General features: G+C 40.2%; 2 protein-coding genes across 2 annotated transcripts; one reads left to right on the forward strand and one right to left on the reverse strand.

The window, feature by feature from the left end:
- Positions 1 to 2,466: 2,466 nt before the first annotated feature.
- On the reverse strand, positions 2,467 to 4,873 carry irx5b (iroquois homeobox 5b). The gene is made up of 3 exons (XM_036577825.1): positions 4,616 to 4,873; positions 3,448 to 3,844; positions 2,467 to 3,014 (listed from the first exon to the last, which is right to left on the reverse strand). Exons 1-3 carry the CDS (start codon positions 4,871 to 4,873, stop codon positions 2,467 to 2,469), a joined length of 1,203 nt encoding a protein of 400 aa, XP_036433718.1.
- Positions 4,874 to 5,752: 879 nt separating this feature from the next.
- Positions 5,753 to 37,513, forward strand: LOC118811292. Its single transcript, XM_036575447.1, has 9 exons — positions 5,753 to 5,955; positions 6,612 to 6,646; positions 10,631 to 10,694; positions 10,946 to 11,211; positions 23,841 to 24,026; positions 31,494 to 31,553; positions 31,668 to 31,715; positions 31,925 to 32,060; positions 37,409 to 37,513. Exons 1-8 carry the CDS (start codon positions 5,814 to 5,816, stop codon positions 31,967 to 31,969), a joined length of 846 nt encoding a protein of 281 aa, XP_036431340.1. The 5' UTR covers positions 5,753 to 5,813; the 3' UTR covers positions 31,970 to 32,060; positions 37,409 to 37,513.
- The last annotated feature ends 34,576 nt before the right edge of the window (positions 37,514 to 72,089 follow it).

The following is a 72,089-nucleotide window of genomic DNA, read 5'->3' on the forward strand; positions in this document are numbered from 1 at the left end:
TTTAGAGATAAATGGCTTCAAATTGAGCCCAGAGATAATAGGAGGGATAGGGGCAGTTCTGTCCAATAATTATAGGCAAAAATGCTGGTTTGGTATTTGAATCAAAGGAATCATGCTTAATTATGTACAGTAATAGAGTGGTAATAATTAAATAAGTGGATATAAATGTATCACATCTCTTTATTATGAAACTCTTGTTGTTGTGCTCTTATTAGAGCTGGGGTTTTCATTCCTGACATTTGCAGCTTCTGATAAATGCACCCACTCTGAGTGGAGTCTGTCTCTGAAAGTAAAAAAAAAATCTTTTGGAAGAAGAACCTTTAGTGGATCGACACAAATGGTAAGCTAGTAAAAGGAGCAGTTTGTTATGATTTGGCGTGTAGTATCAGTATGAGCGTATATGCTCGGGCTTCCTCCATTACACTCCTTAGTAACCGTGGAACTGAAAAATAGCTCCTCGCCATGTGTGTACACCAGACTCTAACTTTGATTTTACCAAAGGGATTATGTCTCTTTCTAAGTCATTGCTGCTTCTTTTCATGGCTTTGTGAACAGAAAATGCGGTATTACTTCTGTAAGCCATGAGGCCTGAGACGATTCTCTGATGTTTGTTGCTGTTGGACCCTGTGGTTCCAGTGCTAATAGGGAATCTGAGCTAATCCCATCTTTCTTGCATAGAGTTTACTAAATTTTGAATTTACACGTTTAATCCCTTTTAAAATGGTCTTTGAACATTTTTAGCCCCTTACTGTTGCTGCATTGATGGAATATGGCAACACACATTTCGTAAGAAGATGCTTTATGAAGCATAAATTTAATATCCCGTCCACTTAACTGTGTACTGTAATCCCTCCATTATAAATGTGCACTCTAAGTATTAAAACTCCTGCTTTCTCCATGAAATTATGGACAGAATATTCAAGGTATCTGGTGCTTTCTTTGAGGGAACAGATACTGCACTTAAAACCAAATTCAGGAACATACAGAGCAGTCTTTGAAGAATATGATGATAGCCTAATCCTTACCATGCTGAAATATGTAGAATGCAGAATGAAGATCCACACAGTAAAAGTGAAGAGGCCGGGTTCAGAATTGCATGCTAAGTTGGAGGCCACATCCACAATGAGTTTTAGTAAACCAGACCAAAGCGCACAGCCCCAGTGCTCCTTCACTTTAACTTTGTCACCTAGGCAATTAACTCTGTTGCTGATGAGAAAAGAAATAGACCACATAAAGCCCTCTGGATCTGTCAGGGTAAACTCTTTCTGTTGAATCAACAAAGTCACTATTGTTTCGTTTGTTAGCACTCCAGCAGGTCAGGTCAAAACAAACTGTATAATTTATTGGCCACACAAAATCTTTCTGATCTATTATTGAATAGTAAAATGGCAAATAAAGATTTAATTAACCCATTTTAATTCTATGTACAGTTGTATGTTGCAAAAGTTTGAACACCCTGGGTCAAATTAATATTTTGTTGATTTTCAAAGTGAAAATAGGTTAACATATTCTCTACAGGAAACATAATTATATATGGCAATTTTCTGCAAATCCTTAAGTGCACATTAACATTTCGGAAAAAAAAACAAACAAACATGAAATACAAAATGTGCCATAACTTTTGCACATGCCATTTTATGTTTTTTCTCCACCAATGTGTTAAATTCAGCAAATAAATAGTATTTTTTTTATTAAAATGTGCAGAATTGTGTTCTGTGTAGAGGATGTGTTCACTTAGTTTCACTTAGAAAATCAACAAAACATGTCATTTGATCGGGGTGCCCAAACTTTTGCATACAACTGTATTGCCAATAAAGGAATACTCCACCATTTTTCAACCTAATCTCTATCTGCCTCGACTGTAGCCATAAAGAACAACTTTGATACATTTCCCTGTACTTACTAAAAGAAAGAAAACCCATTGGCTCAAAACATAATTCATAATTAATAACAGAAGTCGATAGGCAGCTGCTGTAAATAGAGACAGGAAGGAAAAAGCAGGAATATTCCTTTAAAAAAGGCAATATCTGACCCAATGTAACCTCATGATTTTACCCAAAGACGTTCATAAGTCCTGTGAGAAAAACAGTAAGATGGGGACATTTTATGTTCTTAGACTAAAGCATAAGTTCTGTGAATGGCAGTCATTCAGCACGTGAATATCCAGCAGTGAATCAAACCCAAACAGCGTTAATGTGGAATCTGAACAGTTAGTTCGCTTTGGCCTCTTGCACAGCTCCTCTTTTACACTGACCGGATTAGCGAAGAACCAATATTTTTACTTCATATAATCTCATAAAACTCCCTTTTGAATACAAAAAGCTTCATGTACACAGATGTGCAGTCATGCAGGCAGGCTGCAGTGAGCCCCTCCTGCTGACCCCCCTCCTCAAAGCCTTTCACCGCAGTCTGATCCGCAGAGGATCCCGCTTCTCCCGCCACAGAGGCTGAGGCAGCAGACTGAGGCTATTTGACGTTCGCCGTGCCCATCCTGTGCTCGAAGGCAGATTCTCTGCGCGTGTCCGTGGCTGTGGGGGCTCTGAGCGCGCTCTCTCTCAGCACCGCTCCCGCTCTTAGTCCGCTGGCGCGGGGCTGGCCGGGCACGGGGCTCGCGCTCAAGTGGCTCAGCGCGCTGTAGTTCGTGAAGGCCGGGTAGAAGGCCGCGGGAGCGCAGTACAGGTGCTGCACGCGGGGAAAGGGGCAGTGGTGCGCGCGGGGGGGCGATAAGGGCGCTGGGCTGTGAGTGCGGACGCAAGGCTGCGCGCGCTCGCTGTTCCCCTTGTCCGACGTGGCCATCTCGGCCAGTGACCACAGTTTGGGTTTGGGGGGCGGGTTTGGGGGCTGCGCCGGCTCTGCGGGCCCGGGAGGCTGTCCTGGAGCCGGAGGCTCAGGGGAGGGGGCGGTGGGCAGCGGGGACGCACGTTTTTCCCGCTCTGGAATACGGTCCGCTTCATCAGAGGGTCTTTCAGTGTGACTCTCACACGTGATGGAGCTTGGACTGATAGGAAGACCACCTGAGAGAGAGAGACAGAGAGAGGAAAGGAATGAGTGCACTGTACAGGACGAGATAACAACACTAACGACAACATTAATAACATAAATATTATTATTATTATTATTATTATTATTATTATTATTATTATTGTTGTTGTTGTTGTTGTTATGCTAGGTGCCTAATAATAACACTAACAAGTGGTATAAATGAATAGGCTAAGTAAACAATAATAACAACAATAATAATAATAATAGTGTATAGTTGATAATTTGTAGAAATAATAATAATAATAATAACAATAAAGAAGAAAAAGAAACAGCAACAACAGTATTAATCATGCCCTTTCTAAACCGCATGTGGTCTGAAAGATGTATGGTTACATTAATCTAAACATAATAATAATAATAATAATAATAATAATAATAATAATAATGCCCATCCTGTTCTCTCACCTAACTCCTTGCTGGTCTCAGTGGCTTTGAGTGGCTCGTCGTCCTCCTCGTGCTTCTCCAGGTCGATGTTCTCCTCCTCCTCCTCGTCCTCGCTCCGGTTCCGGGGGATCCACGTCATCTTGTTCTCCTTCTTCAGCCTCCTCCTGGCGTTGGCGAACCAGGTAGACACCTGCGTGAGGGTCATCTTGGTGATGATGGCCAGCATGATCTTCTCGCCCTTGGTGGGGTACGGGTTCTTCCTGTGCTCGCTCAGCCAGGCCTTCAGCGTGGCCGTGGCGTCGCGCGTGGCGTTTTTGCGGTAAGCGGGGTCCAGTGGCGTGAAGGGGCCCAGCGCGCCGCCGTACGGGGGGAAACCCACAGAGCCCCCCACACCTGGGCCGGGGTCATACGGAGAGCCCTGCGGTCACACAGAGAGAATTCAGCACAAAGACCAGCACAGCAACAACTAAACAACCAAAACTCTGTCACCTCACACACACACACAGACAGCATCAGATGGAGGAAACTCTTTCTTTCTTTCTTTCTTTCTTTTTTGATAAATAAAGCTCAGGCCTTGCCTGCACAGAAGTGCAATAGATTACGCAACAAATACCTCTCTTTTTTAATTCGACCAACATTAAACCATTTTAAAAATCTCAAACTTAGTAATCAGTAGTTTAGTATCATTAAAATGTTTCTCCCACGTGTTCGGCTTTAATAAAGTGTTTATCTGCACATTAGTGTGTTTATAGTGCAGCCTGATGGCACCTTATTTAATAAGAGCCTTGAAATGACACCGCGCTGAGCTGCTCTTCACTCAGGCCTGTAAAATAAATGAAATTTTACGGAAGTTTCACCAGTGCAGCCAAACGAGCAGCTCATTTCCATACAGCAGCACAGAAACGTAGAAGCACTTTTACTTTTCCCTTAAAACATCCAAAAACAAGTGCTCCAACAGCCGCTGAGAGCGCCGCTTTAGCTGAGCTGTCCTGCTCGCTCTGAGCGCGTCTGGCGCGCCTCTGCGCTGAAGATCGTTCTGCTAAAAGTGCAGGAAGTTGCCGAAGCACTAAAACGCGCAGAGCAACAGCGAAAATGAAGAAGCATGACAGTGTTTGTTTCCAGCAGGCAGTGCTGAGGAGCTCCGAGTGATCAGGCGCGCTGTAGTTCACTGAGAGCTGTGAACACTCACCACGAAGGCGGACAGCGGCGCCGGTTCCGCTCCGTACTGGAGCGAGCTGAAGGGCGCAGGGCTTGTGAAGGCTGTGGATCCCGCGTACGGAGCGAAGGCAGATCCGGAGGAGCACGAGGAGGAGGAGGAAGAGGACGATGATGAAGAAGATGAGGAGGACCTGCCCAGCTCCTCGGCGCGCGCTCCGTACGGCGGGGGGCAAGAGTAGAGGGCCAGGGGCGCGGCGGGCTGGTACAGGAAGCCCTGAGGATACGCCATGCTGAAAAAAGTCGCGGATCTCCCTCAGGTCCGCCTGGACACAGCGCGCTCACATCGGCGCTCAGCTCGGAGCTCCGCACGCTTCAACCGGGAGTGGAGAACGGAAAGCGGTCAGAGCGCGAAAGCGTCTCGGCTACTCTCCGGGTTTCCTTCAGGTCCGCTCCGCGCGTCGCTCTGCACTCATCATCCCGGTTTCAGTCGGAGAGAGAGAGAGAGAGAGAGTGGGGAGAGAGAGAGAGAGAGAGAGAGAGAGAGAGAGAGAGAGTCCAGGAGGGAAGAGAGGAGATTCCTTGCTGATACGCTGCAACTCTGTCTCTCTCTCTCTCTCTCTCTCTCTCTCTCTCTCTCTCTCCATCTCTGTCACACACACACACACACACACACACACACACTTAGGGACCATAAACAAACAATCACCAGTAGTCAAGTTAGAATGATAAAAATACTAACAATCAGTAACAAATAAATTAATATGAATTTTAATTCATTTAAAGCAAGTAATAATAATAATAATAATAATAATAATAATAATAATAATAACACCAACTATTGTTGTTATTGTTTAAACCTTAAAGTAAAATTAGGTTTTTAACGGTTAAACTGAGCTCCAGCATTTCCAATCCACCAAAAACCGCCGTTGTTAGTATTACAGGGTGAGTTTAAATGTACTGTCAGTCACTCTGTTAACTCTCTCCCGGCTCCGCTGTGGAATCTAATGTTACATCATTAGAATGTATTGATTAGAATTAGAATGCGGCAGTTTAAAAACACGTGCGCGCGACCCTGACTCCTCTGATGGAGGCTGCGCTCAGAGAGTGAGTGTCAGTCCGTGTGTGTGTGTGTGTGTGTGTGTGTGTGTGTGTGTGATTAGGGAGATGGGCTGGAGCAGCAGAGGACGCAGAAGAGCTGATCCTCCGCGGAGAGAGCTGAAGGGTGTGTGATGAGCATGGCGGGCCAGGAGCTGAAGGTGGTTTGTACAGAAGAGGAGGAGAAGCAGAGAGGCCGGAGAGTGGAGGAAGAAGAGACTCAGGAGGAGTGCAGCGCTACCGAGGCTGAAACTCAGGGAACACACGCGCTAACAGGTAGGCCTACAACTTACCGCTGCTCATTCTCTTCTCCATTTTCAGCTGTGCTGTCTTTACTTCAGTAACTGCGGCTAGGCTAAGCTGTTAGCTCCATGTGACTCGCTCTCCTGCTTTCCACGCCCACAGCGGCTAAAGGCTGTTCAGAGGCCCAATTCTGGTACTTTGGTATGAGTATTGGTATGTTTCAGAGTGAAACAGAGTCCGTGTTTGTTTCTGTTTAGTTTTCAGTGTGTTATGTAAGTAGCCATCTGTGAAGGGTTTTGGTTCCTCCTGCACTCCTGAGCTATTTAAATGTAGCTGCACGGCGGTAACTAATCTAATTAGTGACTTCTATGAATAGGTGCCAATGCTTAGCAGCCATGCTGAGAGCAGAGTAAGGTCACGCGCTGTATCACCGAGAGCGGGGACACACTTACAGTAAACTGGAGGAAGCCAAATGTCGTGAGCTTTAATCACTTAGAGCTGCTCTTGTCACTGTAATTATAGCAGCCTTGGAAAGGAAACTCACTTTAACTTTTGATACTTGTTTGCCAGTTATATATGAGCTGTTATTAATGCATAAAGATGGAGGTTTTGTTATGTGTGTATTCATTTTGCTATGTTTTTCTTTGTTTTGTTTTATTTCATTCATATTTTACATGCCACTCTCTCAGACCAGCAAGAGCCTCCCTGTAGTAACAAGGATGAGGTAAGTTAAAACTGCAGAAAACTGAAAAGTAATATTTTAATATTACTATAATAGTAATAATAATATAGTTAATTAATTAGAATATTTTATAATAGAAAGTTTTGTATTGTCATTATTTTAAAGGGCCCAAATCATTGAAAAACACATTTTCCTCCCTTTTTAAATTTTTTTTTTTAGATTTTGATGTAGTATGAAAACTTTGCAAGAGTTTCAAAACGTACCCTTCACTCCACAGTCCTTTTATAGCAACTAAGATGCAGAAACAACCCATTAAATGCATTTGTGTTGTCAGAAAAAAACAATGCATTTACATATATCCAGCAAGTCAGCCTACAGAAGTTTAGCTGTGCCCATTCTATGAAGTTATAAGGAGTGTTTAGTCTAGACTGCCACTTAAATGAAATGCAATATAGGGCGCCCAATCAGAATAGAGGTTATTTACATATATCAGTCTTACCAGGCATGGTAACAAAATTAAGGGATAAAAAGAGCTTGGAAAATGTTCATGTAACATTAATTACAGCTGTTGTTGCCACATAAACTCACACACTTCATAACTGGACCTCAGGGGAAAACTGTAGGATATGGACCCTTTAACAAACACACACAGAAAAATACATTAAAGCACATGCTTGCATTAAAAATCTGAACAGTGCCCATATTTATTAAGATAACACACAATGGTTGTGTTGAAAAGAACCTAAAATCTGTTGTCCCTATCAGGAAACAAAGAACTTTGTGTGGGATTACGAATCAGAACTCCTGATTTATGATTCTGTTATCATTTCTGTTGAAAACCCACTCCCAAACAAAACAAGCAAACAAAACAAACAAAAAACCACATCTTGTTTCCAAACACATTAACCATGATTGATTTATCAGTGACAGGCCGCAGGTAGCATTGATCTTTCTGAAGACTCATAAAACACATAATTTACAGCCATAACCGCAGGGTGGCATCAAACTGTTAGCACTCCTTGGAGTGGTAGTCTCCTCTCTGTGACAAGACAAATGATTCATAATGTACTTAGCTGCTGTAGAGTATACTTTTATTTGAGAATGAGTCAATAACCCCAGTGGCTAAATGAATATTGATTGAATATAATGAAGCTTGAATAATGGGAAAATGCGCAGCGCTCAAGAACGCCCGTCCTTCTCTGCTCAGAGCATGCTTTGATGCATAGCTTTGAGTTCAAGGATGAAATGATGCAGGCTGTAGTAACATCATTAGAAGCTTCGGCGAAGTTGCTTTGCTCATAAAGTACAGCGCGTCTGTGATTAAACACACACCATAACCTCCATTCTCCATATTATGCATTTGTAATTATGCACAGTGAAATGACGCACACACTTATCTTGTTTATACATGTGTTTTTTATACATTTAAAGCTAAGTTAGCTGTTCTGAGGCACATCTGATAAGTCAGTAAATCACTAATACCCTCCGGGACATTTGTTGCTTCCTTTTAAACTGTTAAACTGGGATTGATGCAGATCTACAGGATTCTTTAAATGACAGGTAATGGGGTTTATGTTGTTTTCTTAAAGGAATCCCCACCTTAAATGAGTATTAACTGAAGGCAAAGAACAGAGATTTGCATCAACCAGTTTACTTCCTGTGTGTTTATATTTGCTCAACTCTCTTTAATCCTGCTTGGTATTTCCTGGCTAGAGACCCTTCTGAGCTGTGTCCTCTTTAAGACAGTTGAAATGAAGAGCCAAGAAAAACCCGAGCGTTATCTGCTAACCAAGTCCCTCTGCTCAAAGAGTGATTTTCCCGTGGTGTGTTTTGACCCCAGGTGGATCTTGTGGCTTTGCACTCCTTAGTATAGTCTGAACTGTTGTTGGTATCACATGTCGCTAGATGGAAATGAACTCTAAAAAGCTGCCTCAACTAATCAGCATGGATTAACTAAAGTGTCTGAAGCAGCTGTGGCGTGGAAATTGTCGCACTTTTTCAGGTTTCTGAACCCTCAGTCCAATTAGTGTTTAGAGGCAGCTTGAAATAAGCATTTATGAATGCCTGTGTACGTCACATCATGCCATTACAGATACTTCACGATGTTATGAAGTCATGTTTAAAGCGGAATTCTACTGAATTTTTCCAGAATTTCTGAATAAATCAATCATTAGGATGTAAACAAAGTCATTCAAAATCTTTTGATGTGAAATAGTCCAATCTAGAGAAACTTGCTGTGTCAGAACTATTCACAGTGGTGATGATTGGAACCAGACATCTGAACAGTTTAATGCCTGATGCCTGAGACACTGTTTTACAACAGTTTTGAGAACTTTTTGGCCTAAAAGATGTATAATTTGAGGTATGTGCAGCATATCATAAGGCAAAGTAGTCAGAAATTATTTTACCCTTTACATTACATATAAAAACCTCAGGAGACATGTAGATTTACTGGTAAATAAAACAGTTATATTTGCATTGTAGACGTTGCCATCCCTGGTTCCTGTCACCACCACTTTAAAAAATCTGAATCTGTAAGTTTCCCCATAATGCACCATTTCTCATTAAACCACTCTGAATGACTCTGTTTGCCTCTCAAAGACTAAATTATGCAGATATTTTGAAAAATCTGTGGACTTCCCCCTTAAATGCGTTGAAGTTAATATATGCTTTGTTGCCAAAATCAGTGCTGGCCAAAGCTACTGGTTTGAACTGTCACTGGTTTGTCACACTTGAATTGCATTTCATTTATATAACCAAGATTTCTTTAACTTTCATAGAGCATTGCCATTGATTACATTAGCAGCATTGAGTTAAATAGGTCTGAAATGACTCCTGTGTAAATAACATTCAGAAAGCCTGAAATGCTTTCATCCATTCACACCCTAATTAGCCATAGCCTAAAGAGGGCGACGTGATCAGTGGCCACAGGCGGACAGCATTCCTAATTAATTACAAAAGCTTGAGTTACACTTACAGTCATTATGGCCAGCAAAACAATTCCTCTCCTGTTACAAGTGCTTGTGTAACGAATACCCTTCAGGCGTAGATGTTTAGAGTAAGTTGAATGGACGGACGTTTCTCCGAGACATTCTTTTCTAATGAAAGAGATGACATGTCAGTGGAAATAGAGGAGAGAACAGCTGTGACATGAGCAAAGCACTGTGGGACATTTTAATGTGACGACTCGTTGGTGGGAGCTGAATGTACCACAGGACTTGCGCTCCAGGTCCAGTTTCAAGTTTTCATTGCCTTCCAAGAGGAACTCATTTGGAGAGATTTCTAATTAGGGCTTTCTGCTCTGTGGTGGAACTGATTGACTGACTGAATGAATAAGTATTTGTGACGTGCCCATCCTTTTTCCTTTTTCAGTCTTCTGGCAGTTGTTACATAAAACCTGCTTTTTCTATGAGCATGAGTTTTAAAGTGTCTAGTGACTATCCCACTATTAGAAATATCCACTGTTGCTGCTATGGTCTTAATGAACATGACCAGCACTATAAATGGCATGAGCCCCTGCGGGATTTCACTGCCCAAATGAAGTGCAGCGGAGGTTGAGCCTGGACTGAAGTGTGACAGATGAACTGTGGTTAATGGCCACTTACAGAGAGGTCTCATCTCCACTGGGCCATGCATGCACATCAGCAGGTGACTAAAGGAGCAGCTCCACTTGTCAAACTGTCCCATTACTGCCTAATGAAGAGTAATCATGCTGCTATTGAGTGAAATGTTATTCTTGGCTAAAGGGAATTTGTGCTTGTCAGCCTGTTTTAGATTAGGGCTCAGTAAGAGGAGATTATGCATTTATGGTTATATCAGTGTGAAGCTGTTGTGGTAACATAAATGTCTCCCTTGGCTGCATGGCCAGAACTTTAATTTGACATAATATCCTTAGGGGTTTAAAATAGTTTATAAGGCAATGGTGGATTTTAACTATATTTATATGTTAAACACACAAAGTTTCAGTACACTCACATATATCCTGTGAAAATGTTACTCACAGCATATTATCTTATCCATTGACAGGAGTGTCTAGCCTGCCAGTCAGTATCAGTCCCTACTGAGACCTCAGAACATCAGCTACTCTCAGGTGAGTTAAACCTTCCAGCATGGACAGTCTGAACTTGAAATAGTAACCTTTAAGGTTTGAAATTAGTTAGTGAGTTACTGAATGATTTTAAATTGTATTTATATGTTAAATAAACAAACAAAATGTCAAATATAAGTATACTCACATATTTGCTTAAACAGACCAAAAAGCACAGCCAGTTGTTGAGCTCTTGACCCCAAAACAAACACTGGACTGCCCACATGAGTCTTCTCTTCATCTTGGAGTCTTAGGAGGAGACGAGGATGGAAAAAACAAAGTGCAGGGACCTGGAGGAAAGGATGATGGATTTGATTCTGCTGAACTGAACCAGAAGCAGGACCACAATGATCTGGAGGCTGTGGGGAGAGACCAAGTGCCAGAACAAAAGCAAGGGAACCAGGAGACTCCAAAAAACAAAGCACACTTAGAGAACATAGAAAACCAAGAGAGACAAACACCAGATCAGCATGACCAGGAGGGAGCTGTCCCAATCGTGATGGTCACCAACTTAGAAGAGGTGAGCAAAGCTGAATTTTCTGCCCCGTGTCTTCATTGCCTTTTAATGTTATTCATTCAGATTAGTGTTCAAAAATAACCATATATTTCTAATGGAGGCAACAATAGAATGAAGTAAGAATAAATTAAATAGAAGTTTTACTTTAATAATAAATTATATGAAGTGATAAAAACTATTTTATGTAGATAGTGTACCTAAATTTCTATCTTAAATATTCTTTTTTTTTTGTATTATTTGAACACATTATTTGCAAATCTTTTTAAACCTTAAAAAGAAGAATCTGCACAAAAATATGAATATAATGCAGGTTGTTATATGGCCTTTATGATTTCATGAACTATCATGTGTCTAAAAAAAGCTGTAAGAATTGTTCTCAATAGATAAGTTAACACCTGATTCAGCCACGGTTCATGGAAAATTCCTTTAAATCTCACATTCCTGTGATTAGTATTCATGCAGTTCGACTGCTTTATGCCACACTTCTCAAATCTGAGTGTTCTCTTTCTTCTTTTTTTTCACTTCAGAACTCTTTGTTTCTGTAACTCTTCAGTAGACCCCCACTCTCATGCATATTTGCAGTCTTTGTTCTTCGTCTAAATGTTATCTCTGATCATATGCGGTGCAAAGCTTGCCTGACAGTCTTTTTCTATTCTGAATCTGTTTCATCAAACCCCTCCCCAGCAAATGAAACCGTTCATCCCCTGAATGTGATATTGTCTGTATTTTTCAGATGCTGTAAACTAATTATGCATTCATTTCTTGGATAGAACTTCTTTGTGTCGAGTGTTGGTGAGAAGAGAGGGTGGAGGATCCGGTAATGCAGTTCCGGCTATTAGGGCGTCTTTTACACTCGCAGGGAGGTGATCGCACCAAGCTGTAATGTAATTGAGAAGTTTATGGAACAATGTAGAAATTTGAGTGTTGTAGGAAGTGCAGTCTAAACTTTGAGACCGTGAGACGGTAAGGCTGCACAACGAGGGCACACTTTATGCAAAATCTGATCAATAGTGTATTCGTGTGTCTGTCCTCCTTTTTCCTCTCCAAGGGTCCAGTATAAAGAGTAATGATAGCCATTGAGCAGGGGGAGATTGATGGCACAGCAGGCTGAGCTGAACACTCTAAAGTGCCCCTGAAGGAGCCAATAGATAAATCAGTTTAAGCCTCGGACCCCATTTAAAGAGGCCTTGGCAGGTTAATGTGATAGCCTCTCCAATACATTATAGTGCGCCCTCATTCAGGTGAACGGGCCCTCACTCCTCAGTGACCCACACTCACTGCGATCTCATTGTGTTTTTTTCATTTGCTCATCTGTATGTTGCCTCCGTGCTGATCTATACAGTTTCCAGCGCCATTGTGCATCAATTGATCCTAGGCTACATTTGATGAACATTATACAGTGTGGCAGCAGAAAGATGTGATGGATTTAGAATAGAAAACAAAACTTCCTACATTCTTAAAAGGTAAAGGTGTCAAGAAAGGTTCCTTGGAGTGATACTGTAGAAGAAGCTCTTTTGGTTCTACGTTTGGGAAAATGAGATGTTGGAGTGTGAACAGCCTCCACGTAATGTAAAGATTTTTCCAGGAATCATACAGCCAAGCCAAGAACTGTTTATAAACTTTTATTTTAATGTTTACGTTACAAAAAAAAAAATACTGAATCTTGCTTCAAGGGCCCATATCAAGGAAAACCAAATATTCCTTACTTTTTTTAAACAAATTAATATAAACATTGTAAAGTTTCAAAATGAACCATTCTTTACCCAGTCCATGGTTTGTATATGGAAAATGATAGGAAAAAAACATTTTATATTCATTGTTTCTGTGATGTCATGAACTCCTTTACATCTATTTACCAATTCAACCTTCATCAGTTGAGCTCCACCCATTCAATCTGAAGTTCTAAGGAGTGTTTGAATGCTTTTTGAGTGAAGCACAATACAGAACAGCCAGTACATACAGCTCATTTACATATATCAGTCTTAAAAGCACACTAAAAGCTTGTTTAATTCTAGAAGAGATAAAGAGTGGTTGGCGAAAATGGTCATGTAAAAGTGAATCATGTCTGTTTGTGGTACATAAAACTACACATATGTTGTAAGCGGACCTCAAAGGAAAGATTTAGTGCAAAATGTAGGATAGAGGGCTTTACTGCATATGTGTACATAAATAAAATACATCAACATTATTTTGTCTTTCAGTTTACATACTTTTAGCAGTAATGGTGTTGATGTAATACATTTTAGTACTGTGTAAATGAAGTGCACATTTGAATCAGTTAAGTTTGGTGCATTACTCTAGCTTCTGAGTGAAGTTCAAAGTGTTCTGAAAATTGTTCTCTGCTGATATATCTCAGAGCTCTGATCTATAGTTTTGGATTTGCGCTGAAGAGTGTAAGTGAGGCATGCAGCATAAATATACAGAGTGTAACTGACTTTCTAGGGTGATTGATCAGGGGTCCTGGGTAGTTTGTTTATTTCCAGCCATACTTACACACTTAAACCTGTTCAAGTTCAAACTTGAGCTTTTTTTTAAGAAGCGTAATGAACACAGGCTTACAACCAATGAATATGCGAAGACACGCGTACATGGGGAAATCTTTTTTCCCATACCTTTGCATGCATGTCTTGTTACATACTAGTAGGGAGCTCTTTGAGTAGGAGGGGCCAGTGTTCACCGAAGCCTTGCGCATATATATCGAATATTTGAATATCAGAGACACTCGTTTGCATCCAAATGAGTTCTGCTTGTCTGGCTGATGGACAATTTCAGCTTGACCCCTGCCTCTTTGTATGCAACCTACAGTTTACTGTCAAAAGAATCTCATTGTTTTCACCTCATTGTTGCGCATACCCTTGGCAACCCTGCATTTCTCAGTGTCATAAAAGTATAGATTTTGTCTCTAAATATAGTGTTTTGTACTCCAGTCACACCATTGTTTAGGTTCAGCTGTCCCTGTTCTGTTTTTCACTCCTGAAATGGCTAAAAGCTGAAGAAAAACAGATATTTAGGCTAAACTTTACTCTTTGAAAAGATGAGCAATTAATTTTTGTTTTTTTATTAGTTTAATTTGTTCAGCCGCCTCTCTTTTTAGGAGTTTGAAGACACCACCACACTTATTCAGATGAATTTAGGAAAGTGTCTTTTTTGTCCTCCTCCTCCTCCTCCTCTCTCCATATTTACCTCTATGGCATTACACATGCATAATGAATGGTAGAATATTAAAAGCAAACGCTATCTTATTTTCTTTGTTTGGAAAAATACTTATTAATGTGCAAATGAGTCAAGACACCTCACCTACTCAGTGCACACACAGGCGCAGAGCAGTTTAAACACAAACATCAGGCTCTGCGAAGGCTTGGACCCGGTGGGAAGAGGCAAGTAATGCAGTGGCGTTTAATTCGGTGACTGCTAGCCTATGACAGCCTCCATAACCCTCTGGTGTGTGTGCATGCTTACTCATCTGCAGCCTCTCCAAATGACTTACCCGATCACTTGTGAGAGAGGAGTGTATTTAAAAGCAATTGGCTCTTCAGATGAGAAATATGAAGATACCGATATCGTGCATAAAGTTATTTTGGACTCTCCGAGGAGCACTAAAGAAGTAATTCCCCTCGGACGGAGATACCCAGGAACTAATATGAATGCAAATTGGATTAAACGGCTGCATTAGTGTCTGATAAACAATTTACAGCTCTGAGGGCTCTGCGGGGATGGAGCCTGCGCTGCAGCGAGAGAGCTTTCACTCAGACTCCTGCGAGCAGGAGGATGCCAGTGAGAGTGCAGCGTGGAGCCTGTCCGCATAGTGTTAGTAATTAGAGTTGGGGAGTCAAATGTACCTGATTATTTCTGACAGTGTAAACAAGACCATGGCGTTTTAGCACCAAATTTAGTACAGGCTGAAATCAGTTCTAGTTGTATTCAAGCTTGTCTTCAAAACACTTAAAACTGCAGAAAGAGAAAAATAGACAAATATAAAACACTGTAAGCTGTATAATTTTAAACATGTTGTCATATTGCTGATTCTCAAAACTACATTATTTAGGTATTGCTTTTCTAGTTACCAAATAATTTTTAGTAATTGCTTAATAATATGCACTGAGATTAATAACTGAATCTTGCAGTTTAAAGATATAACCCTTAAATTATCAGGTTTATTACTTTCTAAGGCTTAATACTAAGTGAATACAAATCCATGCAAAAGTCAGTGACCTCCCTTCATTTATTTTCAGTCAAGTTATGCATTTTTACTGACAGAAAAAAACAGAAAACATATGTAACAGAAAATTACACAGAAACCTCAAAACTAAATATATTGGGCCAAAACTATGGAACAGTTTACATGTCTGTATAAAAATGTCATCCACAGTTGATGTTTTTAAGTTTAATTTAAACACATATCTATATTCCCAGAGTTTTAAGCCCTCTTAAATGTTTTTTTTTATTCTTAGCTACCTGTTCAGGTAAACTCATACTGTGATTTTATTTACTATTATATTTGTTACATATTTTGATGTGTTCATTTCAAATTGTACAGCACTTTGGTTGGCTCTTGTAGTCTTTTAAATGCGCTTTAAAAATAAAGTTGACTTGACTAATATCATTTTTTTCAGTTTTCAGTGTGTCCATGCTTTGCTTTTATTAGAACTTCCATTCTTTTTGACAGACTTGCTTTCAGTTTTTCAAAGAAATCTCCAGGGAAATTTTTCCACACCTCCAAAGTTCACTCTTGAAGTTGGTTGCATTTTCTGCTTCTCACAATCCAAATAAGCACAAACACATTCAGTGACGTTGAGGTCTGGACTCTGAGGTGGTCACTTCATTGTTCTGAGAACTCCAGCAGCTTCTTTGATTGATTTGCCCATTTTTTGTTTTCTTGTTTGTTTCCTTCTCTCAGTAAGGTCTTCTTAACAGCTACACATCCTTTCAGACTCATTGTGTTGAGTTGTCTTCTCACAGTGGAAGGATGGACAGAAACACCTGTGGATTTTTTCAGATCTGAAGCAAGAGTGGAGCTTGATTTTCTCCTCTCTCTCAAAGATGAAAGCTTTCAGTGCTGTTAATCTGAAGGTGACAGTTTTGGTCGTCAGTCAGGTATTGCACTCTTATTAGAAGTCCCGTCGTTTAGTAATTTTTTTCCAATTTTGGAAGCTTTTTCTATGTCATTTTCTATGTCTTCAAGCTTATATAATGTGTTAAGAAATAACTTCACGGTTATTTTGTGACTGTTTTGACCTGAACTTAAATAAGAGAAGGGTTATCGCTGACTTTTGCGTGGTGCTGTACATAGACTACAATGCAAAGTTACTCCTATGTTACGGCACTGTGTAATAAAAGTTTGGACTCACCATCAGGTCCTGGGTTATAAAACGAATTGAGTGGATAAATGATTGGTGATTTAAAATCACATCAATGTTATGTGCATTGTTTTTCTGTTGGTTTAATTTATATAGGGTGTGTGAAAGGTCTGAAGGGCATAATGTCTTATGTGGAGTGTAATAAATGTTGGAGAGAAAGGACAGCCCACCTCTGTTCACTTTCACTGTCCCACTGCCCAGTAATGAGGAGCTATTTAAGAGCAGACAGCTGAGACTAGGTATATACTACTGCCTACCCACACAGGCATGCACAGAGTGGTTGTTCACCTGCTGCTATAGGAATCATCAACACCCACGTGGTCCCTGGAGTAGTGTTGTGTACATTGAAATTTGGAGTGTGACATTTTTGCACCTACAGTTTCTGTGCTGTGGTTCTAACAGCTGGTGTCTGGTCTGAGAAGTATGAGATGAATTTGATTTTATCTTTTTATAGAAAATAAAATACTTCTTACAAGGTCTAGCTTATGAGTGATGGTCAGAGTGTTCTGAAGTCTTTCTCTGATGATGTATCTCATAAAGCTCTGAGGTTATGATCTATAGTTTTAGATTTGCCATGGCACTGAACAGTGTAAGTGATGCATGCAGCATAAATATGCACAGTATACCGAACTTTCTGGGGTGATTTATCAGGGGTCCAGAAAAGCGTATCTATTTCCATTAACAAAATGTGTTTTATGATCATACACATATTGCTATATGCTTACAATTTACTGCTGAAAGCCAAAAATCTTAGACGCTCTTTGTATTTTTTTATAAAAGTAATTTTTACAGAGCAGATCACTGAAGAGACACCATCTGTTTATAGTTTATAGCCCAGATTTGTGGAAAAATGGGTTGACTTTCAGTAGACAAAAAAATTGTGAGTTCAGCTTCTTATATTATAAGGGTTTAAAATTACATTAGCCATTCCTGTATGACACCCACTTTTTGAATGTAGCGTATGAAATATGAAAGTTATGAAGAATATGACGAAGTGCGTTTTGGAACCACTGGTGGTCTCAAGGAGTTGAAGAGGTTTTAAAGCTGTCCAAGTTTAAACTAATCAATGAATTCACTTCATATCAATGAATTTGTGGGCACATGCACTCAAAAAAGTTTTCTGTACCTTTGCACATATCTACTTACATAATGGTGCTGCTTGGGAAGTTATCAGAACTTCAGCAATTCAGTATAGTTTTAGCTTTGTGTCTCTGTGAGTCTGTGTGGCTGAGGAGGGTTAATGAAATATAAAGAGATTTTCTGGGCTGAAGAGCTAGTTCAGGCCTTACTAAGAAGCCAGCCTTGTGTGCTGTATAATAAACCCACTGTCTGCTTTTAGAGACTGTGTTGAATAGTTTGATGAGGTTGGTAGAGTAGTCTAAACCCATACTCATAGTAAAAGTATTCTTATTGCTGTGAAAGTGGAAGTAAATATGTTTCCAAAAAAAACTTAAGTAGGTGTACAAATGTAGCAGGTCCAAAAACTTTTCAAGTACTGAGCAACTTATAGAACTGCAGCAGAACTTCATAATACATCCAGCCATCAGCACAGGAAAATTAAGTTTGTTCAGAGCTGTTCTCTTCTTAATGCACTTTGTCTGAAATAAAATGCTAAAGCTAAAGATGTGACCGGTTGCAGAGCAGTGCTATGGATGCTTCTATTAGACTTTTTATGACCGATTCTGATTTCTTTACAGACGAATTGGCTGATAGGCTGATTTTTATTAGTTTTTTTTAAAAACCTGAAGTTCACACTGTGTGGACTAAAAGGACACATGAAACCCCCCACATTCGCAGAACTTTTATTAGCCAAGGTCACAACATAAATAATATTTGGGCCTCATAGGCTTCTTAGATATTGGTGAATGAGGTCCATTGTTTACTCATTAACAGACTAAACTGGCATTTTAAATTTGTAACTGAAAAATTAATTGCCTTTTTTAAATAACATGAATCAAATAAAGTGCTACACTGAAAGTAAGAGGCGACTGTCTGTACAGCACAATGGGTTGTGCATAATTATGCTATAACATTCAGGTCTCTGTGTATCAGCATCGTTCTAATACAGCACTTAACTGCCTCACGATTTACTAGTGTTGTAGTCAAGAGCACTAGAGGTGAGTCCGAGTCAAGACAGAGACCAGTTTAACCCTTTTTCAGGTTATAAAAATAAAAAGAAAGGGGGAAAAGCAGATTCATTTGGAGTTCATTGAATATTCATTGACATTCATTATATATGATGCATATTAATGAATAATACCACATATTACTATAATAGAGTAATAATCACACTCTGCTCTCAGGGGATTTTTGAATTTTGAAACCAAAGAACATCAACAAACATGTAGAGAAAGGACTTTTTTCTGAGGGAAGGTTTTGTTGAGATTCAGTAATGATAGAAAAAGTTCACTTTCCAGTTACCTCAGATGGAGGTAGACCGAGACAAGACAGAGTCACAATAAAGCTAAGACTAATGCCTTCCGCGTACTAAAACACTACTATTCACGTCATAAAATTGCAGCATGGGTCAGCCAAAGTAAAATTGGCTGATTGCTGATTGCATATTTGGAGCAAAAAATCGGCAGATTCTGATATTGAACGATTCTGATCCCTAAGCAGTACAGATGCTGTCACCACCCAAACCTAATAGGCAGATTTCCCACACATAGTCTTAGACTATCTTGGTCTATCTTGAACTACACAGCAGTATCAATAGTGAGTCATGGTGGAAAGTCATTGCAATTGAGGATTAAGCTTAATTCTGGCTAACTGGTCCAGTGAAATTAAGATGTAACAGAGTAAAAAGTAAATTGCTGTCTTCACAAAAATACCAGAGTAGAAGTAAAAGTATTATGAATAGTCACTCCTCAGGAAGGTAAAAATCTATTGAAGTTTTCCTTGAGCACATGTAACTAGGCTACACTTGCTACCCTACTCTGTAGATGTGTTTTGTGATGTGCTTTGAGCAGCTCTCTCCCAGTCTGGTTAAATCTGATTAACCCGGTTATTGTATCAGAGAGCGCTGAGAACATACGCAGCGTCTTACAGCTCGTAGTTTTGAAGGAAGAGTCATTTGTAGTGTAATTGTGAGCACGTAGTCAGGGTCACACTGATGATCAAATTATCTCCACCACTAAGAGACCCAGACACATCAGCATGAGCGCGCACTGCGCGAGCGTTTCAGAGGGTAAGGCTGGTTTCCAGTCGTCTCAGCACAGTGAGTTTACAGGAGGAAGAGTAGCCAAGCCCGGCTCACTCTCAGAAAGAGAAAGGCTGTGCAAACAGAAGCGTAACTCGTCTGGGGTTTTATCTTTCAAAGGCCTTTCTGAGCGCGTTTTAAGGAGAGTTCTTGTCGCAGTGTGAGCGCTCGCGTCTCTGCTGCCTCTTTAGCGGCGGCAGTCTGGGAGCGCGAGCGCGGGAGATGTGAGGCGCGCGCGTGACAGCCTTTCAGAGTTGATTTTTTTTTAAAAGCTCGTGTTTTCAACGCAAGGCGCGCTTTTTATTATTTTTTTCAGCGGATGTTCTTCTGAGCGTCGCTCGACACAAAACGGAACTCTGAGGAAAACGCGGCTCTCCGCGTGCCGGGCTCGCGCTGCCTTGTCGTCTCGAATTTAATGCGCGCTCTTTTAGAAGACGTGGAGTCTAGCAGTTCGGAGCCTCACCTGGAAAATCTTCACCTGTCACAGTCTCTCTCTCTCTGTGTCTCTCTCTCTCTCTCTTTCTCCCCCTCTCCCTCTCTCTTTCTCCCTCTCACAGGATCTTTCGCTGATCAGGGTGGTTTTATAGTAACTTTGTAGGGAGGATTTTGTGATTTGTTTAGACTTTTTTGTTTGTTTATGGTTTAGTTTAGAGAAAGTTTTTTGTGTCTGATGTTAAATAAAGGTGCGTGAAAGTCAAAGTCTCCTTATCTCTATCTCTGTCTGTCTCTTTCTTTCTCTCTCTCCCCCCTCTCTCGCTCTCTCTCCCATTCTCTTGTTCTCTCTCTTTCTCTCTTCTCCTCCCTCTTTCTCATCCTCTCGTGCATTCTCTCTCTCCCCCTCCCTTTCTCTACCTCTCTCTCTCTTGCTTCCTCTTTCTGTCTCTCCTTATCTCTTTCTCTCTCTTTCTCCTTATCTCTATCTCTTTCTCCCTTCTCACCCTCTCTCTCTCACACTCTCTCTCTCTTTCTCTCTCTCTTTCTCCCTCTCTCTCTCTTCCTTTCTCTCCCCCTTCTCCTCTCTCTCTCTCCTCTCTCTCTCTCTCTCTCTCTCTCTCTATCGAGCTCCTCGTGAAATCACAGCCTTGTTTATTCTCTTTGATATGTCACAGTTGTATGCAGCGATGTTGACACGATATTCTCATGTCATTTCACATTGAGCATCTCTCCATAGTCAGCCCTAGCCACCCCTCCTCCACTCTCCATCCTGCTCTTCAGTTCATTCTTTGGATCTTTGTGAAAAGTAGGAGCGCTTCTTTCATCGATTCGTGCGCCACTTTAATGATGACGCACGTGCCTGCAGCTGCAGCCGCAGCAGCTGCAAAAGAAGAAGCGCCGGTGGACGATAATCAGTGCTGGCCATTACAGCGACGTTCCGGTTGTCATACACGCCACCCTGCATTCCCCTCTGTAGCCTCCACCAGGCTCCTCTGCATGTTCCTGATCAAAACTAGCAAAGTGGAGCTTTAGTATGCCACTCCAACCGGCGCTCAGCTACACGAGCAAAGTTAATTAGAACTCAGGCTAAACACAACATGTCCACTCTGTTTTAGAGGACACAGTACTGAAGACGACGAGACTTCTAAAGGACTCCAGTTCAGAGCGACGTGAGGAAGGATTTTTCATGTATTTATAGCAAACTGTTGGCCTTAATTTGCTTCAGCAATGCCCGGTCAAGCATTGCGTTGTTTTTGTAGGCCTACACTCTTAAGTGGGAATTCCGCCACTGCATAATTCAGTACTTGAGATGTAAAAAAGGCATTCAGAGTGGTTTAGTGCAAAATGGTGCATTGTAGAAAAACTCACGAGTGCACTTTTTTACAGTGGTGGTAATGGAAGCCAGGAGTTGTGATATCACACAGATATGCCCATTTTATTTACTATCAAAATTACCACTGAACTCTGTGAGTGTTGATATCTGCTCTTGATAACAGTAAATTAGTGCTAAATCCGAAAAAAAAAGTTTTGTTGGGTACTATTTTGCCGTACAACACCCTGCATATATCCCTGTAGCCATGATTAGAATAAAAATACATTATCTCCCAAACAATTCTTTCAAAACTATCATAAAACAATAAAGGCATTGCATTCCTAATCATTTCATGTAACAGCCCTTTAAAAATAAAGGGTTCTTTGGAGCAATGCTCTAGAAGAACCACCTCAGCCTTTCAGTTGAGTGGTTTCAATTGTGTCTATCCATCGACAGGTTCTTTAGGGAAGGAAAAGTGGTTTTGCTGTGGCATCACTCCAGAGGACCCTTTTTGGCACCTTTATTTTTAAGTGGTATATAACTGCTCTGAAATGTAACCACCATATCACTAAAATCCAGAAGTGGATGGTGCTTTGGAATAAATGATAATAATTACTTACTTAAACACACCAGATGGCAGCATGAACACTGCCTCACTGTATTTGTTTTCCTCTTATTGGTTTAGGCTGGTAGTTTAGTTAAGACCTGACCTGAAAATTAATGTTGATTTAGTAGTTAATAGTAAAAAAAAATGCCACAAAAATTATCATTTGGAACCACAAGTCTTAAAGACATGATTTATGCTCATTATGGACAGAGGTGGCCTTTTTAGCATATGGGTAAAAAAATATAAAATATTAAAATATGGATAAAGGCAGTATCCAAACAAATAAAGTTTCAATTGTGAGCACAGTGATATTGTAGTAAAGCCGCTTGAGCTTTCATGTGGTAAGATTTGAGAAAAAGAATATATTTGCTCAATGGAATATTTAGATAGACGTATTAGTTAGCTACTTTCCACCAGTTTGCTTCCTCTTCATTTTTCCCTGCCTTCAAAGTTAGTGAGATATCTTGCCCTTGCTTAGGAATCCTGCCGATATGCCTGGGTTAACTCACCCTGATGCACACGTACTCTCTCACTCCCTTGTAATTTCTCAACTTTTTTTTTCTTTTTAGTTACTAACATGTGGTCACTGTCCAGCCGCAACCCAGCATTACTCCTTTTTTTTGCATGTGTAAAGTTAATTGCTAGCTAGCAGTAGCCTGTTTTCTGGTTTAAATGATATGATCAGTTGTCAGTAGCATTTTGATTTGTGTTTGAAAATGCTCCGCCTGATTCTGTGAACTGGAGGAATGTTAGCTGCTTCTCTTTCTTTCACATCTCTGTATTTCAAATGATGTTGAGCTTTTGTCTGCATACTTGGTCATGGGTGCACGACATTCATGGCACTCACTGAAGCTTTGTTGTAGATGTTCATTTATGTTCATGTTATGGACCCCATTCAGCCAGTTGTTCTAATATTTGTTCAGATGCTCCCACAGATAATCCCATATCTGTTTCTCTCTCGTGATGAGGCCTAGACAACTCAAACTCTGATTATTAGCTAGATCCACTACAGTCAACCAGAAGGCCTCACTTTTTAAAGTGTGAATTGGTGTCATAATTATCTAACGATGCTGCCACACACTTTCACAAGAGTAATTAACTGCACTAAACTGATTGGTGTGCCTTCCTCGCACGTCTCTTTCATTGAAACCTTTGAGGGTGTACTTTGTTGGTGATGGGAAGTGTTTGTCTAAATGGTTTGTATGATGAGTGTCTCAGTAATGAGATCCCATGGGGCTGGCAGTCTGGAGCCGTTACTGAGTAATTACAGTCTCTATGAAATGTTAAACCATCTCCTGTGTCTTTTTGTTGGACCATAATTGCATGCAACAAGTACAGCAAGCCTTTTCAATCTTGTCCATGGCAGGGATGGATGTAACTTTCATAGCGGTGGCTGGAGATTTGTTTTGGATTGTAAATAGCCTCACATATGGTAATTTTGCAGCACACCAAAGAGATTTTGAAAGACAAGGCTGCTTATTGAAATTGATAGATGTGGTGTTTTTCATGTTGAGAGTTGTCGCTGTGTGCTGAGGGAGAACTGGGGTGTGTTTGTATCGCTGTTTGCATTACTCGTGTTATTGAATATATTCATGACAAGTGCAAGCAGCTTAACTGAAACAATGGGCTATTTACTATATCTGTTTGTCTGATGTCATGCTAGTCTACTGGGGAATTCAGCTGAGGGTTGTGCATAAAGTTTTCTCCATGTGTGGTTCTCAGGCACAGGCGTCAGTGGAGAGGCAGGCAGAGGACAGCGCAGAATCAGAAAAGCAGGAGGGCACTGTGCCCGCTAATGCCAACCCTGCCACCAGTCCCAGTGACGTCACAGACTTCAGCGGCAGCGACCTGCAGTCCCTTAAGAGCGACACCTTGTCTCTGCTCAGCGAAACAGCCATCTCAGGCAAGGTGAGGAGGGAAAAGACAGCAAAACACACACACTCTCTCTCTCATCCACATCCACTCAAAGCCATTTTGACCTGCATCATGAAGAAGTGGGGAAAAAATTACAATTATAGTATGTTCTGATATCCTAAAGAGCACAACAAAGACTGAGTTCTTTCTCTAAAATCTCTTTGTGTTTTTTTCCCTACACTCTTAAAAACAAAGGCTATAAAGAGTGACACCACAGCTGAACTACTTCTGGCTCCCTAAAGAACCTGTCCATGGATGTAAATGTTTATAAATGAGATTTGTGCATCTGAAGAACTACTTTTGATTTCCCAAAGAACTTGTCAGTGAATGGTTGAAAAATGGTTGAAAGCTATGGAGCACAATTCCTGTAAATAAGATGCGTCCGTGTGAAGAAGCATTATAAGGTTTAACAAACTTACACATAATGTAAAGGTTTTTTGCATGATGTCAAAGAGTGGATGATTCTAAGCATTTTTGTGAATGAGATGTTTGTGAAAAATCTTTTTAACCCTTGTTTGTTGTTCATGTTTTTGTTACTCAGTGGTCTAGTGCATCCACTGCATTATTTTTTTTTCAAATAATACAGCCATAACAATTTATGTAAAAATACCAGATGTTTAAAATATGAAACGTCAGCGTAGGGTTCTCCTTTATCTGCTGTAGCCAGTCAGTAGCCTGTCCATGTTGTCCACCCTCACACACACACACACACAGATACACAAACACATACACACACAGACACACCCACACTAACAGCAGGCCATGTATGAGGAGAACAGAATGAAGGGACACAGCACCTCCACACTTTTATTCCCTGCGGGTTCACCCCAACACCACATGTGTAATATAAATGTGTAGGGGGTTTACAGTGTGAAGTCACTGAAAATGTGTTATTTTATATTTTCTTTACAGAAAATGAGCAAAGGCCAAGGAATCTGGGGTTGAAATAATAATAAATCGCATCATTTTTTCTTTTGGTAAACATTGAAAATGGGTCCCATAGACCGGAACACCACACAAGGGTTAAAAATTCAAGAACTACACATAATGTAAGGTTCTAGGAAGAACCCTTAAATTGGTATAGAACGTTTACATTTATTAACCACAAAAGTGGTTCTTCTGTGGCATCTCTGAAAGAATTTGTGGCACCTTGTTATACATGTGTACATCCAAGCCAAGAAGCATTCATGAACCTGTATTTTTGAGACTGTACTTGTTTAACTTAACTGTGCCTGCTAGTGCCCTCAGTTATTTTTTGTTATTTTATAACTCTGAAGTGGTTATGCTTGTTTCACTGGGCAGTCTCTTCTCACTAGGCTCAGTTCAAATGGGATGTGTATCATGTACCATGCTCAAACTGTTCTAGTTCAGCTCATAGCAAGCCGAGCCCTCTTAGATGAAAACAGTCTATACAAAGATGAAGATATTGAACCTGGAAGGAAAGGCCACATCGTAAAGGAACCTTTTGTTTTGAAGCTCAGTGAATAAAGGAATTTTCAGGGTCCAGGAACCTGACCTTAAGCAGACTACTACAGTACGGTCCATAACAAACGGTACATAGACACAGATGTTGTTGGTTTTGATCCAAAGTTCTATGGTGCAGAATGTCAGCTTTAATTATATTAATTGTACAATTATTATCCAACCTCTTTATATGTGTTGTACATGCATATATACCTTGTACATACCAATTTTAGTAGTAGTGAAGCATGGCTGTTAGAGCTAGGCCTTCAGTTTGGTCCATAATTGTCACAACTCTATCAAAAAAGAAAAAAGGAAGAAACCCACCTCATGTAGTTTGGTAGCGCTAAGCTAATGGCACTTCTAATCAACACTTTCTGATGAGGCTGATGTTTACTTCTTATTCGAATTTCCTGTTCCACCTTAAACAATGCAGCAGTTACATTCTGCTGCATTTAGGCACCAGGCACCATGTAACATCTGCAGCATTTAAAGTGGAAATTTGTTAGTACCACTTGTTTAAATATAAATAAGCCAGTTCTAGTCTAAACACAGACCTTTGAGGCTTCTAAAAGACATTACATGTTTTACTTGAAGTCGTTACAGACATATTAGTGCATATTTTTCACCTGTAGCAGTTTAGCTGTGGCTCTTTCAGTAGAGAGGTCTGGTTTAGAGTTGCTTCTGCTGTTTTCCTTTATTTAACATTTGATTAGGCAAACACCCATATTTATAGTCAGACATATCTAGGACTTCCAGGAGGTTTAGAGTCTCACAAAATTGTTCCTGCTTTTTGGAAATCAAAATGTGATTGATTGATTCCTTTGTCACTTCCTTATGATGCTGATACCTTAGGACTTCTCTTTAGCATTTGAAGTCCTAACCAATAGGAGAACTCACTTAGCTCTGTCTACCTGGATACCACAAAGAAAACGGACAGCGTTTCAAGAATTTGACCCTTTTGTTTCCAACTAAGACTGACCAATGAAGCAAAAGTAGTATTGTAATTCTTACAGATTTGAAATACAAGCATGATTGCATTGAATAAAAATGATCTAAAAATAATAGACATGTATCTTGTAGGTCTCAAAAATCAGTAGGCCTTCAAAAGGCCCTGAGAGGTTACTTCTGCACGTTAGGGGACCAAAATTAATTGAACAATGGGCTACTCAGTTATTTCTTGATCAGTTGTCTGTTGTTGCATTAACATTAATTCGCAAGAGAGCTAACAGAGATAAAACTGTTCTAGAGTTAATTTTAATGTGACATTTGCATCTGCTGCTGTTATCTCAATAGGAAAACTAAAGATATGTTATGACCACTAATGTAGGCCATTGTGAGACAGAACAATTAGACCAAATTGATCAGAGACAAAGCCAAAACATTAGATGTATTTGGTATTTTGTTACAAAGCGACAGTGCACTGCTGAATTTTCCAAATGCAAACAACCTGGGAAAACCAAGGAAGAACGCAGTTCTGGGTGACCAAAAACACAATCATAAAGAAAAGCTGTTGAACAGATCAAGTAAACTATGTAGACACAAATATGTCAAAGACTACCACAAAAAGAAGAATACGCCAGCAGGTTCTCTGAGGGTTTAGAACAAAATTCATAGCACAGGTTAGCCTGAGGAACAGAAAGGCCAGGCTTGTGCATAAAAAAATCTCTAGCAGTCTGAGAAGTCGTCTTATACACAGTTGAGGCGAACAGTGTGGTGAGAGTTTCACAGTAGCTATAAAATGCAGTTTTCACCTATTTTAGAGATGCCAGTTTTTTTTTCTTCTATAACATTGATGGAATATATTGAAATTGGAATTTGTATGATTTACAAATTCGGAAGCTAACTGGATTTGTTTTTTGTAGGTGAGCAAACAAGTCAATATTTATTAAAGTGTTTTTATTGTGTTTAAAAGTGTTTGTATTGTGGCAGGTGTACCAGATTGGACTAGGGGGGCTGCAGAATGAGGTTAACTGCTTTCAACTGCCTCAAAATGGTGTTTCACCTTACAGTAGGACAGTGACCCTAGAAATACTGCTTAAGCAACTCTAGCAACTTTTTCAGGGCCAATAAGTGTGATGTTTTTGACTGACATGAAACCCAGTTAGTCTGCATTTCACTAACTGAAAACAAGACTGAGGGTAAAAGGTCCCCACAACAAGCAAAAACTGAACAGAGCAGCAAAATAGCTGGCATGGCAGAGTATTAGCAGGAAGGATACCCAGCGTCTGGTGATGTTTTTGGGTCACAGATTTCAGGCTGTTATGATTGCAAAGGATTTGCATCCAAGTAGTAAACATGACCATTTTGAGTTGTCAAGATTGTGTTTATTTGCCTGGTTATTTATGATCCCCAGAAACTGGGGAACTATGTAAAAAATGTATGATTTAACGGTTCAGCTTATACAGATGCAAATACCCTCAAATTATAGCTGACAATGTGCACTTTAACCTGTAAGTCATTGTTTAATATAAAGTCCAATGAGCTGGAGTGCAGAAACCAAACAACAAAAATTCTGTATCTGTCCAATTACTTACAGATTCCACTCCATATTCCACATAAGGCATAGTGATAAGTGCTGTCTGATTGTTGCCATATCAGTGACTATTTCCCCGCTGACGATGCTTTGAATAAGCAACTACATTGTATTGTGAAGACCTCACAACCAGTGTTCTGCAAAAAGACAATAAGTCGAGCGCTGTAGTGGTAATCTAAGCTGAGACGAGAGAGATTTTTCCCTTTATCCTGTGATTTCATGCTCATCAGAGCCTGACTCCTGCACAGCTCCCAGCAGAGAGGAGTTAGAGTGCTTTCTAGCCTGGATCAGTGGCCTAAACCCAGGATCGCAGGGTGCGGCTGTTATCAGGCGGCGCTCTGACATTCAGGCAGGCCTGGCAGGGCCGGCTAAGCCATTATCCTTTAACTACTACACTCGTGTTTCACTAGGCCCCCATCAGGTCCCGTAATTTCAGCGAAATAACATGTTATCATACAGGAAACGGGCACCTCTTAAACGACGAGGCAGAGAGGCACTATCAGTTGTCTCTCCGAACAAGCGCGGAGAAACGTTTTCTCGTAATTCCGCTGACCTTGCGTGGCGGTGTCACTTTGACAATGCGAGGGCATGCCGTATAGAACAGGCCATCTCTCTCCCACACGCTCCGGCTTTGTGTAAATGGGTTTTTCATTTCTCAAATACTCATCTGATAGAGCGAGTGGGTGGCATGTCAGATCACACAAATATGGTCCTGTATTTGAGATAAGGGCAGATTTACAATAGGTGTTTGTGTGTGTGTGTGTGTGCGCTTGCGTACGTGTGTCTGCTTCTGCTGTTATCTCCATCCCTCTCTCTCTCTCTCTCTCTCTCTCTCTCTCTCCCTCTTTAATTTCTCCGTGGTGCAGTTCCTGAAAGACTCATTTGAATATCCTCATCATAACAGCCCTGTGGTGGAACCTCAATTAATATGTTAATGTTGGTGTTCAAGCTTTTTAATTAGTATAAGATGAAATGTATTGCAGTTTTACAGGGATGATTACCATTTTCTGCTATTTTGTGGCTGCCTGTTTATTTTGTTAACCTTAATGCTATTTTCTTTTTTTCCTTTTTTTCCCAAAGAATACCCTGCTTTAAATGTTTGAATGAACAATTGCAGCACAGCTGGTGCCACCAGCTGAAAGTACAACATGAGTAACCCCTGATTGCATGTAAATCAGTATCAGAGGTGAACACACGCACACGCGCATGCTCTTAACGTTCTTTGACTCCCCCCCCCCGACGCCTCTCCTTCTTTCTCTTTCATGTGTCTTCCGTTTTCCCTCCCCCTGTCTTTAGACTCTTTTTCGTTGAGGGTTTTTTCCATATCAGTAGACTGTTGAGGAACATTTAGTTTTCAGACAGAATTATTGAATCATAACTGCAGGGCCAACATTAGATTTTAAAAGAGTAATTAAAGTTAAATACAGCCCTGATGAGCTACTCCTTCAGGATATGTTGTGATATTAAATTATTTATGACTAGAGGGTCTCTCTACCGTATGTAAATCATTTAGAAATGTAAATGGGCTACTAAGTCTCATAGATTATGTATAAAAAACACTATTCCCATGTTTAGCTCTGGCTTTTTAATCATAGCATTAGATTTTTTTTTCCCTCAATGCCTGAAGTAACAATCAAATGCTAAAAACACAGAAACACCATACAAGATAAGAGGCCGTATCGAATTCCTAACATGATCAAAGGGCCTGTTGTTTGCTTATTTCTGAAAGATTTGCAGTCTGTCACTGAGCATTAGTAGAAGGAATGGGTAGGAACATGAGGTCCACACATCATTAGGCCTCTACTGACTTTATCAGCACTCGCTAATGTGAAGGAATGAAAGGATTCATATCAGAAAGCATTGAAGGATTTCTTCAAACCTTATCATCTACAGCTTCATACTGGACTGATTGCAGTGTTGAAGGTTACTAGAGGCTGTGAACTTTGAGTGATAAATATTTTTATGAGATTATAGAAATCAATATTATAAAAAGAAACATTTCTGATGAGCAAAATAAGATAATTTTCACAACCAGGGAAGTAATACAATTTTGTAGAAATCTGGATTGTAAAATTTTGTTTCAGTCACTAAATCCATTGATCAGATCTCACAGTCTGAAAGGATTAAAGTGACAGAAAGGTGATGCAGTATTTCCAGTGAATGTGCTGCCAGTATGTCATTCATAGTGTTATGTAACCCAATTCAGAAGCTGGATAGCGCTTTTAAAACGATTAGGTACGCGTTTGTCATTTGAATGCTTGCCAGCTTGTGAAACTCAAAGCCTTTCTTGGCTGCTGTTACTGGCAGGTTTCGAATTGAGTTTGTCACTAAGTTTTTTGTCAAATGCTGCTTTGACTGTGCTTTCAGTAAGCATTTATTGTGTATGCAGCTTTTGAATTGCTTTTTTGCTGTAAATGGCTTTCAGAATTTGTAAACACATGTAGAATACAATAAAACACCACCCCCACCCCTTATTTCATTTTGTCAGATATAAAAATGTCTTAGAAAATGCAATGTTCTCCCAACACTGATTTATTCATAAAAACGACTATTGTAGTTTCAAATGCAGAGAAGATTCTCCTCGCTGTCTGAAGCTGCAGGGCTCTCTAGCTGTCAGAGTATGAAGGGCTTTCATTTTGTTTGACAGAAGGAGGGAAAGAGAATGAGAAGAAGGATGATCGTGTATGTGTGTGTGAGTGTGTGTGTGTGCGTTTGTTTGAGTCTGTTGTTTTTGTGGTGCGGGGGGACAGAGGAGGTGATGTGGCTTTAAGGGGAAGACTAGAGGGGTTTTGTTGTGCTAAAATGTGGTCACTTTGTTGAGGGGAAACATTTCTTCAGGAAGATGTTGACTTCATGACTGAATTCGTCTTCTCTTGCTTGTGAGATGAAGTGAGGGCTGATGTGAATGGGATGAGGACAGGCCTTAGGAAAGTCCTTATTGACCAATGGCTGTCGTTTTAGGCTTCTTTGAAATAGAATAATCAGTAATCAGATCCATAAAGCCATCCAGATACTACCAGTTTTGTCTCAGGTCTTTAAAGTTGTACAGTATTAAAGAGTGGGATTTGGCTTAGGCTGAGACAATTTGAATACATTATGTATATATATCGCTGCTGTCGGAAAACAAAACCTCCAATTTTTTATTGTTTTTCAGTTTTTGACATAATTTGAAAATGCCTGTTGCCCTTTACATTATGTGTAAGTGATGTATTGGCCAAAAGAAACAGCTGAAAATATATATACATATATACAGTCTGTAAAGCATTTCACAGACCGTCTTGTTCGCAGAACCGTATTTTGTTCATTTTTGGCTAATTGTTCATTGTCAACAGCAGGTTCAATTTGACAAGACTTTTCTTAAAAATCTGACCAAGCAAGCTGCAGTTGAAATGTGGGGCATGTGTATGACCCCGCGTCCTGACACTGTATAAAAATGAACCTCTGTGTCTGTGTGTATGTTTCAGAGTGATGAACATGAAAGCCTTGAGGAAGATACCAGGAGTGTAGCAGCATCCTCTGTCATGGTAGGACGACTTTTCTCCTGTACTTATTGATGAAGCATAGAGAACAGAATGGTTGCTTACATCACTATATCATCGTGGGATGTAGTACAACAGTGTTTTTGTTTATGTGTTAAGGAAGGCCCTGAGGAAGATACCAGGAGTGTTACAGCATCCTCTGTCATGGTAATATAACTTTTCTGCTTTCATTACACAAGTAGAAGTAGATAAAAGATGAATTATTCATTTTTATATGGAGCTGCCCCTTCATATTCATTTACATCTTTTTCTCAACTGGCCCTTAGAAACCTTTGCCAGTTCATTTAAGCAGAGGTGAATGAACCCCTTTTAAAAGTATTTTTGCCTTTTGAGCTGTATCAACACCTCTGCCTCAGCACAGGGTGAGCCAGCCTCTGTCCCCCCAGCAGGCGGGCAGCTGAAGGACAGCCCCCTCGGCGAATGCTCGCGTTTTTTAATTAACGTGGAGGTGACACCTCTCCCCTGCACATCTCTCACCTGCGCTGTAAACAGGTCTGTGAACTCCGCCGTCATGGCCGTGACCCTGCATGCCACTGCTCGCAGCTAAAGCTCATTAATACAGAGTCAGCGAGAGACAGCACTAACACTGCCAGCCACTTTGCACTAGATGAGGCAAACTTATGGCCACAATATGAGAACATACACATGGAACATATGAAGCTTTATAACTTATTAGCAGGATTTACATTCATTGTTTTATCCAATTTAATTACTGCCAAGATCAAATTAAATTAAATTGACTCACATATGACTCATTTTGATAATTTACATGTGCATGAACCGAAATGCATGCTTCACAGTGTGTCTTGCTTATGCGGGTACCAGGAATCAGTGCTTTGTGACCCTAAACATACCGCTATGAACCGTGCAGCAGAAGAGAACTGTGCTCCAGTGATTTATGAATCCAAGACTATGCCCATGAATTTTGAAGCTATGTCATAAAGCACATCATAAACTAGCTGCTGGGAGCTTTGCTTTGAAAGCAAGAGTCACTAGAGAACAGAGCCATAAAACACCAAAGACATTAATTTCAGAATAAACGAGGGGAGTTTGTCTCTTGTAAACTTTTATTTAAACTTTGCTGTAAACTTTATTGGCAGGCTACCAACTGGCCTGCCAATTATGGCTTCTTTCTCTTGTTAATTTTATGTCTGGGTGATAAATTCACAGTAGGGCCTGTTCCCTGACCTCAACCTCACCTATTTCACTCAAAGAGAACTAACCTCTAAGTGTACACTTTGTAAAAGTGAATTTAATAATAATGTTAGAGAGAGAGTAGGTGTCTGACAAGGTTTTGACCATATTTATGGAGCAAGTACAGCTGAACTGTTGAAGTGGGATGAAATATTCCGACTTTTTAATTGGCCAAAGTTTTGTTCGAAGAACTTACTGTGCTTTTCACCTCAGTTTTCTTGGAGATGAACTAATTTCATTAACTAAAAGCTCAAATACCTGAAATTTACTACTGAAAAGCTGCAACAATTGTATTACAATGTTCATTAAAGGGTGGGTGTTTTTCACATAATGTGCTGCTTTAAATTCAGTTAAACAGCACTAATTTAATGAAACAAGATCTCTGAGTGTTCTTGACACACTGACAATCTCCATGATAAGCTCAGCAAAGCATATTGTGATGTTATTTGTCACAGTATAATAAAATATTCTCATATATTGCCCATAGTCCATTAGTATGACCAGATTCTTGGACCCACATAAAGGTCAATACATAGATTTTTTAAGTCCAGTCAGGTAGTGGAGTGGTGACCTCAGGACTGGCTGAGCCTACTTAAAATATTGTTGCTGTTGTAATAAAACCTTATATCCCTAAAATGGCAACTTTATAGGAGAAGAAAAAACATAAACTTTAATGTACATGTATGTAATTCAATTTTAGTCCAGTAACTTTGGACCATTTCTGTTGTCTGGGATTTTATATGACAGCAGCTATATTGTACATTTTAGTAGACACTGTCCACTCTGCAGTTTCAGATGCCCTGCCTGTCGGTTGCAGCAATTTCTCAGTAATCTTATAAGGTTATTAGTTTTTTCTTGGTTTTCTGTGTTTGACTCTTAAATAAAGCCCTCTAAATATAAATATTTTCTAGCTGCTTTGACATAGGCAGTTTTTAATGACTAGGTGTGTTGCTGTCTCTGAAATTCTGTGACACAACATCCTCTCCAAGTGATCTGTGTTCTTGTTATGTCCCCAGTGTCCAAGCAGAGGGCACAAAACTTGCTGATGTGGTATCTGCTCTCCCAGTGAGGGAGCCTCTGACTTCTGTCTCATTCTCTCTACGTGCCAGCATAAACAGTTAGAGGTCTACTTCAGGCTTTTCTCTGTATTAGCATGTAACGCTAGCACCCTGTCTGAAGCAGCACCTTCTGCAGAGTGGTGCTGGGATATGAGCACCAGGAAAGCTAGCACGGCATTTTCCATGTTCCAAAAAAGACCTGACTCACCACTCCCCCCCGACAGCCTTCCAGAGACAGTTAGCATGATGTCTGTGATATTTGTAACAGCAGTGACATCACATTGACATGAAAAGGTTTGGATTTGCTACATACAGACACATGCAAAATTATAAGATGGTAATAATAATATATGGGTGAAATAAGAAATGGAGAAATCCCCACACAGGGGAATTTCAGTTTTTTTTTAAACACTGATTTTTCAACATGTCTGCATAATTCCATTGTTGAGATGTAAACAAGTCATTCACAGTGGAAATGTGAAATAGTTCATTATAGAGAAGCTTACTGATCCTGATTTCTTTACAGTGGTGGTGGAACTGTGATGGGGTCACGATGTCCACAACACAAATATAACCATTTTATTTCTTAGCCAAAACCAGCCTTATACCTACATGTGTCTTCTGAGCTTTATGTGTTAAATGTGCTGTATTTTAAAAATGCTAACAGTGTGGTATTTCCGAAAATTAAGTTCTCTTTTGGGACTATTTTGCCTCAGATTTTAGGCCAAAACCGAGATTTAAAACTACTGACAACAATGTCTATATGTGTCCATAAATATTAAATGTAATAAATATCTGTGAGGTAGCTTTTAGAGGCCTTAAACGCTTTGGATGTCTGGTTTTTATCACTCAGCATGTTTCTCTAGAATGGAGCATTTCACATCAAACCACTTTGAATGTCTTTCTTTACATCCTAATGATTTAATTGTGCAGAAATTTGGGGGAATTCCTCATTAAGGAAGGGTACAGCTACTACTGTGATAATTCGTTTGAATATATGTAAAATGTTAATAAAGAATTTGACACAAGAAGGAGCTACTTTCAATTAAAATTCACCTTACAGACAAAAAGGACAAATACATAAAGTTCTGTTGGCTGTACTAGATACCTAAGTTGCCTGCTAGCTTCTTAAATGTTAGCTACATTTGCTAAATTAGTTCGCCAACGGGCCTGTGCAGTAGAACATATAAACAACAGCTTTAGGTGTAATAAGAAGCTATCATGATTGTTATTCTAAGATGACAACATTAGGAAATACTTAAAAAACACAGTAGTTACTTAGCTTAAATAGTTAGACTGGCAGATAATTGTTTTCTTAGGTGAAGTTGAGTCCTGAAAAGCAGAGTTTTTAATAAAAATTGCAGTCATGAATAGGTTACTAGAAATAAAGTAAAAATAAGATGAATATGATGTAATTATACTCATAAAAAGAGTGTTAGAGGGAATAGACTCAATATAGTAACGAGAGTAGTTGTAATTTGATATTTTGTAAAGAAAAGATTGTTTAAAAGGAAGTGCAAACCTTCATACTGTAGGTAGGTGGAGTGCATAAAGATGAAATGTATTCCGACAGTGGTTAAGACTTTTTTGATAATTTGTGAGCAAGTGACCAGTTTACCTTCACAACACAAAATGATAGCTTTGTTCATCATGTTCTGTCTTTATGTTGGCAGTTATTGGAGTGTTGACATTGTTTTCCATTGACGGCCTCTGAGAGACCTGTAAACTTGTATGAGTTGCTGAAGAAAACAACTAAAAAAACACCTGGAGAGAGAAAACTGAGAGGTTTGACATCTGATCTGTCTGGGAGAGAGACCAGGGCCTTTCAAGTGTCAAAAGAGGTTGGGAAAAGACAGGCCGTCTTAAAGAGATATCTCGCAATGTCCATCAGTCTAGCAGTTTGTCTTCATCAATCATCTCAGTGTTTGTTGACCATAGCAACAGGATGTCACAGTTATTTTTACGGATCTTGTTATTGGGGTCTGCTCCCTCACAGCAGGAATTTCCTCCGCTGTAGCATCATGGGATATATGTGGTGGTTTTTTGTGCCATATTTGCGCTCGGGGACCATCTTTGTTCTTTTATGTCTTGGGTTTCTGCCTTTGCCCTAGCGCCTAGTCACCAGATCTTTCTCTTTCAGATCAGTTTAAAACGTCGATACATCAACAAACTGTCCTACACAGTTTAAACAAATACTACAGTATTTACCTTGTAATGGACATGCCATGGAGAAACACAGAGGTGTTTTTTGAAGTGCCATATATTTTTTATGAAAATGTGTCAGCGGATTAAGTTGCTTTCTAATGACACAGGCTTAATTAACAGCTTATGTTGTGTTCTGGCACTTGGTGTGGCTAACAGACACAGATGAATGGTGCTCATGTCAGAGTTTTCTTGTCTGGAGACACAGCTGACATTAAAGAGTCAAGGTCAAGCAGACCCTTCCCCTTCATCTGTCAGCCTTTTTGATCTGCGACCGCTTTGGTTCTCCTTTCTGCACGCTCTGCCTTTAACATGAGGGCAGAGGTCAGTGCAGGGCATGGCCGCAGGATCCCTCCCCCCGCTGCCCCCCCACCCCTCACCTTCTGCTTTTCTCTCTACTCCTCTCAACCACCACACATATGTAGCCATACTAACCCTTTGCCATACCTCTACCCTCGTACTTCCCTTGGCCCCTAATTATTTTATACTTTGGTTCTGCATTCCTGTGAGATTTTATCACTCGCACATGTCCGTAGCTCTTGAGGTAACTCTGTTAGCATGTCTTATGATACTTGCGGTGGGTTGTCACGATTGATCAGTGTTTTGTACCATATCCGCAATGATGTCCAAACCCTTCACAGTGGGGGTTTCAATTTGTCATATCATAAACAGGTGCTAAACATTGGGATTAGTGGTATGTGGATCTGCGGACTGATCTCTGGTCTTGTTATCTGAGTGCTGGGGCCCCCGTTCTATTGCCAGGCTTAACAACAGGGTTCTTGTGTTGACCAGAGGCTTCTGGAGGGCCCCAGAACCGGTCACAGTTCACTGATCAGTGAGGAGACATGGACTCCTGTCTGTTTTCATTTAGGCTAAGGCCGCTAGGAACCAGTTCCAGATTAGCGATGAAGTGAGGTTGAAGCTTGCTGAGACTAAAGGGCTCAACTGTTACTGATTACATACAGTAGAGAAGGAGAGGCACACAGCCAGGCACGTGTATGAGCAAGTCTGAAAGAAACACACATTTTGGGACAGTAACGTGTTGCCTTTTTTTGTTACTTGTCCGTTGCTTTATTTTTAAACCATACTTTATTGTTCTATCAAAAGTATAAATGTTATATCAAAATCTTGTAAGTTCATTTTGGGGTTTTTTTGGGGTTTTTTTTTTACACTATTTAGAAATGCCAGCTGCCTTTGTCATTGTGTAAACATTTCATGACCACTCGTAATAGTCCAAAATTGTTCAGAATAATGGAAAATCTCTTCACATTAACAGACACTGAAGTGAAAAACTTTTTTTTCAGGTACCATTCAAAAGACGTATTTTTCTAACAAAATTGACATTATGCTTCCTGCATTGCCTCTGATTGTGCCTTTTTTCTGCAGTCTCTCTTCCAGAGGATGCAGATGGACCCTCTGGAGCGGGAGTGGTTACGGTGTGCAGCATTAGGGAATGCTCCTGGTCTGCGCCAGCTCCTGCTGCAGGACCCCACCCTGGCCCCCAAAAAGGTGAGCCCCTGCAGCCCTCTTACTGTCTGGAAAATCCACCACAAACAGCCCTGTCTCCAATTCCATAATCCTCCCCTCACCGCAGGCCCTGCTGAAGAAGTGATCTTATCCCTTCCACCTTCCAAAATAATCAAGCTGTTATGGTATAAAGAAACTTGATAAACAGCAGTAGTGGAACACGTTAAACTGTAAAGGCTACAATGAAAAAAAAAAACATGCTTTGAATTTACTTGATTGGAAAGTGTATATTATTTCCATACATTTCCATATATTCCATACTTTCTGTAACTGGTGTAACAATATAATCAGCCCACATTTACATCTGATTCATACTACTGGGATTACAATTCAGTATTCTCATGCTGTTTTGAAGAAAATTATAAAATGAAGAAAAATGATGACAATAATCATATTGTTGCACAAGTTTCTATCGACACTAGAGCTGTCAGGCAGGATGAATGCTGGCACTGATCATGCAAACTTTGGGGTTCAGTCAGTGCAGTTTGGATGCAATAGATGGCATGATTCATAGAATGTCATTTCTCCACAATGCATTGTCACATATCCACGATGCACATTGTCACAGTTTTGCATTGCATCACAATATAACAATGCATTATTACACCCCCCTGTATTTCATTTTCACTTTGTTTACATCAATACAATTACTGCCAAAGGACTGTGAAAGACAGAATTGTGCTGATGTAATATATTTTATCAACGTGTTAATGTTGCATATAGTCCATTGCTTTTTCCATGTATGAGTTGTCTTCAGTGACATTAGTCTTTACTAATGTGTTCTTTTGAGTGTGTACTATTACATGACGCACACTGTCACATTGTGTTGAAACAAAAGTGGTACAAAGGGTAATTTGAGCTTAAACCTAGAAAGGTTATGAATGATGTATGCCTAACACTACAGCTATCCAGAAGGAGGAAGACACAGTGGCAGGGGGTGAAAACCGCCAGACAGGAACAGATAGTCTTTTGACCAGGAGCATTTTGTCGCCTGATATTGTTGAAAGGCCATGCAGCTCGCTTTGAAGGTGAACAGAAAAGAAAATAAAACACGTTGACGATTTCCAGATATTGTTTGGCCCCTGGATGTGTACAAAGCCTGGATTGGCTTAAACTTCAGAAGCCTCGGGCCCCAAGGCTGTCTATTCTGCTACTTAGGCTACAATAACAGGCACTTCCGAAACAAGGGTGGAGAGGGACGAGAAGAGAGGAAGAAAAAGAGGAAGGTGGTAAATGAGTGTCTGGTTGTAAATCATCACATATGTGCCTAGCAGCAGCAGGCTTGGGCTCTGCAGGAGTGGGGCCCAAAGCAGCGGCACTTATTAAATTTCCATGAAGTTTAGTGAATTTGCAGGATCAGTGGGGTGAGTAAAGGCAACAGGGAGTGGCTGCCACTGCTATTGCCTGCAGCACCTCCGTAAAGCAACTGACAAATGCGCTTACTGCTTTCACTGCTACTGCTAATGCTGCTAGAAGTAGATTTATTAACATATTTAGAGCATGTTGCAATGGTTTGCACATACACATGAGGAGTTACAAATTCCTTAACCACCCAGTTCCTGATGCACTCTTAGCTCTTCTGTTACCACTGCAGTTAAAGGCATATTTGCTAATGTTAAACTTAAGTTTAAGTGCCTTTGACAGTAGTGGTAGAATTGCACAGACCGTTTAAAATGAACCTTTACCATTATGTGTCACTGCCACTGCCTTTACTAAAGGGTATAGTAGTGTATACTCCTGTTTCTTCCTTGCTGGTCCTTCAGGCAGAGGTGATTTCATTAAGGCCAATGTCATATGTGTTCTGCTGAAAGATTCCTTACCACAGTCCCAGGATTCCTGCTTTTGTAGCCCAAGGGTATGAATCTGCCTGAGCCGGGGAGAATGCATGTATCTAACACATTTCATGTTTACACTGGCATGCAAGTAGAGATACCAAAGTGCTGCTTTTGTGTGGCTAATGCTAAACTACACCAATGCAGGACATTTTCAAAGAGCACACAAGGTTTTCTTCTCTAGCCAACAATACATTTTCAAAAGAGAAACCAGTTCAAAGCACCATCTATATTGCCCTTAAAGATAAGCCAGGACACTCTCATCTGATCTGGCCTTAGATGTGGCAGTCAAAGGCGGCCATATTGAGTGGCCCCCTTTTACTCCTCCAGTCCCCCCAGGTCAACAGTAATGGCCAATGCTCTTAACCAGGATCTGATAAAGGAGATAGTGTTGATGGGATAGACAGCATCTTATGTGGCCATCGAGATTGAGAGACAAAAACTCATAGGAAAGGTTAATCTCGAGCCCTTATCAATCAATTACATTTGGCTTTTGTGGAATTAATGGCATGGCTTGAATTGCTCCAGAAGATTGGAAGGCTTTGTGTGGTGAACTTGGCATTGGTGTCTCAGGGGGAAAGGAAGCATTTTGTGTTTGAATCATCACGGACAAATGATTAAAACTCCGCTCACTGAAGATGATACAGAGGAAGATAATAGATCTTTTCAAATTAATCAGTGAAAAGACGTCCCTTCTCTCTCTCCATCAAATGGTTGCTTTGGATCATTTGTGAAACCCCAAAATGCCAATCAGTGGGAATTTAATTGTAGGACTTTGTGCTTTACAGTCCTTTACCATGTTTAATGTATTTGACTATGATATCTACAGTCTCATTACATCCTCTCGCTTCTCTTGTTTTCTTGAATCCTTGCTTCTTTAGGACTTTGTCACTGTAAGTACTCATGAACCATGTGCTTTTAACATTTTGTTCTTGTTGCATTCTTTAAATTCACTCTTTTTACTTCATGTTTTAATATTTTCTTTTGCCTTTACACTCTTAAAAATAAACCTGCTGAAAGGGCAGTGGCAAACCATGATTATTAGAGCCAGGCTTTCAGTTTGCACCATGAACGCTAATTCGCTAATACGTTAATAATGCTAATTTCTGCTAGCACCCTTATAGGATTCTACCTTGCAAAAAAATATGTTTTAGCAAGTGAAATGATCTTAAATCTGGTCAATAAATCTGATATGTCCAATTTTGAGATTGTTGTAAACTTATTTCATTTTCTAACTTATTTCTTGGCATTTTTACTTGTTTTAAGTGGTTTTATTAAGTGAAATGATCTCACTATATTAGCAGATAATTTAGCTTGAAAATGTGAAGAAAACTTCACTTAATAGAATTACTCAAAATAGATAAAATGTCTGAAAATAACTTCAACAATCTTATATTAAGTTCAGCATGAGTAATAGTAGATATATTGTCTAGATTTAAGATAATTTCACTTGCTAAGATACCATTTTTGCTGTGTAGTAGTATGTTAGTGCTAAGTTAACACATTAATATTTTTGCCCCTTATAAATTTACAGCTACTCCTTCAGTTAAGAGCCTTGGCACACAGGTGCCACCACTATTTCTGTTTCTAACAACTGACTGAAACCTGGTTAGGCTACCACCTGTATTCATATTCATTGTACCAAGGACTTCTGGAAGACCCACAGTGACCTCCCCCACTGTTAAGTAGTTGGTTGATTTCACTGTTACTTATCAAAAATATTACCACAAAACCTGCAGAATTTAAATACAACGAGCGCGATGATTGTTGTTAAATAAAAATGAACTAAAATATACAATTAAACATTTTTTTATTTCAGAGAAATCTTTAGACCTTTTCTCAAAAATCTATGAAGAAAGCTATACCGTTCTTGTAAATAAGAGGTGTGAGTGTGAAGAACCTTTTAAAAGTTTAAATAAATTTCACGTCATATAAAGGTTCTTTACCAATTAAATGCTTTTCTTTCAGAGCTGTATGTCTAAACCAAGAGGGGAACCTTTATTCTAGGAACGTTTATTGTTAAGAGTGTATGATAATCCACCGTTCTCTCCACCTCTCAGTTCTCTCTCAGTCTGGTGGATTCCTAATCAGTAATATTCACATATGCATGTTGGTAGGAGGTTTAAAGTGAGAGCAGACTCAAGGTGTATCATACCCTGTCTCAAATCTGGGAGCTTCTGTGACCTTTTTCTTCTCTAACAAATGTGCCTAAGTAAGCTGGCAAAGCAGCAGCCTGTATTGTGTAAGCTGCGTGAATGATGCAGCGATCTGTGGAGATGCTCATTGTTTAGACGCACCCATTATGTCTTTATGCCATTACTTCTACAATACGACACCCGGGAAAGCAGATTTATACACAATAACAAACAAGGTCTCAGTAATCTTCTTAAGAGAAATTAATGAATGGGGAAGAGAGCCAGAGGCTTCAGAAGGGCCTGGCTGGATACTGATCCTGCTCTGATCACATAGCAGGGGAAGGTGAGTGGGGGAATGGAAGGATTAGGCTGAGGAGTTCCCACTGGAATCAAAAAGTTCAGTCTTTAAACTCGTCTCCCACCCCTAAAACTTCAAAACAATCCCAGCTTTGAAATGGGAGTAGGTGTCTCTAATCCCCTCTGAGGACGTTAATCTATGTACCTAGATTAAGTCCTGACTTTAGTCTCATCTTTGGTCAGTGCAATCTTCTCGGGATAGTAAACTTTTGCACTGTAATGTATCAATAAGAGTTGAATGGGTCAGTTGTTGCTTCTTTTTAGCTCAGATGAGGACTTAGTCAGGGTTTAAATTAGTCAGATGTAATGATGTGGTAACTGGAATAGACCTGCAAAAAATTGCATGTGTAATTGCTTTTATAAAAAAAAAAAGCTATACTGTACAGATTAGTGGGATTAGGCTGTTAAAATGCAATGCTCTTAATTCGTATATTATATTTGCAAAATTAAAACCTTAACATTTTAAAGATGTTTTTTGCTTTCATAACATTCAAAAATGCTAGCATCATTTAAATTTGTATGACAGAATTGGTCCAAAATGTATAAAATCTAATTATATTAACATACTTTACACTTAAGAAACTTTTTACTTCTCCTTACTGTTTTGGTGATATAAAGTCTGAACTCTTATATTATAGAAAATGTTTATTGATCATTTGTGTTTGATCATCATGTTCGTACTTTTTCTTTTTGTTAATCTTTTGCTTCTCCATGTTGTCTTCAACCTATGCTGGCAACAACACAAGGGGGTGAGTTTTTTTTCTTTACTGGTAAAACAAATTGTTTTTATGTAAACTTTATTACTTTCACTTGACTGGTATATTGTACACTGTCAAATGTGGAACAGAGTAGAAGTGTTTTGAGGTTTGTATTGATGTAAAACACAGTTTTTGTTAGTCAGAACTTACATTTTGCTTTGCATTGTTTCATTCCTAGTATTTTAGTTCACTAAAACCAGCTAAATTGCTTGTTCCCATGTGAAGTAATCAGTTCAGGTTGAACTGACAAACCAATTTTCCAGTGCACTCAAGCCCTTTCATTTAAAGTCATATTTTTTCTGTGTACTCTGAAAACATGGAGGATATAATAAGCTGCTGCTAAATATGTAAAAACATGGTCATGGTATTTTGTACCTTCTGGCGTTTTCTGTGCAGGATTTGCACTCTTGTTTGACGTTAATAATTGCTAGGACGGGAATATTTAATTCATGATAATCTGTGTGTCTGGTACGCACTCTTCCCTGTGTGTGCCAGTGCCACAATCATCATTGTGTGTAATTATAGTCTAATTACACGGCAATTATTACTTTAACAAACACACATAACTCATGCAGCCCTAAAGGCAGGCACACACCTCTCTATGCTGCTCGTCCAATGGGAGAGGGTGATTGTTTTAGTGTGGAGTAAAAGGATTAATCTTCGTGCTGGAATTTGCAGTTTACCAACGGCTACCTGGTTCACATATTTTCTAGTGGCCTTTGTGTGTTTACAAAAAAACTTGAATTTCACACTAGTGCAGAGCCTGTATGCCAGGCTGGTCCTAACTGATCAGTGTTTAACGTTCATTCTTAAGTCATTCATAAACATGTTTCTATAGAAAATCATTTGTTATACGAGATACTGAGGGTCTAATTATTCATGCATTTGTGCACATGCATCACATTGTTGTAGTCAAAATAATTAAATAAAAGTTTTTGAATAAGTTTCTATGAAACGGTAGCATTACCATAGGGGAAAAACGTTCTCATTGTTAAAGGGGCATTCCACCATTTTTTCTCAATTTCTGTGTAATTCAATCATTGGCATGTTAACAAAGTCATTTAGAGTGGTTTAATTAGAAATAGTTTATTGTGATATCTACAATATAAATATAGTTTATTTATTTACAACCCAAATGTTTTGGTATATAATGCTGATGATGGTAAAATAGTGGTAAATCTTGCATGTACCCCTCCTCCATGACTCAATTTTAAAAATATGCTTTAGGCCAAAAACCTCTCAGAACTATGAGAATGTTCCTGAGAAACTCAGTCCTCTGGTAAAACAATGTCTCAGGCATCAAGCTGCAGATTCACAACCATTTTGTGAAATAATGTTCTGTGAGGGACCTTTTAGAGACATTAAATTATTTGGATGTCTGGTTCCTATCAGTACTGCTGTGAACAGTTCTGATTCTAATTCTGATTCAATGAACCATTTCACATAAGACCACTCTGACCACAATGACTTTGTTTACATTTTTATGAGTTAATCATGCAGAAATCTTTAATGTACACTGAACAAAGTGTTACTTTGAATTTACATTATTTAAATATGTCAGTCAAGTGTACATAAAGAAAATATGTTACATCAACATAATTCTCTCAAAAAGAATCGAACTGAGAGACTTTGTCATTGTAATTGTGGTGATGTAACACATTTTATTCATGTTTAACCAATTTAAATCATCTAAATTCATAGCACTGTTTGTCATTTTTGGACCATTTTTATTGGTCCTTTTGTCATAAAATGTTAGTGCAATTTAAAGGACAGCTGTTTTTAAATGGTGTAAAATAACATGAATAATGTAAAATAAAAAAAAAATGACATGGAAAAAAATGAAGGAAAAAAAGAATTTCTGAGGTTTTGTTATGACAGTGCTGGTAAACAGATTCTGAGTGTCATATTTTTGTAGATTTTACCCCAAAAATGCAGTCATGATAAACTCCATATGAAGCCTCAGCATTAGCCCACTCCCCATGAAATAATTGAATGTTATCACTGCAGTTGTTGTAAGAGGCAGCTAGTGTTGCTCTTTTGTGTGAGGCTGCAGGAGTTTTTAAACAGGTCCATATGGTGAGAGCCGTCGGGCTTTGAAAGTGAGCGGAGTAGTGGTGGTCCTTATACTCTCAGCCCCTCTATTGAGCTTTAGCAGGGAGGCTGAATTTAAGCTGTCCTTTCACACTGAGAATAAAAGAGTGTGTGTCCATCTGGCCCACAGTAAAGCACACACACACATAGCCTCTCTCTCCCTTTCTCTCTCTCTCTCCCTCTCTCCGTATCTCTCTCAGAAATGTGGAGAGGACAACCTACTCAAAAGCATTGCATCAGCTTTCAGCTCTATCAAATTTCAAATGTAAAAGTTAGAACTCATAACTTTCCTTGTTTTTGTAATGGGCAACCCAATTTTTATTGCCGCCCAGTCACGTTAAAGTTATAAGGAGTGTTTCATCATGGACTGCTTTTTGAACGAGACACTGTACAGGGAAGCCAATCAGAACAGAGGTCATTTACACATATCATTCTTAAAGGTCCAGCATTAAAAACAACCTGTTTAATTCTATAACGGACAAAGAGAGGTTGGAAACTGGTCATGAATCAGTAAAATCAGTAAATTAGTATTAGTAAAGCCACACAAATGTTATAAGTGGGCCTCAGGCAAAATATTAGAAAAACATTGCATATGCCAAACAAGTGGCTACCTCTTTTAGAAGCATTCACTGTGATCTACATCAGTAGAGATGAAGCCTTTTGAGAACTGTTTGGCACTTTTTACTGGCCCTGATAGAGTAAACGTTGCTCTCTGCGGGACAGTGCAGGCTGTTAGAGATGGGGAGGAGACAGTGGAGGAGGCAGGGAATTTCTCAATGGGCTGTGTCAGTGTGAATTAACCAAAGAGCTGTCAGCACAGTCAGGAGTGTAGAAAAGAGGGCTTGTGGGGTCAAGGTGGTCCGCCAGCTCTTGTGTGACAAGATACATAGTTTCTTTTCAGCTGCTGGAAGATTACAGGTTACTATAGTTTCCCTCAGGCACGACTCAAGCATTCAGTTAATCTGCTCAGCATCAGTTAAAGGGTGGCGCTGATCTGGGCTGGATAAAGATTGTGTTGAGAAAACCGGGGAGGAGAATTTCACAAAAGCCAAAAGCACGGCTGCTCCGCTCCGGCTTTGATGGCATCTTCAGAGGGAATGTATCCTGAGCAGGAGCTCTCTGAGCTCTGAGCTGCTGGATAAATAATCTGACACGGACACTGACACCGCTGTGGAGAGGGACAGCACTGACAAGACCGAATTAACCAGTGTGTTTGTCTCTCCCCACCTCTCTCTTTATCTCTGCCTATTTCTTTCTTTCTTTCTTCCTTCCTTTCTTTCTTTCTTTCTTTCTTTTTTCTCCCTCTCTCTGCCCCATCTTTCAAAACCCCTGTTTTTTCTCTCTACCTTTTCTTTCTCTCTCTCTACATTTTTTCCATTCTCTATCTCCTTTCTTTCTTTCTTTCTTTCTTTCTTTCTTTCTTTCTTTCTTTCTTTCTTTCTTTCTTTTTCTGTCTCTCTACCCCATCTCTTTCTTCATCTCTCTCTGCCTCTGTCTTTCTCTTTCTCTATTTCTTTCTTTATTTCTTTCTAAGTATCTTTATTTCTAAGCCCATTTTCTCTCTGTTCTTTTCTTTCTCTCTGTATTTTTTCTCTTTCTTTCTCCTTTCTTTCTGTCTAAACCAGTTTCTGCATTTTTCTTTTTCTCTATTTCTCTCTGACACCCTCTCTCTCTCTCTCTCTCTCTCTCTCTCTCTCTCTCTCTCTCTCGCTCTCTCTCTCTCCCTCTCACACAGTATTTGTCTTAGTTACCAGACACACACAGTGCTCTGTGCTATGTGTGCTGACATTGCTGTTTATTTGTTCTTTTTCCTTTACATGACTTTTTACGACATGGACAAAAGTTTGTAAGTATTCTTCTTTTCCACTTAAAAATAATGCATTGAATGTCCTTGAACGAGTTCATCATTTCCACCTGAATAAAATATATGATGACAACACATATTGCCAAAATCAAGTAGACTGAAAGGAAAAAGAAAGTGTGTCTAATAGTTCAATTCAGGTGAAAATGTTGAATAACATTTGAATGTAAAACAAGAAAATTCAGTGCATAATCCTTTTCAGTGCAGTCGTGTTACACCATACAGAACATTATAATATTCCATAGTCAGGTCATCAACAAAGAGGCCAATGTTTTACTAAGATCACTGAGAATATTTAGTGGCTATTTCAGTCCCAGATTAATCAATGCACTTCTGTGTAAGTTAATACTCATTTTGCCACCCCATTGCCCCTCAGTAAATTTGCTTCCCATATATACAGTGAGCTAAATGAGAGAAAATGAAGTATGTAATGTGTATCAACCTGTCTGAAAGGATGTAGAGACAAGCAGAGGTGATAAGATAAGCGTCCTTGACTCTGGCTCTTTAGTGCAGCCTCAGTGAGCTAACATTGTGCTGAATTAGGCTGTATGCTAATGACCAGCAGCAGTGCTCGTCCATTCTGTTCAGGCCAAATCTGCTTATGTAAATGGGCTGTGAATGTGTCTCCAGTGAGGTGCTGCTCAAACGCACTTTAAAACAGCCGAGTCACTGTCACATTGCATGTAGCCATACAGGGAGAGGAAGCACATGTTCTCGCTTCACTGTCTTTTTCTTATAGTACATGCTAGTGTTTACTCTCTGAAGGATGATAATCTTTGTTAAAAGTAGATCTACAAACTTATGCACTACAGTACTATAAGAGTATGATAAATTTATGTGTATTTTATGAAGGTGGAAGTTCTTTTATATAAAAAAGAAAAACAAGAAAAAGAAATACTAATAGCTACATTGTTTTCTGCACTATACTGGTGTTTGAAAAAAGGACAGCATTCCCTGGACAGCATTTTCTATAACGGCTACAAAAATGAATAAAAACACATATTTATATACATATATACAAAAATTAATATGGATGTATTTTTTTTATTTTCTGTACCCACCTAATTTTTCATGTGACCATTGCATTTTAAGATTATGGCCTAAATATTCGGTTGGGGAGTGAACATGTCTTTCATGACTGTTCTAACTTCAAATCAAATAATATGTGCCCACTTTTTAAGTTATCATTTTATGTTACATTAAATGTCACTGAGGTGTTTTGGGACAGTGTGGAGTTTGCTTGTTCTAAAATGTTCACCCCTTTCTAACTCTTCTAGAATGTTCTGCCCATTCACACTTTTCTAGAATGTTCTACCACATATACACTGTTCTAGAATGTTCTCCCTCAGTTCTAACCATTTTAGAATGTTTTCCTCCCATTCACACTGGATGGAACTTTGGAAAACCTCTGGAATGTTGTAAAGCCACTGGTCAACTATATACATTGGAATTTTGAAATTTGTTGCATCTGCTAGTTTTATAAGTGGGAAATATGACAAAAATAAAATGCTATGTTACTTCAAGAAATTTAGATATTTAGTTTGATAAGATGAAACAGACAAAAGAGAAAACACTGGTGCCAAAAAATGCCATTTAAAATACTATGAATACTGCAGCATTGGTGCAGAAAAAGACACACAAAACATTGCATGTAGGGGCAAATGCTCTTTTGTTTTGATCAGGCATTAAACAGCAGCAAGGAAATGTTCAGCCCAGCACTACCCCAACATGGAACATGGGGGTGTGTAATGCAGGAGGACATGACATACAACGCCACACAGCCCCCCCCCCAAGTGTCAGCCATCCCGGCAACCCACACAACATGGGACCATGAAAACTCATACCCTGGACCATGAAAAGTCCCCTCCCGTTCATTGTCCCAGCCAGCACAAGTGCTGCAGAGTGCCTGCTCCTCGGCAGCAGGCACCCAAGGTCCTCTCTCTGGGCTGTGTTCTTGGTGCAGCAGCTACTTGCCGTGCCCTGGTCTGGATGTGCTGTCCTCCTCTTACACTGGCAGGCAACCAAACACCAGCTCCATGGGTGTTCTCTCCATTGATGTGCCAGAGCAGAGAGATGTGTGAATGCTGAAGCAGTCCCTTCTTTGCTGTGCAGTGGTCACCGGCACTCCTCTCAGCCACCTTCCGCTTTATCTGTCGTCCACTGCATTCCTTCAGCATTGGTGGCTTTACCTGCAAAAAGCTGTGGTGCCCTTGACCTGACAGCATCCAGCAACTGGCTCTGAATCTGTGTGTTCAGCTCTTCCAGAGCCAGCTGCTTCCCCCAAAGGGAATGAAGGCCACGCTGGCAGGGGCCCTGAATCTCTGCCTTGGCTTCACCATTAGCTGCCACAGCCAGCTTCACTCATCCCATCTCCAAGCTCAGAGCTTCTTTCCTGAGGTCGAGCACGGCCCTGGCTGTCACAAGGAAGTCCAAGCTGAGTATGCACACATCCTATATAGGTGTGAGCCAGAACTTGTGCAGTCGGCTCAGGCCCCTAACTACAAGCAGGAGCTGTCTCCTCCCTCTCATATCAACTTGCCTGCCGGTAATGGACTTAAGTTGGATGGCCATCGCTCCCTGGTTGGCAGGTGTGCCTCTCAGTGTGAATAACCGTGCCTGGATGTAGCAGTGACATCAACAAGTCAGTGTCAGTGAGGTCAGTGAGCTGTTTCCCATCACGCTTCACTCAACCCAAAGTCTGCAGTGGCAGTCGATCTTGTGGGGATCAGAGGGGAACTGGAAGTGGCTGGCTTCCGTTTCCCCACCAGTTTAGGTTTGTGGGATTGACTGGCGCTCAGCACATTGTTTTCTCCTCAAGCTCCTCTGCTATGTAGTGCTGTGTTGCTCGCCACACTGTCTCTACTCCGGATGAATTCTGCCCTCTCTGCTTCAAAGGTGGATGCTTGAAGGCTGGCCAGTGCGGCAAGCTGCACATGCCATTTCAGCTCCTCCAGCAGCAGCGCGTTCAGGAAGTGTTCCAATGCCAACTCTTCCTGCGCTGCCTTCTAGAATGCTGAATATAACTTCCAAACCATCATGCTCAGCTCTGACGCTAGTAAGCTTATCCACTCTCCCTTTAACCTCTGCCTCTCTGGGAGTGGCCGTCTGGCCAACCACGCTGCCAGCGCCTGCCCAAATTGTCGTTGGAGGGCTATGGTCAATGTTGTTTCAGCAGCAGGTCCACAAACACCCGTAGTAGTTTCCCATCTAGTGCCAAACACAGCTGCATTGCGCTGTCGCCCACTGTTCAGCAGTGATGCCAGGCGACCACTTGCACCTGTACCCTCGCCATTGAAACGTGGTAAGCGAATGTACACCTCCCTCTCATTGGGCTCCAGCTGGGTTCTCCTGCCAGACCTTGCTACGCTGTTTCCTTTGCCAACTTCTCTTGCAAGCCTCCTCACTCTCTGCTGGCTGGACCCATCAGGGAGGGGGTGGATATAGCTCTCAGTAACCCCTTCCTCCAGGCTATTCTTCCAAGCGTTGGCGCAGAAGATGATGTGGAAAACATTGCGCATATAGGCAAATATCCTTTTATTTTGGACAGGCACTCCAACAGCATCAAGGAAATGCCCAGCCCAGCGCTATCCCAATACTGAACATGGGAAGGGGGTAATATGGGAGGACATGAAATACAAGGAGGGTTAGACGCTTCCAACACACTGTAACCCATCCTCCTCAGCCACAGTCACACTAATAACACTACATACTATAGCTAACCCAAACATAACTGACCCAGGAGTGTGGTGCCCCCCAAGAGCCACTTTCCATGGCCACGCCACCTAAGCTCCTCACAACTGCGCGGCCTATGGCACACTTTATTCATACTGCACAGCACCAAATCCAGATTATCAGGACTGATTATGCTCTCTATGTAATAAAACATATAAGTGGTCAGTGTTCTTTAAGTACTAATGATATCTATATGTTCGGCAAAAGAATATTGTATTAATATTGTATATAGTTTATCACAAAGATGAAGGTTTAAATTTTTAGCTCAGCTCAGCAGGATGATAAATTTCTTGAAGTAAGACTTGGACACCCCTTCACTAAGGAGGCGCAAAATATATGACAGTGATAAAATGAAAAAAATATTTGATAGCAGTTAGTTCAGTAAATGAAAGTGATATATTGCAGAGGCAAGCAGGTGTAATTTGTGTGTGATCATCTGAAGTTTTCCTGATCAGCGTGTTTATTATCCTAGCAGAGCGGTGTGTGCAAAGCACAAACTTTTTAGAACTTTGTTGTATTATGTAGAAGACATCAATGAGATATTTGCTCAAAATCAAGGCCAAGTTGTGGTATTGCAGCAAAGTAAGCTTTTTGTACCCAGTAGCAGCACAGCACTCTGAAAATACATGCATTTTTGGGACGCTGTGTGATTGACAGTAGAGATTTGATTGACAGTCCTTGTGTGTGTCTGCATGTGTGTGTTTTCGTGTGCATGTGTGTTTGCAGACGGCGCTCCACTGGGCAGCCAAGCAGGGCCGCATAGAGACAGTGGACATGATGGCTCGCTCTGGCGCAGACGTCAACCAGAGAGCGGTGAGAGCTGACAGGAGCCTGAGCTCCTACTGACACACTCACATTTACACCTCTGCAGGGGCTCACACACACACAATTACACACCACACGCACACTCACACACTCACAAATATAGACTATACACACTCTCAGAAATTAACACCCTTCCTCTTGAGGTGTACCAGCATTCACTGGCATTAAGTTCTACCTGTGCATGCCCTCAAGATATATATGCGTTATATATGATATTTATGTTATACGTGATATATAATGTATAAAATACAGTATACTTGTGTGGACACACACACAAGGAACACACACTGTTAAGCGAAAGAAGGTTTTAACCTCTTAACATTTTCTATGTATGTAGTCAGAGACAAGCATTCATTTATTTATTATGAGCATCAGAAAAAGCAGAAAACGTAAAAACAATCAGAAGCCTGTGTAACTGAGTATTTATTGTGTAAACACTTGACGTTTATTATAGCTTCCATTCTTTTTGGGAGACAGTTTTTCCAATAAATCCACAGCGATGTTTTTCACACCTCCAAAGTTTAGTCTTAGAAGTTGGTTGCATATTCTGCTTCTCATGATGTAAATGATCCCAAACACATGCGGTGATGTTGAGGTCTGGACTATGGGGTGGTCAGTTCATTGTTATAAAAACACCAGCGGCTTCTTTGTTTTGATGTGCACATTTTCCTTTTTTTGGTTGTTACCTTTTCTCAGTAATGGCTGCTTAACAGTTGCACATCCTTTCAGACTCAATGTGTTGAGTTGTCTTCTCACAGTGGAAGGATGGACAGAAACACCTGTGACCTGTGGTTTTTATACAGTTCTGAAGCAAGAGTGGAGCTTGATTTTCTCCTCTTTCTCAAAGATGAAAGCTTTTCATCTGTTTATCTGATGGTGACAGTTTGGTGGTCTACCAGGTCTTGCATGGTTGTTAGTCCTGATTTCTTCATATCTTTTAAACATTTTTGAGCTCCAGTTTTGTTTTTCTCTTATTTTCCTTTAACTTGCCCCTTCCCTATGCAAGTGAATTATTTTATATTTAAAATCTCTTACATCTCTTGCAAATAAATAAGTTGCAAGTTGGCCATTTTTGCCTGGAAATTGAGTAAAATGAAGGGTGGTCTTACTTTTGCATGATAATATATATGTATATGCCCCCTTTAGTACATACAGTGTGCACACATGTTTGTGTGTGTGTGTATGTGTAATTGTAGTGGTATGCATAACTCAACCATTTGATTGTGTTTTAATCACTCTCTGATAAGTGGCCTTAGGTCATAGACTCCCCTGGCACTTCCCTCTCATTTAGACTGACTCACCTAATTGAATGAATTAGTCTATTAATCAAACGGGCTTGCCTAGAGAACGTTAGTACCTATGCAGAGCTCAGAATGAACCTGAACCTGCTGCAGGGCGCTTTTTACACTGCCTCTTCCAACTTTACATAAACACCATCTCGCATTTATTTATTCAAAACCTGCATTACAGAGCAGCGGTCCAATGTGGACAGTTTGGCTCGGGCCTCACCTCCAGTTCATGCATATTCTAAATCGCACCATCTTATCTCTCGCCATTTACGTTTGGCCAAGTGCACAGTGAAAATACAGAGAGGATCTTTGTGCTTCTGGCATTTTTCTCCCTTCATGTCAAGGTGAAATAGTCATTCACGCTCTTTATCTGACCCTCAGCATCATAGCCCTCACTCACATTTTTATTCCATTTCATTTTGTCCCATCACCTTTCAGTATGAACAGGTCCAGACAGAGTATTGAAGGCTTGAGTTGTCTCTCTGCCTGGGGCTGACTCTGCCACAAACTGTTTATAGAAATTGAAAATGTTAAGAGCTTCTTTTGCCATTAACGGTGTGTGTGTTCCAGGTGTGTGTGTGTGTGTGTTCCAGGTGTGTGTGTGTGTGTGTGTGTGTATGCTCTGGAGTTACACAATGTATCAAAAGTAATATATTTTCAGTACTGCAATGTGGCAGATATACTCATACTAATTTTCAGGAATTTTAATACTTTTTTAAAATAAGCTAGCAGCAGGTTGACATTGTATTTTGCCTGCATTTTTAAAAAGAAGTGTACTAAAAAGGTTACGGTTGTGACGTTATAGAAGAACCACTTTGGATTCCCTATAGAGCCTGTTTGTTAAAAATCTGTTTGTAAATGAGATGAACTGTATGTACAAGCCAAAAACTAGTTCTTTTGAGAATTGTGAATCTATATTTGTGTTCAATCCAATAGACATTCAGGGTCAGATATACGTGCAAGTGTAAGAAGTGCCTTGATGCGACCACAATACGCGCTTACAGTGTGCCTGAATTTAATCAATTTAGTAAGACTGCAGCTTATAACGCAAACTGTGCGTAACCCCACCTACTAACTGCATGCTTGTGAGGCGCAGGGTTCAAAGGCCCTGTGAAATAATAGAGCCGTCAGTAAGCTCGAGACAAAACAGAAAATGAAAGTTCAGTGCTGAAGAGATAGTGGGCTTAATAGATGAAATTTGTTCCCACCAAAACATTCAACAGGGGTGTTATTTTGCTCTGGCTATGAAAATAGAGTTGTGTGCACATATTTTGTCTGCATTGTGGCACATTTTGTGCCTCATCTTCTCACTTATGTACATCTGGTCCCGAGAGTTTAAATAGCGTTATTCGGATGGTAAGTATTCTTTCAGCATGTGTTCAGTGCTCGTGCGTACTTTCTACTTTGCTGCTGTTAGATAAGGAATTCTGTCAACACATCTGAGGCCCTAACTCAAATTTACACCTGGAGAAAAACACAAGACCGGCCATCACTGTTGCTCAGGCTTTTAGTAAATCATTTGGAATGTGTAAATCAGCTAAATGTGTAATATCTCCACCTACTTTTTGCACAATCCTCTAGAAAACTACGCATTTAGTTTCCTGTGGCAGTTTCATACACACATCCATGTGGAAAAGTGTGGGCACCCCTGGTCAGATTTTCTAATTTGAGAATAAGTCAACACATCCTCTACAGAGAATGCACGATTACTGTTTATTTGCTTAATTTAACAAAGTGGGGAAACAATAAAACATAAAATGCAGCCTGTGTTTCTTTTTTCCCCAATTTGTTCAATTCAGCAAATAAATTGTGCTTTACAATTGCCATATATATAACTGACATATACTGCAGCAAGTGTAGAGGATATGTTAACTTATTTTTTCTTTTTTTGTACAGAGCATGTAGTCTGACTGGAGGTGTACAAACTTTTGCATACATCTGTAACATGCAGGGAGAACAAGTCTGATTTGTGCCTGAAACTGGTGCAAAATGTTTTGTACATTTGGTCCTCAGTGTTCAGAAATGACCAGTGTTTTTAATATTTTACTGTTGTATTGTTTAGTATGGAGCATTGAGATAGTACACTTGGTATCGGTATTGAAATCTAAATTCTGGCTGTGTGACATCCCTAGTGTGCTCATGAGCTTCCTTCTTCTGCAGCAGTTCTCATCTTAAAATGTGCATAGGGTGTCTACAGTTTTGTGCCGTCCATCACTTGTGTTGTGATGTGATGTGTTTGTTTGTGTGTGTGTGTGTGTGCGCACTCCCTGTGTGAAGGCAGCGGTGAATGTAATGGAGGGAAATTGTTGTGATTAGTTAATGGTTTCTCCGTCTGTTTCTCCTCGGCTGCTCTAATCTCTTCCTCTCACCCTGTCTGCCGTGATGTGCGCGCCGGAGATAATGTTTAAAGCCTTCACCAGCACAGCCGAGCACACACGCGCCTCTTATTGCCTTCATAATTACATAATTAACTTTTGCTCTCTAATCGTTATGGAGGTAATGGTGCTGTTCAAATGGAGCCCCTTCTGGGCAGGAAGGGAATAAAAAATCAATAATCCATAGAGTGCCATCAGGGCCTGGAGACGTCTCAGTGGGCTTCACTCACACGTCAGATGCTACTTTCTTCCTCTCCATTTTATAAACCCCCTCCCCACCCACCAAGTTAAATGGATGTTTTCTTTAAGTGAGCTGTTCAACTGTTCAGTTATAATCAAGGTGGTTTTTAGTCTTTGACATGCAGCAGTAGATGATAGCTTCACAGTAGGGTGCAAAAAAGTCAAACTGCTATATTTTTCCCTCCTGATATTACAATTGCTCCATCTGACTAATGTCTCTCTCTCTCTTTCGTTCTCTCTCTTTTTTTCCCGTCTTTTATGATACACTCTTTCTTCTCGACCCCTCGCAGCACGTAAGTACACCCATTTATATCCACATGCCACTTAAAATGTCCGTGGTTCAATCTGTCTATCTTATATTCAGAAAATGCAGACTTATAGCTTTACGGTCCTCAGATGAATAGAGGCTCGGCGAAATATTTCCAAGGCCAAATTGCCCTTAATGTCAGTGTGAAATTAGGTTCCTGACCCGGGCCAGTGCCAGCACAGTATGCTTATTCTCTTTCTTTAATCTTCCTCCCGTCTACCCTGGCGTACCGGAGCCGACGCCGGACTCTGATGACATCCTTCTTTTTCCTCTGTCTCTCTTTCTCTCTTAAGGGGGTGAGTTCTATTTTAATATACCTGTGAAATGAGCCTGGCTTTAGCATAAACGTGCTTTAGATTCAAAGTGCGGTCACGCTACACACTGATTTGCTGTCCACCTATGAGAGGGGATTGTGCGAGTGTTAGGAGCCGGCATGCTATTGGAGACTAAATCTCATCTCCCTGCAGGGACATTGAACAAATAGGTTTTATTAAAAATTCAAAAGGGAGACACTCTTGGATTTTCCAGTGAGTTACGGAGAAAGAACTGATGTGTTATGAATGGTGCTTGCTACCTGAGGTATATTACAAAAAACTGTGCCATACGGAGAAGCTTAAGGTGACCAAGCTGCCTCCCTTTGAATCTATCCATATTGACCTCTCATCTTCAATACACAAATCACTCACTCTCCCCACAATGAGGTTTTTTGTGTCAGCCCCTACGATGAAGTGCCAGTGTATATATGAGTGTGTGAGAGTGGTTTTGTCAGTAGGTCTCGTTAGACGAACCCTCAGTGACTCACCTTGATCTCCACTGGCTCCTTTGGCCCCCTGGCCAGCCGCTCCCTGGCCTTTACTTACATTTAAAGTAAACATGAAGCTGAGCACATGAAAGTGCCTATGACCTTTCCAAAAAATGTCAATGCTTGCACTCGTGTAGTAATGAGGACTAGAGCAGAGGGAAGCCTACTTTAACCTTTAAGAGCAGCGATGCTATGGGAAAAGCATTATGCTAGCGCTGTGGTTAGCAACATAGCTACACTGCATTGCACACTACAAAAGGTACCACCAACGGGCCCATGTGGGAGACGCTCTAACTACAGTCATCATTGTTTGTTATTGTATTGAGGTCAGGTGCCCTTTAAGCGGTACTTTCTTGATCTGTACACTGTATTATATTAATGCATCATGGTTTTGAGTAAACTATGTACAGTCGTATGTTAAGTTTGGGTGCACCTGGTTAGGTTACCTGTTTTGTTGAAGCGGCACAGTTAACGCATCCTCTACAGAGAACATGTTTATGCACATTTCAATGCATGCTTACAGTTTATCTGCTGAATTTAACATATTGGGAGAAAAAATAAAACATAAAATGAGACCTGTGCAAATGTTATAGCACATTTTATATATTTCTTTATTTAATTTTTCAATATGTCAAAGTTTGTTCCCTGTAGAGGATGTGTTAACTTGTAATTTCATCAGGGGTGTTCAAACTTTTCCATACAGCTGTACAATCTTTACAAATGTACTTATCAGTGGTGGCTGATACAAACATGAGATGTATTTCAGTCCAATATGATGTCATGATATATAAAAAAAGATAATAATAATGATTATAAAAATGTTTTAAATGTAATGTGTGTCTTTAAAGGCTGTACATGTTAATAAATGCTAAAATAATTATAAAAACCTTTTAAAATATATTTTACTGTAGTCATTTGATGTAATTGTGGTGTAATTTTATTAATATAATGAATAATTATATTATATTATATTATATTATATTATATTATAATATATAATATAAACCCTAATTTACCATTTTACTGCAGTGATGTGAGAAGGCTATTCGATGATTAGGTAGGCATGGTATATGGTTTAGAGGTGATCCGAAGATATTTTTTGATTTTTTGAAAAAAAGAAAAAAAAAATACTCATTCAAGGTCCTGCTGTTTCAAACTGAGGGGAGATGAACCTATTCAATGTATCAATCAGTACCTCTCTGTATTTTCATTTCCTTTTGTGTTTATTTTTAGTATTTTTCTAATCATGTGGCCCATTAGAGTTTTGAGTGACGCACCAAAGGAAAATGAGCACTAAACAAAGTGACAATAGAGAGAAATCGTGGAAGAAAGAGATGACACAAAACGTGCATTTATCTCAGCGTTTCCAGGAGCCTTTTTCTCCATGTGAAAAAGCTCCCCTGCGGAGTGTTAATGTGCAGTCAGAGGCACTGCTCTCCTCTAAGCACCCAGCCTCTTCAGTGCAGCCATCACTGTAGTGGAACCGAACCCCACTGACTTTCTCTCTATGAGGCCTGCTCTGCCCAAACATGACTATCACTCACTTCACCTCACTGTCTACAGTAAAAACCATCTCCTCTCACTCATGGAGCACTTTGCTGAGAGCATGTGGAGAGTGAGTGAGTGACAGCAGCTCTGTTAGGGGGCTGGACAGTGTTAATGTGCGGGCCTGCAAATGACAGGCGTGCTGTAGCGTCTCCCGCAGCACAAACGAGGAGTGGCCGCTGCACACAGCAGTGTGTGAAATGATGTCCAGCTGCTTTTTAATATCACAATCGACTGACAGACACAACGGGGCAGTGAGAGTGGCTGTCAGTTAACTCCCTGCCGCAACGCACAGATGTGTGTTCATGTATATTCCATTTGAACTAGCCGGCTGCCTATGCAGATGCATGATGATGACTAAGTTGTTTTGTTTGTTGTTTGTTTGTTTGTTTATTTGTTTGTCATGTGTGTGTCTGTGTGCACGCATATGTGTTAACAGGGGTACACACCACTTCATCTGGCCTCTCTGCATGGACACGCCCACATTATTCAGCTCTTGATTCATAACTACAGTAAGTCATTGCTACTCTATTATAATTCACTATTGTACTGTACATCACTAACACGTCTCTACTGTCACTCCAGGGTTTTTTTTTGAACAGTGCCAAAGGAGAACCACTTTTAGTCCTCTTAAGAACCTTTTTTTGATCTGTTTTTGTAAATGAGATGTGTGAGATGTGTTTAGTAATTGCAGCATATAAACTGCATTCAGTTTTTTGAGTAAGCTTAACTTAAGCTGTATCTGGTAGACCTAACTTAAATGCAATGCTAAATATGAAAGCTATAAAATGTGAAATTATGTTTAATATGTAAAATTGTATGTAAAATTTGAAAAAGTTATGTAGAAGGTTGACTTAAGATTGACTTTAAGTTGGCCTCATTTTTTACAGCCTACATCCAAGTCATAAACCATTTAGAAACCTTTATTTTTAACAATGTATGCTCTTAAAAATATCCAAATATCCACTTAAACTCCATGTTCCGATCCTCTTTTCTCTTCAGTATGACGCTATGAAACCAGCGGTGTGTGTGAATGGTACACCATTTGATGTTAATTGCACGCCTCACTGACCACAGTCCTCACATATGTTGTGGCGTAATGAATAATCTAGAATAACGAACAAGTTCAAGAAAAGAAAACCTCGCAAAAAGCTGAGTCCTGCTCTGTCCCCCTTACCGTGAGCTAGCTCTCATCCCCACTAATGAAGCAAACCACAGAGTGTGTCAATAGAGCAATTCATTAGAGCAGTCCCTCGAGATTCATTGACTGGACGGTGTGTGTGTGCAAGCGTATGTGCACTATGGCATGTGTGTTTGTAAAAGCCCCTAACTCAGAATGGACGCCCATATGTTGTGTGTTAGGGAGCCACCCAACTCTGTTGTGTTTGTAATTCACTAAAACACATATGGCCCAGGTCACTATTAGCGCACACCTCCTCTGTACACACAACAGAGTTTCCATATGGTGCGTGGAAATGGATACTCCATGGTCTGCCTCCATCACCTACTGCTCTACTGGACCCTGCAGAGAGAGAGAGACAGCAAAATACATTTTTGCACTTATTTAAAGGAATACTCCAGCATTTTTCAACCTCATCTTGATGTGCCCCATACAGTAAATCACCATGGAAAATAACAGTTTCCTGTACGTAGAAAAGAAAGAGACCCACTTCTTGTAACAGAAGTGTGGTTTCATATATTATAATAGAGGTTGCTTTAGCAGCTGCCCATTTGGCTTCTATTATGAGTGTTTTCTGTTCTTTTCTAAGTGCAGGGAAGCACATTATTGGTTGCTGTGTGTGGTAAGGGTATTTAACTAAAACTTCCAAAGGTCCAGTTACATCAAAGCTCTTCCTTACAAAGGTCCAGATAAAGAAACTAACAAAAATAAACACCAGCAATGGTTACCTTTAATTGCCTAACTATTATTGATTAGTCCAGTTAACTAATAACATAAGACACATCATATATATTTTGATAAATGGTTTTAACTTTTGTAATCTAATGAGCTTTTTAAAATTTTATAGCCACTGACTATTGTTTGTAAAATAAATAAATAAATATTAAAAATAAAGGAAAATGTTTTTGAAAGAAAAAACTCAAAATATGTCTGAAGGAAAAAGTCTTTTTATAAGGTAAAATAAATAAAGCAAAGTAAAAATAAAATTCAATTAAAATAAACTATAACAAAAGCTATTGTTAATGAGCATTTCACACTCTTGCACTGACACGGGATGGGCGAGCACTCTGGTGGACCCTTCATATTGTTATTTTATTCATCTTCAGGGCTGGATTTCGTGGGTAGGTTAATGAAAAGTGGTTTGTTTCGCAGTGGTGCTTAACGTTTACGCCTTTTAACTAGCGCCACAGACTTTGAACAGATGAGACACATCTGTTTTGAACTTCAAACATGGAGAAAAACACACAGTTCCCTATTTATTTGTTTTTAAACGCTGTTTCTGTCATTGACCTTCTTTTTTTTCAACGAGCCATGTTGTCTCTTTAATACGACCAGAAAAGTAAATAAAATCTATTTTTATTTTTTATATAAATTATTGGCTTTCTGACCTGATGTCTAGCCTTGTAGCTATAATCTCTGCTCAGATGAGCTGCCTTTGGCTAAGTCGTTTAAAAATGCATCAGGTTGGATAAAAACAGGGCTTATAACATAGGACTGCTACAGAAGCCGTGCTGGTTCATGTTGATGTATGTTGCTGAAATGCGACTGTGTTTTTTTCTTTTAATATGTTAATCAGCTTTACTCTAGAATTGTTCTTAAGTGCTGGGTTCAGTCCGCAGAAATACTGTGCTGGGTCATTGCATCCAGACTGTGGCACACCAGGTAGTCTATGGTAATCAACTGTATGCTACAAATACAGAAGATAGATTAGGTTGATAAATGACAGAGTATTCCTTTAAATGTTCTTCCTCTCTTGCTCACCTCTTTCTTTAGATTGTGTCTCTTTTCATATACTTGGATCAGACTCAGGCCAAAAGAAAGACAGAGCAATTGCAATCTCAAATAGAGTAAGCTGACCAAAGAAGACCTAATGAAGAGCCTAAAATAATTTCTTATGGGTCTTTTCAGTATCTCCTTTTTTTACTGGCTGCCTCTCTTTGATTGAATATCAGATATCAGTGGAGATACAGACAATCCACACAGATAAAACTTTAGCCAGACACTCCAGTCTTCACAGTCTAGTTTTTTTAAGTGCAAAATGGCATGCAAAATGACCGCGATATTATAGGGAAGCCCAGTAATGCGGACAGTATGAATGTATCAGGTGTCCCAATATCTGTCCCTGTAATCTGTGATATTAGACAGAGATGCAGCAAAACACAGCTAATTATCTCTCTGCCATTAATCAAGGGGAGATATCAGGAGGTCTCTTGTTGTCTCTGGATATAAATTGAGAGGCACTGTGGCACTGATTCTCAATCACAGTGATGGGTGCACTGCTGCCAGGCCTTTACCCGGGCACGACCAAACCAATGAGCCATGCCCAGCCAAGCTGGCACCACTGCGCTCTCTCTGCACAACTAACTAACTGACCAGATTGCTGACTGTTTACTGAATGACGGCTGTTATTTACAGTTTGCTGAAGCAATTAGCATCTTTCACAGTTTATTTGTCAATTAGAGGGATGACATGCACTGTTTCATTTTTATTTTAAACATTTTTCCCCCTTTTCCATTAAGTGAATGAGATTTTTATTGTCAGCTCCATTATTTGACATGGTGTAATGCTTACTTGAGATACACAGATGCATTTCTGGTTTAACTGTGGAGGTATTGTAACTCTTTACATGTGGCAGATGACCCAGAGAGCAGGTTGATGTGGAGTTTTGTCACTAAGGATTAAATATAATGTGCCAACACATAATTCTACTGCTGTATGTCACCATCCCAAGTTTTACCATCCCAAGCAGCAATTCCGTGAGAGAGTGACTGGAGAAAGCCATGCCCAAACCTAATGTGGTGGGAGATGTGTGTGTGGTGGTGAAGAAACTGAATATAGTTTAACATGGTTATGAGCTGACTGCTTGCTGTGCCTTAAGCGGTATAGTTTAACACAGTTATAGGATTACTGCTGTGCTTCTAGAAACATAAGCCTCTCTTAGCGCCACAGAGCTTAAGACCTCCTATAACTGTATTAAAGTATGTACAATTTCTCTAGACACAGCAGAAATCATATAACTCTGTTAGGCAGTTTGCAGTTTCTCAAGATACAGTGACGATTGGATGTCAATTTAAAAGCCTACACGAGAGAAGCTGCGCAGCCAACAGCATGCCAGTTCCTCTTTAGGTACACGTTTGGCTCACACCAAGTTTTCTGTATTTTTGTCCATCGGTTTCGTGCCCAGTGTTATTTATTTTTTGGCAGGATGCAATGACCAACCGCATACACTGAAAAAAGTGATGCATTGAACTTACTTGACTCAAATGTGTACATCATTTCCACATACAAATATACAGGGTGAGTCAAAAGTCAGGGGAAAAAATTAAATATCTGTAAGGCTTTTACAGATGTCGTATTGATCTACTCATTGTCAGTATGTACTAGACCAGTACCTATGATGTATGTTATTCATTGGTCTTTCAAGTCATAGTACATAATGGGTTTAGTACATAATGATGAGTCTAACATTCAGTGTCTTACAAATATCTGGGTGGTCCGTGACTGTTTCACTTACCCTGGCAACAAATTTTATATTCATGTAATATATTTTATTCATGTGGAAAAATATTGTTACACGGAATCCACAGTAAGTCTGTGGTTTCTGAATTGGGGTTATTTTCAACAAGTTCCTCCCTGTTGGGCAGTGGTAGTAAGGACAAAGGCAAAAGGGAATATTAGGAATCTTGCATTACCATAAAAGAAAACATACTTAACAAAACAAATACTTGATTATACTTGATTCCTTCATACTTAATAATTTCTCCTGCCTTAAGATTCCGTAATTACTCAAAATATAGCAATTATAAAATTTAGTTTTGCCAGTGTACTCATTTAAATCATGTGAATTCAGCGCACCACTTTTTCAGTGTAAATATGTTTAGATCACCATTTTTCTCCTTGTCAGTGCACTTTCCTCCTTGTTTTCCATTTGCCAGTCCCAACAGGTGTAGTCAGAGGTGTTGTTTTGAATGTGATGTGTTTCATTCGTGGTACTGTAAATGCATCTTGAAAGCACACTTGGTCTTGGTTGGAGCTCAGGTCAGTATACCTTTACAAAGATACCTCCCAGTTTTTGACCTTTCTGCTGGCTCGGGCTGCAAGGTGAGCAGTGCTGAACGCTGGGGGGAAAACCCTTGGGTTCCTACTGCTCATTATTCTAACCCCACACATGAGCAGACAAAGAGGGGGGAAGGGGAACATACCCATTTTAAGACTAGACATTACCATTAACAGCTAGTAGATTTAAAGCATTATATCAAGCATTTTTTATGTCAGTGTAAGTAGTCTACATGTAAACCGAGTAAGTTGATTTACTATTATTCAGTGCTGTTCAGTGGCTATCACTGCACCTGTAAACCAAACGCACTGGTATCATCACATATCAAGGGGACCTGCCATTCATGCAGATCCATTTGGTACGCAGACAAGACCCGTCTGCATTAAAGCAATGACTATAGCCAGAGAATGATCTGTTTATAAAACCCCAATCTGTTGTCACTCATTTAAAAAAGGCATAACAGGCTGTTGACACTCTACATGAAAATAGGCAAACGATGACCTTTACTGCTAACTCTCATTCTTACCCCCTCTTTCTTTTTTTCTTTCTCTCTCTTTTGGTTGTGTGCCCTCTTTTCAAATGCACAATCCCCCCTCTCCCATTCAGTGTTATCTCAAATAATTAGCCCTCCATTTCTGCCGGGGTCCCTGGAGGCCCAGCGCCACTTAAAAGGCCGCTCGGTGTGGCCGGGCCAGGAGGGAGTTCAGATCAGCGCGCAGTCGCCCAATACTCAGCCCCTAATTAACCACCCAGGTATTAGAGCTGCGCCCAGATCAGCCTGAGTCCATATGGCTGGAACGCCGCCACTGTGATTATCACCGACGGACACAGAGAGAGGGAGGTGGGGAGGGTGGTGGGTCTCTCACCTAGCACAAAGCCAGAGTATATTATTTTTAATGACTCCCCAATGGTACAGATGACGGTGCATTTGTTATTTTAAAGTAGAAGCCTTTGTGCTCCATATGCCCTTGACCTCTTTTTAACATGTACTTGCCCTCTGCTGCTACAAGAAAGTCGTTACAGCAAGAGGGAAAAAGCGAAGGTGAGAAAGCAAGAGCAAGAGTATACTGACAATATATCTTTTATGCCTGTGCAGAATAGCCATAACATAATATACTTTCAATAAGTCCATTTAATCCAAAGTGTATTTAAGCAGGAACACAGATAGTACTGCTTCTTCTTGTGCACACCCACATCAGTGATCCCTCTGTCAACATTAAATCAATGCATGCACTGTTTGGAATACATATTTCCTCACTGTCCCCAGGAACAGGATCTCAGTGAACTGAAACAAATCTACCCACTAATTCATATGAGTGCTATTGGAGAACTGACAGTGAATCGTTATAGTAAATGTGTTTATGTAGAAGAGGAAAAAAAACAGATTGAATCTGAAACCCCCCGTGTTGGCGACAGCTGTATGGTAGAAGAACATTATGAGCTCATTCATGTCTTTAATGATCCACATAATGGCTAAATGTGTGTGCATGTTTGTATGTATGGGAACACACCACAAAGTAATGTGGATCTCCCTAATGCACTGGGAATTAAGTAACAGCTGTCCTTGCATGAACAAGATATGCAAAGTTAATATGCTGTGGCTTCATTTTCTCAAAGTAGCAAATACCAATGATGATTATTTTAAAGGTGCCCTGCTCTTTTTCCCCCATCACCTCCTAAATGCACTGCCACAATTAATTTATCATCAGAGAAAACTACAGTCAGTACTAAATTCTTAATGCAGCTTGTCCTGTTCATGATGTTTTGGATCCTTTTTTTTCCCACAAGACCACCACTCAGTATTTTTATCATATTCACTAGTATAACCATCATAATAGAAAATCATGTCTGCCTGATGAAGCACATCTTTTCTGTTCCATCAGATGCTAAAGTAAACATTAGAGACTACCATGGCAAGATGCCCTGTCATTACTGGAATGGAAGCATGGACGTTTTCAACGCTGCTGGCTCTCAGTCAGGTATGTAGTATCTACCTGCTCAAAACCATGAATGAACATTAACCTCTTTTGAAAGATGTAGCAGCAATTTCCAAGCATTTTTCCTTTTCTTTCTCTATGAAATTATGTCATGGGTGACCTGTGCTTATAAGAATTGACTAACAGCTATGATGCTCCATTTAGGTGGGAAGTGGTCAAGAGGGAGACGTGGTCAGCGCTATGGTCAGTTATCAGCTCTTCTGTCTCGCTCTCGGAGTCAGGGAAGCCTCAGTATAGAACTGGAGCCTGGCTCCCTGGAACTAACACCTCGCCTTCTGCCTCGTTCTGAAGCCAACATTCAGGCCTTCATGGACACATTCTGAGTGCATCTTGGCTGGAACCTTACGCTGTTCTACATTGTACTTTGGATAGATGAGGTTCACTTTAAATTTAGCTGACATTCTTGTCACTGTGCCATTGGGGTGGGTGATATGATGACATAAAATCATTACGATAAATGATGTGATGACAAGTCATAAGTGTGTCATCAGATCTTAAAAACACTGACCAATTGCATGTTTCATTATACAGAGATTTAGATGGGCTCCCACCTGCTGTAGCTGTGTGAGCTTTCTCCCTGTCAGGAGATTGCGAGTTGAATCCTGCATAGAGCATAACTGGTTGTGTTTAATTAGATGTAGTGACACACAGTATGTGGCAGACTGCATGCAAATATTTGTTATAATACGAAAAGCTCATAAAACTTGAAGTGACACATTTCTATCTTCTCTCATCAGCAGAGGCCTCTTGTCCTATAAAATGATTAGGATGCCAAGCTGTCGATCTTGTTGTGTTGAAGGTTTTCTCACACATTTTTATCTCAGCACACCCATCGCTGGCCAACTGCCCTGTGTCTGCATCTACTGTCTGTGTTACCCACAAGCACCAGCTGTGACCACACTACAGTCAGTGCTATCTGTCATTTTGCCTCATTTTTAGTGTATCTCAGTGGTGAACTGTCACTGTTAGAGCTAGGCCCTCAATTCGAGCCATAAATGTCAAAACTCAGTCAAAATTTGAGGGAAAAAAAACACCTCAGTGATAATACTAGTTCTAGATTAAACACAGACATTTGAAGCTTCTAAAAACATTTCAAGTTTTACTTGAAGTTTGTAACAGGCATATTAGCATACATTTTACTTTGTAGCGGTTTCACTGTGACTCTTTAAGTGAACTCTGGTTTAGAGCTACTGCCTTTATCTTCTATTTAGAACAACCCATTGATTAAGCTGGTGCTCATATTCAGTCAGAGACGTAGCTAGGACTTTCAGAAGACTTTTCTTCACAAAATTGGTCCCACACATTGGAAATCAAAGGGTGATATATAGACAAGTTCTTGTGTCTTTAAAACACCCTATTCCATCACTTACATTCCAGGATACCTAGACAACCCCTTAATACACAACGCAATTAGCGCAACACTAAGAAACACACAACACGGCACATTCCCCCTGTCTGCTATCTATATGGTCACAACTTTGACTGTTTGACTTAGTTTGAACAGGAGCTACAGTATTTCTCACTGAGCTATCAGCTATCACAGATCGTGTCCAGCCAGTGTTTGGTGAGAAGGTGAATGGTTTAGCTCTACAGTGGCTAGCAAGGGTAGTGTCCTCCATATGGCTTCTTACAGTTGTGGGAAATCTCTCTGTAACTGGAAGCACCATGTGGTGGAAGTCACATAAAGACTACTTGGGAAAAGCAAATGTTTGTAAAAGTACTGAGTATTATATTGATTTTAAATGTTATGCAAAACAATATTTCCCAAGGTGGACGCTTATTTTGAATCACTCAGGAGAAAGAATGCTGAACAGAGTTTTTGATCAGAGCTTCCCTGTTAGAGTTGACAGTACTTTAGTAGGGCATCTATCATTAATAGCTGTGCAGTCAGCAGTTTCTGCTGGGGTGAGACATTCCCAGTGCTGTCCAAAAAACAAACACACTGGTGACAATCTAATTTAGGCAGTGTAAAGCCAAGGTCTACTCTAAGGTCTGTTTTAGGCTCTAAGCTTGGGACAACACTAGTTCAAGCACAGTACAGTTGGGAAAATGTATTCATTGACTTTTTTCTTCAAATAAAATCATTCAGAGCAGCTATTAGTGTGGTATTTCATTTTGACTCCAGTGCCATAACTGTTATGTATTAGTCAGCGCTGACATGACAAACTGCTGTATGTCAAACACCTGCAAATCTGTCACAGTCAACAACAGCTTTATGAGCAAATATGAGTTATAGTTTCACCTCATGTCAATGTATGGATTCAGTTATGCAGGTCTAGCATGGTTTGGCAAGATGTCTGTAGTGCTAGATCACTAAAATAGTGGAAAATATTACTTAACACTTTACTAAGGATACATGACACCCACATAAGTCTTTCATGACAACTCCCATAAACCTACACAAACTTTAATAAAGGCTTATACCAACAAGATTATTTTTTTAACCGTCTTGTTGTAACAGGTTTTTCATTCCAGGTAATTTCTGATGTTCTATCGTTCATCATGAAATATTCACACAATGGAGATGTAAAAATTTATGTAAAATATATATTTTTGATATGTCAGTGAAGAAGCAGTTAGCTATAGACAATAACTGTTTGGATAGTTTATGAAAAAGTCACAATGTCTTTGAATGAGTGGGCCCAGTCCAAGTGATCACTATAGTAGGTGTTGCCTTGCTTTCTTCTGCTCTATTGCTTGACCTAAGGCCTTAGTGCAGCCATAGGCTACTGAGTTCCTCTTTAAGCAGGGAGAATGCAGAAAGGTCAAGCATCTGTCACCCCCCATTCTCCATCACTTACATCAGCCCCTCACACCTGCTCTGAGCTAAGGGAGTGTTTGTTTAGGTCAAGTTTTAAATCAAACATCGCTGTCACCTCTGGCTAAATGCATAGTCAAGGAGATAAGCGCTCTGGGCATTTTTTAATGGGATGAGCAAGCATCCACTAGCAGTGGCACATAGGGCACACAGCTGGATAGTTGAAAGATATTATTTGTCCCTCAAATACTATCATCACCTGCCATTTCCAATTCATTTAAGACATTTGCTTTGCTTTGTCTTTGCAATCTTGAAAAGCTTCACATTTTCAGCCCATTAAGTTGTATGCATACTGTGCATTTTGGGAGACAAAAGCCAGGCTAATGAACAGGAAGAGTCCTTTAATCTTCCCTCATGGCACATGTAACTGCTGTTTCGTTAAGTTACATTCTTTGCCTGTGTCATCACATTTGACGCACATAAATAACGGATTAAGTGTTGCGCTCCAGTTTCACGTCTGGTGTATTATGTGTCACTAAGGGCCTGTTTTTACTACTAAATCCTCCTTGGAGCCAAGTCAACAGCAACAATGGAGTCATCCAGGTTAACTTTTCCTTTGTGTTCCTTGTCTGCACAGCAGAATACAATACATGACTATATATCACGGCTTAACCTGCCTGAACTCTCTTTGTGTTTCTGGGACACTGCGAAGATTGATCACCTCAGCCTGGAGAAAAGATCCTCTTCTCTCAATGGCCATTGGATTACTTTACAGGACAATTAGGCTTGGCCTTTGTGTGGATAATTACAGTAGAGTTTAACTGGGCCCAACCCCCTTCAGGTCATGGGGACAACCTTGACTGAGTCACACCCAATGTGCCATTGGCTATTTTATAAGGAGACCAATGTTTTCCCTTTTTAAACATGAGACTCTACCACTCCTTACCATCTTCATACTTTCATGGAGGAAAGGCTGTTACATCAGGGAACAGCAGAGTATTAGCAAAATATTCAAGCTAAAAGTTTATTTTGGTATGAATCTTACTGTGTCTGACATTTCCTAAACACTTGTTCCTCCTGCCCTGAGTTAAACCCAGTCCATGTGAGCACAGTAGAATTATCCGATTCCGTCTTGTATAGCTGTTCCTCGTTTTGTTTGTGTATGGTTAACAATAATAAGTCAGTCTGTGGTTTTGAAGTCGATGATGAACAGCATTTCCATTCCACTACAAAAAGCAGCTAAAGATAAGCTATTATCGTGTTCTGTAGCCAGAACAGGTGCGTCAACATTGTTATACTTCTCTGTAAGTGATTCTGTCTATGGGAATAAGCTTAATGATTGATCAAAGCTCTAATAGTGTGGCTCTAAACTAATGAGTCACACTAGCACAATAGAATACAACACTTATCCGTCTAATGGAAAAAGCAGATAAATCTGACTGAAAGAGTGATTTGTAAGTTGCTGTAAAGTGGGTGGGTTGCCCTAGATTTGCAGGTGTGCTTTTGTGAGTGCACTAGCAAAAGAAAAGCACACAAAGAGTAATTAAAATCCGATTCTCCATGTTTTAGCTGATTACAGAGTAAGGCCGACTGGGTTGTAGCCAGCAGGCCTTACGAAGGCCTTTTTGTTTGGACTGTCAGACGACATCTACTTTGACAGTATCATGAGTTTTGCACAGTCTGTGCCAGCACAGGATTCTTACGGCCCATGGCTCATCACTCTGATTAAATTTCAGCCCACTGGGCCAAAAGCTTTCGCTGCCACTGTTATAAGAGGAACCCATGTGCTCTATGACTCCTCGAAGAAAAAAAAAATCAACTAAAACACATGTAATGTTCCCCTCTAATGAAAACTCTATCAGTCAGAGCTGATCCATGATTAATCCCTCTCCTTTTTATCAGTGGCATTAATCAGATCTACATAATAAAGCTGCGGCTACACTGATAACGCTGCTTTTGATTAATGTGCTCAGATGAAGTGATAGCTGCCTGTGGTGCATTTCATCGATTTCTTAAAGGCCTGGAAAAACAGATGGATGGAAAAAAAGCCTGGATGCGTCAACACATACAGGCGCAAAAAAAATAGAGTTGAATTTACCGGTGATTTATCTGTGTTGCTCTGCGCAAGGCAGAGGTTAGTGCTTTCTCACTCTGGTCTTTACTGGTGCTGTCGTTTTTTAGGCTTACCAGGTGCAAAGCCCAGGGCTCCAACACCTTCAGAGAGAGAGATAGGGCGAGAGAGAGAAGAGAGCTATCTATCTCTGTGGAGCAAAAGCATGCCAGAACAAAATTGTGCCGTTGTGTGCTCTCCTGTAGTGGCAACAATCACTGCGTCAATTACACACATGCTAAATGGCGTGTTGGCTCTGCAAACATTTGCAGCAGTAAGGAAGTGGGAGTGAATCAGATGATAAGGTAGAAAAGAAAGGCCCTGTTTCCCAGAGAGAGAGATCAGATTCTCTGTGGGCCTCGCTCCTGCAGAGAGACTGAAGCAGTAACGAAAGAAGGGAAGAAGGAAAAAGAACTGCACTGGGGAGGGCAGAGGAGTGTGAACGAGGGAAGAGAGTGAAGCTTTGATAGACAGATGGGAGGATAGAGGACAGATAGGATGAAGAGGAGTCTCTGCCGGCCTCCCAAGCTGTAGTGATCTTTCAGTGTCTGCCTCTCTTATAAGCCTGATTCCATTAAGATTAAACCACACTTGACTGACAGGGCCAGCAGTGGTGAAACTGATTGTTTTCTTTGTTTTTCTCCCTTCTTGTAGGCTGTGGCTCGACGGTTTTTAGCAAAGATTGCACAGGACATTAAAGAGAAAAAGTCTTTGTAGTTGCCGTTTAAGATGTTCAGACAAATTTCAGAAGGGAATTCCCAGCCATCCGTGATATTAGCCATGTTGTTCTGATTCAGAAGTGGGCATGTCATTCAAAAGCCATACTTTTGTCAGGCTTTCAGCGAATGAGCGAGACCGTTCAAGTGTCTTGGTTCATTATCCCAGTGTTACTTAATCTCAGCTAGCTGAAGGTCAGCTCCACAGTGCCAGTCAAATCGCTCAGTTCCCGTTGCATTCTCACTTTCACAATGGTCTCCAGAGAAAGTGCAGTTATAGCACTGCATCTGTCTTCATTCACAAATCACTCTCCAAAGCCCAAACAGCTTTATGGCCCTTAATGATCATCAATTACAGAGCCCTTTCGCCTATCAAGGAGCACTTAGCCACAAAGCAGACTAAAAATTAACCCTATTGAGAAGCTCTGGGTGTAATTGGCTACTTGAATAACCATACACAAAAGGCTAGCAGGGTAGGCAACTTAGCCAAATGAGATGAATGCTGTTTACAGGCTCCTAAATACACTTCTCACTGGCAGCACAACAATGCGTTGACCTCTCAACTTTGCCATGACCCCTCTTGGTCTGTGTTAACTTCAAACCCCTGCATCCCCTCCCACAGCTGGGAGTTGTTATGATACCCAATAAAAAAGACATGCAGCCAATGGCAAGCCAACCCATGGGCCTCACAGGCCAGCCTGTATGAAAACAGAGAATGCGACAGAAGCGTTAACTCATTAACGGTCATTGTTGAGTCAAAATGGCTGTCATGCAGACTCTGGCTGAATGGGAAATGGGCTAATGACCTGAAAAGCAACTTCAAAAGGCGTTACTAAACAACTGAATGGACCCTTCCACTTCAGAGCGACTTCAATGGATGACAAGCACAGAAAAAGTCTGAATCTTTCTAGCGGTTTAAAAAGATCATTCCCTTTTCCATCGAGTAAATGTAAAGTTAGCATGGGCTCTTTTTTTCACCCTAGCCTGATGCATATGAATGGGGGTGGAACAGCAATTTCCCTCCTTAACAAGCAGAAAAGGACAAGAATGATTCTCCTACAGAGACCCCTGTCTTTTATGTTGTTTAACACTGAGAAGATCCAAACTATTAAATAATAGATGTTTAGCCAATCAGTGCATGCATACAGTTGATGCATGAATTATAAAGCAGAGTACTACTCAATAAAAGCTGATGTTATACCACAGATATGGTTCTAACTATAAAGCTCTCAACATCTTCAGGTGTTCGTGTGCTGTGACTAATCTCTGGTTCACAGAGCAGAATGGATAGTCAGGTTTGATGGTTGGTAAAGAATGCCAGAAGGAGGGAGGGATGGCCTGCCACTAGTGAAGACCTCACAGATGTGTCCATCTACACGCCTAAGAGCAGAGCAGGAGTTAAAAGGTCAAAATACCACATTGCCCTTAAGTAAGCTCCACTTTTCAACTGGAGATGAAACATGAGACAACACAGCATCTTCTAGATCTTCTAGTTATCCACATAATTTTTTCCCTTTTCATGTTTTTATTCCTTTCTGCTCATTATCACTGTCGGAGCAAAAGTTGGTAAGTT

Source organism: Colossoma macropomum, unplaced genomic scaffold (genome assembly GCF_904425465.1).
Source record: "Colossoma macropomum unplaced genomic scaffold, Colossoma_macropomum, whole genome shotgun sequence".
Lineage (NCBI taxonomy): Eukaryota > Metazoa > Chordata > Actinopteri > Characiformes > Serrasalmidae > Colossoma > Colossoma macropomum.

Coding starts and splice junctions, on each gene's coding strand:
- irx5b (XM_036577825.1), bottom strand. CDS start 4,873: ATGGCGTATCCTCAGGGCTTCCTGTACCAGCCCGCCGCGCCCCTGGCC. Junction 3,845..4,615: donor CGCCGCTGTCCGCCTTCGTG/GTGAGTGTTCAC, acceptor GTGTGACCGCAG/GGCTCTCCGTATGACCCCGG. Junction 3,015..3,447: donor TGAGACCAGCAAGGAGTTAG/GTGAGAGAACAG, acceptor TCTCTCTCTCAG/GTGGTCTTCCTATCAGTCCA.
- LOC118811292 (XM_036575447.1), top strand. CDS start 5,814: ATGAGCATGGCGGGCCAGGAGCTGAAGGTGGTTTGTACAGAAGAGGAG. Junction 5,956..6,611: donor GGGAACACACGCGCTAACAG/GTAGGCCTACAA, acceptor CCACTCTCTCAG/ACCAGCAAGAGCCTCCCTGT. Junction 10,695..10,945: donor AGAACATCAGCTACTCTCAG/GTGAGTTAAACC, acceptor TTGGAGTCTTAG/GAGGAGACGAGGATGGAAAA.